At 37.7% G+C, this 72,089-nt stretch overlaps 1 protein-coding gene across 1 annotated transcript; it reads right to left on the bottom strand.

Moving 5' to 3' along the window:
- Positions 1 to 21,694: 21,694 nt before the first annotated feature.
- On the bottom strand, positions 21,695 to 53,819 carry LOC140240281 (uncharacterized). Its single transcript, XM_072320065.1, has 21 exons — positions 53,815 to 53,819; positions 53,278 to 53,412; positions 48,086 to 48,225; positions 46,492 to 46,539; positions 44,891 to 45,037; positions 44,081 to 44,266; positions 42,049 to 42,171; positions 39,621 to 39,725; positions 38,282 to 38,374; positions 35,970 to 36,077; positions 30,822 to 30,935; positions 29,622 to 29,729; positions 28,460 to 28,591; positions 27,682 to 27,831; positions 26,897 to 27,022; positions 26,184 to 26,267; positions 25,471 to 25,563; positions 24,914 to 24,995; positions 23,516 to 23,778; positions 22,651 to 22,796; positions 21,695 to 22,019 (listed from the first exon to the last, which is right to left on the bottom strand). Exons 1-21 carry the CDS (start codon positions 53,817 to 53,819, stop codon positions 21,858 to 21,860), a joined length of 2,550 nt encoding a protein of 849 aa, XP_072176166.1. The 3' UTR covers positions 21,695 to 21,857.
- Between the last annotated feature and the right edge of the window lie 18,270 nt (positions 53,820 to 72,089).

Below are 72,089 nucleotides of genomic sequence, written 5' to 3'. Positions count from 1 at the left end.
CATCTCTTTCAAGTGAAAACTCAACTTCACACTATAAAATGTCACTCTCACGAGTGTGGGAAATTCAAACATAAGGAAAATAAATCGCAGTTTCAGAGAAACCAGGTCACGAAGAAGTATACAGGCAAAGGAATCTAAACCTTACACATGGATACACGAAAGAATAAGTTGGGTAATGATTTAAGCATGTCGGAAGACGTATTAATGAGGCCATTGCTTCACAACTCGCGTTAGTTCAAAACAGGAAATATCAACGCCCTTTTAAAGATATATTGATTATTGCCTTTTGTTGCAACACGGGCAACTATGAAGAGGAAATGAAATTTTGGCACACCATGTTATTATGACCGAGTTGAATTCAAGGGAATATCCATATAGTGGTACATGGTGTTTCGATGTTTGGGAATTTACATTTTCTATTTATTTACTTATTTATTTTGTTACAATAGTTCCATGTTAGCATATGCCATGTTCTCATTAAAATGTTTTATTGCCCAAGAAAACTTACATCTCCAATACATCTTAACTTACATCTGTCAGCATTCTACACCATACAATAACGATAATGATTTTTTTTTCCAAATACAAATTTTACCCTATATCAATATCTTGACGTATATATGCCAAATATCATTCGGATGAACAAGATAAACGCAGACAACAACAACAACAACAGACAGAAACATCTTAAACAAAGACATTAGATCAAGCTATGGGGGTGCTGTGGCATATATATAGCGGATACGACTCCCGACTTCGAGTTCGATTCCCGCCCAATGCTTACGTCCTTGGACAAGATGCTTTCACCCACCATGTCCCTCTCAACCCAGGTGTATAAATGAGTAAGCCCTGGTAAGCCCTACCTGGCAATGCTTAGGGTAATAATAATGGTAGGGCCCTCTGAAAGAGCAGTGGCAACACTAAAGAGGCTACCCTGGATAAATAAGACCTTATTATATTTATTATGAGAATATGTAAACAGCGCGATTCGTGAGCCAGTTATATAAGCACCATTGTGGTATAATGCTATTGCTGCATCATGCGATGAATTGCTGTGACGTTTGCGTGATAAATCTGTCATGGCGTTATGCGCCGGTTGCGACAATGACATGCGTTTAAGATGGTCAATGCACAATACCACGATCGTCGTATTGTGACTTTATGCGTCGTATGAGAAGTAATAATACGGTGGGCAGTAGTGAGTGGCACGGGGAAACGTGTGAGTCTCTACGCCACTATACTCAATCTCCGATATTGCAGATTTGGAAGGGAAGGGGGGGGGGGGCGGCTTAGAATCCCTCCATCGCCATTTCTAATTCTTGTCAACCTCAACTATTCAAGGTCGAATCCAAAGGGACCGGAAAATTTCTTCAGCTTACATGATTTACATAATTTAATGCTTACATGTTCATATCCATCAAGTGGAATTTTTCTTCTACTTAGATAGCCAGTTTCGACTTGGCGAGGGTGAGTAGGTACTCGCTCAGTCGTCTTATTCTTGTTATTCTCGTATGAAGTCTTTTTCTACGAAGCCTCATATCGCATATTACATCCCCATTTAGACATACCTTTCACGGAGTCATACGACAGTGGGTAGGCCTATTTGAATACCACCTATAAAGACGGATTTTGCTGCATTTACTTAGTAGCCATAAATCAAAAGTGATGCGTTTGGAAATTCGCGAAGACACGATCTGAGTATGTAATAATGTGATATTAAATACTTTTTTTTTTTCTTTATTAGGGCGGGGAGTTGGCTCAGTCGGTATAGCGCGTCTGCCTCACGATCCTAATAAGGGCCCGGGGTTCGAACCCGAGTCTGGACTGAGCAATGTTGTGTGTAAACATACCGTCCCCTCTAGCAAGAGGCAAAACACTCTGTCCCTTGGATAGGACATAAAATGGAGGTGGCGTGTATGAGAGAGTCACAACTCATGCACGTAAAAGATCCCGCTTCATCATTCATCGCAAAGAGCAGGGTGTTTAACCCGGTGAAGTGGTTCCACCTCACATCCAACTGGACCCCATGGAAGACCAGCTTAGTGTAGCTGAATATGGGCTATCCAGCCATCTTCACAGATGGAAAATGAACATTAACCAATGATAACAATATTAAAACACAATAAAGCACATTATGACATGAAGCGAATATTTCATACCTTGATTTTCTCAGTTGGATTCGAAAATGGTTTGTTGTTGTTTTTTTCTTGCTTTAAACGTAAGATTTTAATCATTTTTTTTAAATATAGGTAATCACCCAAAACAGCAAAGAAAGAAGGAAAGAAAGAAAGAAAAAAAAAATTGCATACTCATCGTATGCACATATTACTTTTGCATCCCGCACGCATAGAAACAAAATGTATATCTCTTACATTCCAAAATTGAAAGTTCATTGGACGCTCAAAATTTGGCATTATTGGGGAAGGGAAGGAAGGGGGGGGGGGGGGGAAGAAATTGCTGCATTTGGGGGTTTCCCAGGGCCCCATCTAGTCACCTTTGGTCATGCAAAGCTCCTTAGAATAGCCCAGTTTGTTTTGAGTTTCGCAAGAGTGAAGCAGGGAATCTTGGGAGTTCTCTGCCTGGAAAGTCAAGGGCTCTTGCTGGGAGTAGGCCTGCATCTGATAAAAATAGATGTCAGGCATGAACTAATTCCTAAAACCCACCATCGCAAAATGGGGGCATCACCGGTGCATTTCGTGCATGCAAAACTGAGTTCGAAACCGAAAGAGTACTGACGGCTGCTGGTGTGTTCATGATACTTCTTTTGAATAGAGTGCGATTTTCCACACGAGTAGAATTGTGTCTTTTTCTTTAATACACTCGCTGTCCGCCCAAAAAAAAAAAAAAAATAAATAGATTTAGGCCTATGACATAGACAAACAAGCAAACAAACAAACAAACAAATAGAACGAAACAAAACAACAGTAAACACCTATTTGAAACCTATTTCAAATACAAGTACAGACCAATCTCCATAATTTCATGTGTCTTCAGTACAAGAATATGGCAAGAAATGCCAGAAATGACCAAATGTGACAGCGATATATTTGAAAACCTTACCCCGTGTTTCCTGTTTTAAGGAAGATTGATAAACCTCCCGCTCTCCATGCTCCCCTGGGATATCATCTTCTTTTTTTTTCTGCAGTGTCCGAATTCTTCCAAAAATAAACACATATCCTATAATTAGGACATTAATATCCCCTACGGGAGTAAGTCTTTCCTATAGTATTACAAGAAACAAGCAATCGGTTTTCTGTGAAGACAGTATAAGGCATGCCACACAAACTTTCGTTGGTCAATTTCCGCGTCCATGAAATAATCATGTGTTATTCATAGATAACGGATCCGCTGACCATATCGCAGACTCTTATTCATGAGTCACAGGAATTCGACACACGCAGATGTCGTGATTTCGTACTATGTCAGAACAAACGGGAGGCCACCAATGCACGCAACAAGGCCCCTCTTGAATCTTAGGGTAAAAAACAGAGCTTTCACTCGTTAAATCTAGACACATATCTGCGAATGCAAAATCGGAAGCGATTCTTCTTTTCATGCAGAATTGCTATGATTATAAGTAGATTTCATTTGCAGCATCTCGTAATTATTTGTTTCCATCACGTTCTTTAGAAAAATATGGTTTTAGGATACATTGTCTTAATACATTGACGTATTCATTTTAAGGAACTAATATAGCGTTTGTGCAGGATGAAAATTGTACAGAACAAATAGTGCCGTGTACTTTATGAAACATGATAGGCCTACTTAAAGGTAGGGAATCCCATTTGCATGCCTTAAATGAAGAGTTGTATAATTGATACAGTGGTATGTTGAAGAGAGTATCATTTTAGAAACTCCCATAAAGTATTGAAAGTGGAAGGTAACATTTAGTACATTTTTTTTGACCGTTAGATTTTGAACTGAATTTTTTTCGGGGCTCACTGTAAATTCCAGTACATTACTAGGCTACCTTTGCAGACCCATGCACTGCATGTGTGTCCATCATGTATATTTTGTGAAGAAAGTTCATCAAAACTTACAAACATTTCTATATACATTCTTGCCACACACTCTATATGTTATTACATCAGCTCTTATACTTTTAGATTTGTCTTTAGAGATAAAAAAAAATACAGAAGACTGCAACAAAAAGGCTTAAGTGTGGCTGACACACAGAACTACTGAGTAGTTGAGTTTTGTGCATTATTCAAATTGTAGATAACTGTTGACTTCCAAATTTCTCAGCAGTGGCCTAAACAAGTCCCCTGAGGTTCATATTTAATGTTTTGCTGCATTTTGGGAGGTCTGTAAAAGGTATCATTTTAACAAAACAAAAATATCGAGTCAGTCGAAATAAAGAAATAAAACAGCTTAACTCGTTTTGTTGTTGTTGTTGTTGTTGTTTGGTTTGTTTGTGTGTGTGTGTTTTTGTTTTTTTTTGTTTTTGTTTGTTTGTTTGTTTGTTTGTTTGTTTGTTTGTTTGTTTGTTTGTTTGTTTTTTTGGAGGGGGGGGGGTCCTGAAATGTACTAGCTTTATTTTCAAGACTTGTCGTCTCAACAGATTCTTTGATCAGGATCGTATGAAATTGCTCTAGGGAGGTCGTTTGGTGTCAGAAACCAGCAGACGCTATTCTATCACGCCAAAATACAGTCATAAGAAAGGTTAAGCAGTTGATAAAAGTTCTCGCCCATGTCTTACCCATGGGGTCGATGGCATTATCATGAAACACAGTGTTTCTAAGTCGTATTGACACAACAGATAGGGCAATTGCCATCATTTTCCTACACTCGAGAACTTTTCTGTGAGTAAACATTTCCCGATAACTCTCGTCCCTTGCGATTCTGATAAACCCAGTCTTCGGGCAAGTAAGCCGGAACTTGGTTGATCTGTTGCCAACGATGAGATCGTTGGCACTGTTCCTACACTTGTTACGGTTAGCACGCTTAAAGGTTCCCTGAAATACAAATGCATGTTGAATTGTGCTGATTTACGATACCCTCAACATCACTTTTACGGTGAAACGAATATCTAGAATCATTCCATATATTTTAAACTATTTTTTCTTCTATTTCTCCTCAGATTACTTGGATACGCCAACAAGAAAAAAAAAATCTTCAAAACCAATATTCCTGTTGTGACCTCATCTGTCAATCATTGCTAAAGTAATGGTATGTTTAACCAAAGACATTGGAATGCACCTTCCCCTCGACTCAGCATAACTTGCATGTTTCTGTGATATTGATGTGACTAACAAAAGACATGGCGAGGGAATTCCAGTCCAGTTATACGTTAGCCTGATAAGAAAGAAAAAATATAAGCTAACTATTACGAGAGTGGAAATTGGATCAAAATCGAATAAAGTTACGTATTGTGAAGTTTCACTAAATTCTGCAGAACAGTTATCGTACAGTTGATATGAATATGCAAATGAATGAGCTGAAAAAAGGCATACCCAGTAGTCTCACAATTTTCCATTGATCGTGTGCAAAACACACACACACACACACACACGCGCACATACACACACACACACACACACACGCACAAGAAAATGCTATGTTATAAAAGTGTAAAAAAAAAAAATGACGCTATTCCCGCTTGAATAACTTCAATATAATGATCAGTTAGCGGATTATTTGAGACTGGGGCGTTATTATTTACAAACTATATATATAGCAAGTTTTGGGTGGATGACATCATCACTTTGCTATTTTGCACATTCATATTCATATTGACTGCTTCAGAAGTGTTTCCTGCAAAATTAGAGAAACTTTAGAATGTTATAACTTCATTATTTTTCATCCGATTTTCCTCAAAGCTTCACTGTTGTGCTAAGAAAATATTGTCCATTCTTTTCAGACTAACTTTCAACAGCCCTGGAATTCCCCCTGTGGCTGATAAGTGCCCTTCCCACTAAAGGATCGCAAACGCTATGTTGGAATCAAATCAATAGCATGTGATACGTTTTAATGCATCTGTATAAACATACCGGCTGAGCCAGATGGAGAATGATGCTTTGTATTATACAATGTATGTCAGGGGTCTATCGTAAAGCCGTAAAAAGTCCTGGAGAGACACGGCCAAATATAAACTTACAACGTCCGCACCGCCGGGTTTTTCGCAAATTGGCAAATGAGAGCAAGGGTAATGGGTACAGGAAAACGTGTCCCACTGCTTGTCAGCGAGAAAATCTAATAAACTACTCATTGTGAAAGGAACAACGGGAATTCATAATACTCCCTTCCACGTGGGCTCACCGAGATCCTTCCGGAAAAATAAGATCCAAAGAAGATATTAATAGCGCATTAATGTTTCCAGGAGGTACTCCACCGTAGGGTCGCATTTATCGTTGATTACGTCTGAGGGAACAATTAGCGGTGTAGACCTCAGATGAGATGCGAAAATTATTATGGCAAAGTACGACCAAGGTCTGTGCAGATAGGGTGAAGGTGGGGGTAGGGGGTCTTCATATTCTAAAAATCTTGCTGAATCAATGATACATTTCTGTGTGGAAGAAGTCCATACTTACTACACAAGCTTGCAAGCGTGCATTTGACATGCATGCTTTTGTACAGTGGTTTGCAAAAATGACATAAATCTTTTCAGCTTATAATATTATTGCAGACTCATAACGGCAATTACAATCAATTTGTTTCCAAGTTGCTGATCATAACAGAATACAGTTTCACCGCCTAAGATCCTGTCAAAGTGGAACATAAATAGGGCCTACGAATTTATAGTATTGTATCCATTTGTTAATTTCTGTCTTTACAATTGTAATTTACACAGTATGTAAATCAAATAACTGAACTAGATTGTTTGACAGCTAACGATTGTTAAATTAACAATCACATTCTTTCTTCAATCTTGATAATAAATAGGCTACTTGTTAATCATTCACAAATTCCGACTAATTCATTTTGTATCATTATTCTTGAATATCGACAGATAAAGCAGTGACTTTAGTATTTAACAAGAACTTAACCCATAAAAAAGCACAAACTTTGCACTCATTTCGCAGTGACATCAATACTAGAATAAACAACAACAACAACAAACAAACAAATAAAAGCTCCCAGCCGCATCCATCAATGCCTAAAATGTCACGACATTTTAAATGGTGTCCTATGGACATCTTGCATAACATTGGATGCATTACGATAACCCCTCCTCTCCCCCCCCCCCCCCCCCCGTAGTATCTTTCCTTTGCTCCTTTACACAAATAATAACTCCATGTGCTTTGTTTGATCATTTGATAAAAGGATTTGCCATTCTCAGTCTGGGATGGTGGTAATACATGCCCCCCCCCCCCCGAAAACTTTTTTCTAACTATAGAAGGTTCATGTGGTGGCATCCAATGGACAACAACGTTGCAGCAGTGAAACGTCACGCTCCATTTGATGCAATACATTCACTTAGCAAGTGCCCTTTGATGTGTTAGGACATGTTATAGAAGAGTAATTCTTACTTTTCATAGGGAATATGGAATTTATTATGCTTTGGCCTATAAAAGAATGGAGGCAAAATGTGTCAAACACTTCAGCTAGTTTCCGTCATTCTTGCTCATTGTTTCCCTCCGTGTTTGTGGCGAAATGGTTCATACGGGATTCGCATGAGGGTAATCGCACTTGAATACGTCTATACAGCAAATCGATGTTATTTGAGATGTTCACCATGTTTCGCACGAGCCGGGCGGCGGGACCGCTTTGAGAATTACCGTATCACAGGATGACGTAGTTACTTTATCGAGCAGACGAAGAAAAATGAAAACATAACAAGTTCCTAGGCACATACGAAGGCCTACTCTTTTAATACTCGGCACATCTCAGAAGCTGCTGTTCATAGCGATATATCAAGTCATATGCTTTATGAGGCTGTATTAATTTGGATGATATAGTCATATTTTCATTAACATGATCCACGGCGGCATTTTATATAATACAACCGCTCTCCATATAGTCCCTGCCATTATGACACAGCAGGAACCAATCATCTCACCCCTGGGCCAAGGGGCATTGTGGGTAAAAAAGATTTTTGTCCAACCAAGTTCACTGTGCACCAGGCAAGTTAAACCCCTGCTCTCATCTCCCGCTAATGGCATTATTTACCATTTGCAGATGAAACAAAAACCCTGACTTTTGCTTCAATTAGTTCTAAAATGTGAGTTCGGGATAGCAACATCTAATGTTAAATGTCAATCGTTTATTTTGATCAATGTTAAGTATTGTCATATATTAAAAATGTGAACAATAGTTATAATAAAATGCTTAATCATCCGTTTCTAGAACAAACCGTCTATAGCTATGGTTTATTGAGAAAAAATAGTGATATCTCCTTATTATCGGTTTATTTCGAAATTTTTATGTGGTAGGATGTTTTGCGTTACTGACCTATTATACACAAATGCATCAAATGAGATAACGAGAACATCTTTTAAAATCACTGCTGCCAATGGTAAACTGTACCTTGAAGTCTTTGATCTCATCTCCCGTTGAGGAGAGTAGTCTATAAGCCTTTAATACCAATATACCCTGCCCTGCTTCCGCGTCGTTCTTCACCTGTATTCTACATACGCTCTCCTGATGCGGAGCTGAAACGAATGGCTTATCGGTATTTCTCTTTTTTCCTAGCAACCTATGACATCACAGAGACATAACGTGGTCATGTTGGTGATCCTGCAGGGAGGAAAATAAATAATTTGTTGGTCCATATGACGGATAGCTACGGACTGATGACATCGCTGATGTCTCCATCACACACAGTGGACGTCACCTTTGCAGACAGCCGTTCGATGGTTTAAAGGGATGATACAGGTTTGGCTGAGATGGGGTTTGAGGTTTCCAACATTTTTTTGATGATGATTTTTTTGAAATAATGAAAAACCTCTAAGTAAATATGAAAGAGTATATAATTCTACGAGGAATTCAAAGTAATTTTGATGGGAATGGGTTTTGAAATTCCCGAAAATAAAGCAATGCAAATAAAAGGTGGGGCCGCCTTTTATTAGGATCGCTTTGTTTTACTTTGTTTTGGGGATGTCTAAGCCATTTCAACAACGATTTCACAAAATAAACTTTGAATTCATTTTAGAATTGTAAGCTTCTTAACATTTCTGAAAGCGGTTTCTGGATATATCGCAAAAAATGAAAGGCTGAATTCTCACTTCAACCCATACTACTCCATCTCCCTGACACCCAATTTGTCTTTTACGTTGACTTAACCTGCTAAAGTGAAGTATTTTCTTTAATGTATAACACACTTTCAATCATTTGCTCTAGGTTTGACTGTTGTTGTTTTTTGCGTGTGCACTCACTATAAAACAACAACAGCAACAGCAGCAGCAGCAGCAGCAGCAACAACAACAACCGAATTGCAAAGTATTCTGGAAATGGTGAATGTTATCATTATATCAGATGACCTTAACTGTCGATGACATCATGAGCAGCTAAAGTGTCTTTTTTAGGGGGGGGGGGGTGGTTAGGTCATTCCGGAAAGAAATACAGATTATTAAAACATTTGTAACATATTTTGAACAAAGAATTCCTGAAGATAGTGTGAAGTGAAGAGTACAGACATCAGCAGAGGTCATCACGAAATAAGATGTCACAGGTCTAGAAATTAGATGCCGGGAGAAGGATAGAGGTGGGGGGGGGGGGGTGGGGATGGGGTGTCTCTAATGACGTAGCCTATTCAAACTCCGGGTCAGTACGCGTGGCATCTGAGGCACGCGGCATCTCGCTCAGCATCATGCCTTCTCGTCATCCCCACACCGCCCATCATCCTCCCAGCCCAGGTCTCTATCAAGGCGAATATTAAACTCATCCACAGACGGCTTATCTCGTATAACATTGCGGCAAACATTGGTAGCTGGAGGACACTGATTGGTGCTACATCAATCTTGATCACATCATCCCTACTCTCCATCTGCAAATCCCTCGTGACTTCTCGACAGTTAACCCATGGGGATTTCCAGGAACCATATCTCTGTGTTTGCACTCTGTGTCATTTTAACGTAACTAAAAGAAAACAACAGCAACAACAACAAAACTATTAATAACGTCATTAAGAACTAGTCATTCTTCCTTGTTGTTGCTGTTGTTGGTCGCAGAATAACCAAAACCTCTACATCACCAAACTTAAAACTTTTTCTTTTCAAACAATTGAACTTGCATACACATTTAAGAAAATTAAAGTACCTGTTTCCCTTTCAAGTTTGCAATATGTTGCGTTTGTATTTTTCATTTATTTTCTTAATTATTTGTTAATCATTTTTTTTTTTGTTGTTGAGGGCAACTTTAATTGATTCAAACAACTGCTTCACCCTTCTAGAAAGAACACAGTTTTCCACAGTGTCAAACTCAATGTGAAACACAATGTGAACATATTGTGAACTCAAACACGCAGATAAGACACACTTAATCCGAACACATAATTATGGACAGCCGGCGCGTGTGTATGAAGATGCTGACGATGGACATTGTGTTGTACGGGCCTATTTTCTTGTTATATATTTTCAAATACATTATATTCAAATACTTAGATTGTTAAATATCGTCTTCTTTCTTTTTCTTTTTTCTTTGTCGTAATACATATTATATTTCTTACTTTTTGATGCATTGACGAATGCTTTTTTAGAGCGATTGGAAGACAGGAAGTATCTACACAGACGAAAAATCAACAAGAAAAATTCAACTCAAGTCCCTCCAGACACGTGTCGCTGCTATCAAGTTGACGCATTAGGATACAACAGCGTTTCCAGTTTGACACTCCAACTCCGTGAACCTCCGTGCGAGTGTATACTGCACTATAACGTGCCTCGCATATACATGTAGTCACTCTGCCTGTTCAGTAGTCGACAACACCTGTGATGTCATAATTAATATGGTCACAAGTGTGTTCACAGCTGAAGTGAGGCATAGCGACACGATTAGTGCAGTTTGAAGTTGAAGCATGGTGGTTTCACAGGTATTCATTCAACGTTGAGCTATTCATGCCATACTTGTATTGGTAATTGTGTGATTACTCCTCTGTTCATGTGTTTAATGCCGTGTGTAATTGATTGTTCGTATCAAAACACCATAAGCGCAGAAAGACGGACCTGTGAGCTAAACGAGTGGCTCACATTATTGTTATCGTAATTGTGATTACTCCTCTGTTCATGCGTATATACATGTATAATGCCGTGTGTAATTGTTGTGTAATATGTATTACTCCTCTGTTCATGTGTATACATGTATAATGTCGAGTGTTATTGTTTTTTGTTTGTTTTTTTTTTGTATCAAAACACCAAAAGCGTCGAAAGACGAACGCGTGAGGCCCACATTGTAGGTATCGTCATCTATGAACGTACACACGATTTCAGGCAATTGTGAATGAATCAGGACGTTCGGTTTTTATTTGGTGCGCCATTTTTTGTTGTTGTATCTTCTTTCTTTTATGTTGGTAGACACCATACTTTACATTAGGACAGTCACGGAAGAGACTCCGACGATTGAACATTAAAGGGACCGTATAGTTTTTGTTGAGACCTAATTTCAGGTTTCTAACATTTTTGGTGAGATAATGAGAAGGCTATGAAAGAAACATGTAATTATGAGGAATTCAACATTTATTTGATGAAAATTGGTTTTGAAATGGCTGAGATATCAAAAAAAAAGGCGATTATAATAAAGTGTGGGACCCACACTTTATTACGATCGCTTTGTTTTACTTTGTTTTTGGATGTTTCAGTCATTCGAAACCCGATTTCCATCAAATAAACTTTGAATCCCTCTTAAAATGGTATGTTCTGTACTATGTCATAAGTGCTTTCTCGGTGTCTCGCAAAAAGTTATAAGCCAAATTCTCATCTCCACCAATACTGTTCATCCCTTTAATCGATTTTCATACTGTAAATATTTCACGACGTTTCCCTTTGTGTGATTCTTTTTGTGATTAATCGTCAGATAAGCAGTCAAGTGAAATCCTGTCCAAATCCTAGCTGCCTTACCCCCAAAATGAAGCCACCATGACATGTCAAAGAATAGACTATCCCATCTGTTATAGCTGCCATGTTTTTTGCTCTCCTGAACATTTGACATAAATGAGATAAGAGATTAATTGCCCCAGCAGCGCCGTAATGTTTGGCAAAGTCATGTATAACAGACAATGCAGAGCGCAAACTTTATTGTACAAGTATATATCTTTTTTATCATTTCGCAAGAAGACTCATTCAGCGTATTTGCCAAAATATTTTGGGGATTTCCAAGAGAAGGCGTTGTATCATCCACGAGCCAATCCATGCGGAGCATGTATTTACCTCTTTGTGACTAATTTTCATCGAGTCACATTAATCACATGCTCATCCATGGCGAGCAATTTATTCACCTGCGATAGATCTTTCCTGCGAGTGTCACTGTAACAGTTGCGCCATAGTGACGAATAACACATAAAAAATCCCAACAGCCTCAACAAGATGACAACAATATTGTGCTGATGTATACTTATGACTTCAAATGTAGGCATGTATTCCATACTCGGTGTTTCCAATACATTGTGTTGTGGAATTCAGCATGGCTGCATCATTATCGCTGCTTTACAGAGCAAACTCCGAGAAAGTTAATGACTGATGCTACTTTCAGAAATACAAATCAAATCCAACAAACAAAACAAATAAAGTTATAAACATGACTAATTTTCCTTCATTTTCCTTTATTTCTCTCTCCTATTATCCTCAAACGTAACGTAATGAATGCGCATAATTCAATTTCTCGTAGAATGTATCTGCACCTCATTGATGTGTACGTTCTACAGCTATATCAACTGCATGCACGTCCAACTCTAGCTTTGAAACGCATATGACGATTCACACAATCGACACTGAATGACTATTTAATGTATTGTACATGATGTATGCACTTTACATCATTATCAATGTGCATAGTGTTGTTTGTGTTTTGTGAAAATGAAATCAAAATCAAATGAAATAAAAATGAAATCGTTTTTTGGTTTTTTTGTTTTGTTTTTGTTTTGTTTTTGTTTTTGTCAGTGAATGCTGAGAAGAGTCGCAGAGCACGTGTCAAGAAGAACAAAGATTTGGCCCAGAAGATGAATAACTGGACAGGTGTGAAACATCGGGAGGTGTTGGAGGGCAGAGGGGTGAATAAATTTCTTTCCACTTCCCTCTAGAGAGCAAGAGATCCTTATTCTTAATCTCCACCTTTTAATGTGGAATATAGTTCCCCACAAACTTTGGACGATTGTTAACATTATTGAAATTCAATAGCTGTGATACTAGGTCTAATGATATAGTAGTAGTAATGATAAAGACACTAATAGTAATGATGGTGACTATAACAATAACAGCAATAATGATATGAAGAAAGACAAGAGGAATTATAATCGTATATTATAAAACAACAATATTAGCCATGATGAGCATTATAATAAATTGCGAATAATCGCATTTGTAACAAATGAGGTAAAAAAAACTTGTCTGTATATCTACGAGTCTTCATTCTACGAGACAATGGAATATATTATACCGAATTCTTGCATCTTTCCAGGTAAGTGAGTTTCTTCTCACCACCCTAATCTTTCAAACATGCAACGCAAGTGCACAACGACAAGGATAGTAAGTTTAGGCGTGGAGCTACAAGTAGCTCCATGGTTTATGCTACACTCTGCCCATTTACGTGGTCAAAGTACCATTCAACCGTTCCTACCCTTCACGTTGATGCCCCGGTTGGTGTACTGTACTTACCCTGCAAAATGAAGAGCGTTTCCATGACAACCATTCTCCCTCTGAGCAATGCTCCTGCTGTGTCGGTGACACGGCTCGATACCGCGCTTTGGGACCGGGTCATTGTCGTTCCAAACAACTCAACCCCTTTATCGCTCTGGTAAGAAGAAACCCCCTTTAGATCTCAAGGAGTGGAAATGCACGGGTTAATTGTCATACAGCAGTAAATCGGTGATCCAGATAAAGAGCGTGTTGAACTTCACAGTGTGAGTTTATCGCGATATGTTAAGACACCTGTTTTGGCAGAACGTAGTCTTTGCTCAAAGACATACTAAAGTAATTACATTCCATATGACACAATTGTCAAATCACATACACAGCCGGTGCCAGGAGAGCGATGCTCAATTCAATACTACGTTTCGTGCTGTTTACATGTTGTATCCATCAGTCAAGCTGCACATGCGTTTTATTCTTTTATTTTGATTTTAAAGATTTTCCATTGGTTGGTTTTAATTCTGTAGATCAAAATGTAATTAATGCAAAAGGCCTGGCGTCCAACAAAGCGCTGATATCGTCGAGTCGAGGTCTCTCTTCTTGTCGTTTCACGTTTTTATATCCTCCTGTACTTGGAAAAGTATAGTGAATGCAAGCAAGAACGACAACAAATAAGCGTCGACCAATGTCAAGCCTCTGCTAATTCGGAATTAGCAGTGATCACCGCACTGCCGCGTCGAGTCATTGGCAACGAAAAGCGCAAAGTCCGAGGGCTCTAGTCCTTAAGCCATCTCATATCCAGTGATTGAAACAGACGTGACTGTGTAACGATGAGTTAATAATGGATGAACTCCCAGCGTGGCGCAGAATGCCACTGGGCAATCAAGACATGGAACAGAGTGAAAGCAATAAAATCAAAGGCGAGATGAGACGCTTGTCCAACTTTCAATGAACGGAGGAGGGGTTAAGAAGCATGGGGGTGGCAAAAATACATGCAGATTGTTTGTTGCAACGTTTTGGCAAGTATCCCGGTTGGAACGTCAATTTACACTTGTATAATCGCCCTTCGAGAAGACAGCTGAAGAATAGGGACGCTCCGGTTGTGCTTGTTTTGTTTGGGCTGTAAACATGCGTGCACGAATGTCCCCCTTCACAAAAGGCCCTTGAGAAAGTCCTTATCGTCTGTGTTAAGCTTATCGCATAATACGAATATCGCACGTCCGCAACAAAATCCTGTTATTGGTCCAGCGGATTGCAATAAACAGAAAAGTAGAAATAAATCACATCCATCAATGATTCATAACTCACGAATCAGACGCGATGGAGCGCGGAAAATGACTGCATCCGTGCCAGCTAACTCGGAGAACGTTTATTTTCTTCTAGTATCTCATGTTCGTTTCGCGGTGAAGTGTAGCTCTTCATCATTGATCGTCTGCCGCGGAGAAAAGTCGAATGTCTTTTCACTGATCCCGCAAAGCGCGCCATGAATTCGAGTGCCGCGCGCCCGGCCAGCCGACGCACGCATACTGACACGCATCTACGTACTTAAAAATATCTTTAGACTTAACTATCAGATTTTACGACACTCCTGCCGCTCTGAACGAGAAACATGTCAACTCTACTTTACATGGAGTACTCTTTTTTTAACAGAAAGTCACGGTTCAAGCATTCACAGTCTGAGTTATACCTTTGAAGAAAATAATCATCGTGATGCAAGGTTACCTTCCTGTTTTATTTCTTATGTCTTATTTTTCTGTCTGCAGCACATCCCCAAACATTCTTTCAGAGGTTCTATGTTTGCGTCTTTGCGTAATAATCCTTGCCTTACTCTTTGTTTATTTCCGTCTCTTTTTTTTTTTGTTTAATCCTAATAATAATATCATAATAGATCGGGTTACTAGCATACTCAAATTCGAAGGTATTTCTTCCGTCCTGACAAAGCATTTGTTTTTTTAGTGCTTGAAATCCAGTTTTATTGATTAATTGTTGTTCCTCCAGGCAAACTTCGGGCAAGCTTTCAGGCTGTCTAGAAGAATTATTGTTAGAAAAGCATGTATAAGATTTGAATATGTTAATACACCAGTGTATTGGACTGTTAAATGTTTCGTATACATGTTTTGACCGTTAAAGCGTGCTTACTGGCATAGTCCTAGATGATAGAAAGTTATCTTACATCAACTTTGCATACGTCGAATGACTACCATAATCAATTAAAGTATCAAGGGATCGTTGCAATATCATGCTAAAACATGATTCTAATAGGATTATGTAAAATGCAGTTCTTATTCCAGGAAACACATGATAACTAATGCCCTCGTATTTTACATTTGCAATCAGCGTGGGGAAAAAAAAGAAGAAGCAAAAGCCATCTTTCTGTGATGTTGGATGTTATATAGTATAAGACATCTATCCTGTACACTCAAAGACCATTATCACCATGAAATAAGATCAGAAGGGATAGGACAACTTAGATCGGAAAGCCCTACCGATATTTTATATCTATCAGTAAATTTGTAGAATAATCGTTCAGGAACTTAACTACAGATATCCTATTGAATAGTATTGTGTATGCTCACTACACCTTTCTTTTTTGACAAACATTATGATGATAAAACATTACAATCATAATGGTAACAGTTATGGAGACAATGTTAACAATATGATTGTGATTATGGTACAGCTGCTGCTACTACTACTACTACTACTGCTACTACTACTATACACTACTGATAATTCTTCATACTCCGGGTATCCGTTCCAGTGTTATCACTGCTCAATACCTGAGAACCTTATACCAATAAGAGCAGCCTTCAGCTGCTTGGCATTTGCTCAGTCATAACAACACGGATTATAACTTACTTTTTGACTCATTGGCATATTTACATTCGTACATTCTGCTTGTTATATCTATCAGCCTTGATTTGTTTAATTGAATCTCTTTCTCAACCGATTATACAACACTCGATTGGCAGAAGTGCCAGTTTGTTGAACCAAATGTAGCACATCAGACATAAAACAAAACGAGAGAACACCAAGACGTGACAGACAAAAATACACATTCATTGAACAGAGTCAAGGAATTAGGGTCCAGATAACCCTAACACCTCCAGATTATAAAACAGATAATGGATGGTTGTACTACCAATGCATGGAGGTCTATAATACTGTATACAGTTAATAATGATCATGAAGACTTTATAAACTATTATGAAAATAGAACACTTATTAATTCAGACGGATAAACCTACAGCACACCAGGCCACTAAAACACATACAATCGCACTTTCACTAAAACACACACACACACACACACGCACACACACACACACACACACACACACATACACACACGCACGCTTACACTCACGCACACAGACTTACACACACACACACACAAATATTATGAAGAGTTTAATGTTACAGCAAATCACGCTTTGACAAATTCATTTACAAGCGAATAGATAGTGCGTAGAATCGTTGTCACGATCAATCAACTTTCCTATATACTTCGTTATTTGTCTACCTGTCAGTATCTTCATTCCCCTGTCGTTATCTCTTTACATAATGACCAGTGTCATGTATTATGTACATGTATGAAAAGAGAAGATATCATATCCTTTATTCATGGGTCTAACGTGAAAATTATCTGTAAGCAAACGCGGCCGATTCAACCAGCGTCATTCTATCCCTTAGCTTCTTCTTTTCTTTTTTTTTTTATTCACTCTTTCTCGCCTTCTCCTTTACATTTGGTGCAACACCTCATTCTGGCGCAACACCTCATTCTTCATTTCATATGTTGTTTTTTTTTTTTTTTTTTTCAGATTCGCCTTCTTCCTGATGAAAGCTTTACGATATATCCCAGTATAGCGTTACCGTGTGATTAATTCGCAAATGCGGAAGCGCAATTTGTCAAAGTCGGATATGGGATAGGAAATGTCTGTGAACTCTTAGCGTTTCGCATACGTTAAACGAATCGTCTATCGGCCGAAATTTGGATTTTTATTATAAAAGCAATTTGAATACAAGGTATAGAAACCCACATTTATAGATGAAGTACACCGCAAATTTTGATGTTTTAGCCGAAAAAAAAACCCCAAACGAACATCGAAATCTGAATTTGTTCAGGTATTACACCTTTTCCTTATATATCTAAACTGTTTTGTCTGATTAGTGAACTCTAAGAATAACGCGACCCTCAGAACTTTTCAGATATACGAAGCATTTGACTATTCTCCTCAATTCCTTGACTCTGCACGATTGACAACATCTGCACGTCAAAAACGAAATTCTGCATGTTTTTGTTTTTTTCATATGGCCGACTCTTATACCGATTCCTGTTGTAGTCATTCGGAAAATCAATGAAAGGCGGGTACAGGATATGATGATGCTCTTACAAGAGCTTGAGATCAGTGATTCCAAGATCAGAAAATCGATGCCCCTCGATTTCAACAGGCTTTTCTTGTTCGCCTGTTGTGCTAGGAAGTGAGCATCCTCTCCTCGATTCGAATCAAAAAAATTATTCATTTTTCTGCCAGCTGCACTGACTGAAATCAACGGCTTTACACACCTTTAAGCTACATGAAGACATGCGCACTCAATTTGGCGGTGACCTTTTTAACACCGCGCTAATTTGCGTGCTAATTAACGAATTTGCTGCCTTTAACCGAATTAATCAGCACTCATTAAAAGCGTAGACGTTCTCACAGTAGAGTAGTAAACAAAACGAATCCGTTAAAACAATAACAACAAAAAACAACAACAGCAACAAACACAGAAAAGGCTTGGTTTACGTCAATGATTGATGGTAGTTTATCCCTTTAACGACCTTTAGTTGATGCGATCTATGCCTATATACCGTTCTTACTTTTCACGCTTTTCTATGAGAATACTTTCATGATTGCATGCTTGTACTTGAACAGCTATATCTCATTACAGGTATTATTATCACCAGCATCAAAGGAAGTTATCGTGTTTTTTTTTTTCCATTTTTTCTTTGTAAATCGCGTTTCTTTTAAAAATGAAATAATAATTATAATAACCTGAGTTGAAATTTAAAAATTATATCAAGTCTGTTCATCTTGTTTCTTGGAAAATGATATTGTACTGGTATTATGCTCAGTTTTATTTTACGATTTGGAATTTCTATGTATATCCCTGTTGGAATGGACACAGTGTCTCACAATGTGTTCCCACTGTGTTCACATTGTCGACTATGTGAAAACGCTCGAATTTAACAGTGTGGAGATTATTTCACACTGTGGTGTGGTTTTTCACAGGGTATTCATATAGCCATGTTCTGCATCACACTGTGAATTGATTTAACAGTGTGAAGAGATTTTCACGCTGTGTTCACAATGTGTTTCAGTTTGTGGGACACTGTGTTCTTTCCAGCATGGATATCATGATAATCACATCTGGTTTGTATCATTGCTCATTGGTACCGTCTTATATCTTCACTTCGACCCTTCTATCCTAACATAGAAATATATGTTTATTTCATTGATGGAAATAGGTGTTACACTGCATTATGTTGCTCATATAACGTTACGATATCTGTCGAAGAAAAGTTTAATGACTGGAATGTATGCTTTATCTTGTGTTTGAGTGGTAATAAGATAATACATGTATCTATGAATAAGACTTTATACGCCAAGCGCTTGATGACGGATGACAGTGCTAAGCATGCTATAATGTTTGTTTTTTTTTTTTTTTTTTTTTTTTATCAGTGATTCTTATCAGTGACCATAAGTTATCTTGGCTAACTTAAATAATATGTTTGTGCATTAAAGGGTCCAGTTGTACATGGAGTTGTTTAAGTTTCGTATTTCGTTTGATGATATCTTTGATGACTATAGTTTAGTATTATTTTTATGTTCGAGCTATAGAAGGTAGTTTTTTTTTTAACATTATAATGATAATGCCATTATATGTAGCTCATCATCCATAATAAACTTAATTATTATCATTATTATTGTTTTATCGATCGAAAATTACCATTTCATAAAATCCAGGCCACAACTTTTTTATGTTATCATGGTTTTCGGACTCCTCTGTCATTTACCTGCCAGCAAAAGTTTCATTGCTACCGGGCACTAAAAATGTATTTCTCCTCAAGGGCCCGTTTATTGAGTCCCTTCTTCATTTTGTCCACACTTGTTTCTCATGGGGAGTTCGTATCTGTCCTTCTTTATTACATGATTGATCATTTGTCTAAACAACTGACAGAAAGAGAGAAGGGGGGAGGGGCAGACGCTGATAATTGTACAACCTTACTATCAGATCTTTATTCAATTTTAATTTCAATTCCAAATGAAATTTTATTTCCAGTAGCACAATTTTTGTTGTCGATACAAATTCAAGGAAAACAAAACGTACAATGTTTTACAATGGTTTATATACATACATTTGAAACTATTGCAACTGATTGAGATATTGCCCTACATCGACGTAAATAAGCACTGAATTGATCAGTGTTTTAGTAGTAGCCATGATAGAAAATCATGGGCGTACATACTCGAGCGGAATTCGAACCCACGACCTCCTGATCACCGTAGGTCGTAGGTTCGAATCCTGCTCGAGTATGTACGCCCATGATTTTTTATCATGGCTACTACTAAAACACTGATTAATTCAGTGCTTATGTATTTACGTCGATGTAGGGCAATTTGTCAATCAGTTGCAATGAAAACATCTCGACGGAAGAATTTCATGCATTTGAAATTAATTGTTAAAAATAATTGTGTCATTGGAAAAGAGAGGCCCACGTAAAAAAAAAAAAAAAAAAAAAAATACCAATCTTGTAGATATGTGGGTCACCCAGTCAATCGAGCTTACAATAAAAAAAAAAAAAATAATAAATATATATATATATATATATTTAAGGAACGGAAACACACACACACAGGTCACAATACGCACACGGGAAACAAAAAACATACACTGGACAAACAACAAGAGACAATAGGAAGGGGCTGGAAAGGACGGAAGGGAAGGAAAATGTTGATTATTCTTCTTCAAGTTAAACTTAAAATAAATCAGGCTGAAAACAATCAGGATCGTTGAGTCCTTCGTATTTATTGCCACCATTGGAAGAAACATAATTCTCAGCTGCAATGCATAACTATGCAACGTTTGCATAGCACATGCAGAAAGTTACTGTTACAGTCATTACTCTCAAAGATTCTATTTTTAACCTCACTGCGCGCGAGTGACTCGTAGATGGCGCTCGTTCAGGGGTACGATTCTGCAACTTGAGCGCAGGTACGCGACGGCTGCCTGCAGCATCATGTCGAGTTGTGCACGAATTATTGCATACGGTAACATCAGGATTGGATATTACAAAATCTGCTGAAGGTGAGTATCAATTACATGTATCACATTCCTCCTTTCTTTATTTCACATTCCTCCTTTCTATATTTCTCCCCACAGCATTCCTAAATAAATGTCTACTTTAAATGTTTACAAAGATCGTTATAGGTTAAAGTAAAAACTGTCGAACTTTCCAGGCGGATGACGTTCCAACGGATGAAGAAACTTTGCTGCTGCTTACAATTACTGTTACAGCACATTGCAAGTACACCACCTTCATCTGCCTTCATTTTCGTCCTCGCCCTCCTGCTATTCCTTCCTCCACTCATCCTACTTCTTAGATTAGTATTTTCTCTCTGCTCTCTCTCTTTATCATACTTCTAATTTCGTTGTCCTTACCTCCACGATCTCTCCTCTTTCTCATCTTCCGTTTAGAAGTTCTCTTCTCTTGCTGCTCTCTTTCCTTTCTCATTCCCCCATTCTCCTCCTCCTCCTCTCTCACTCCACCCCTCAGTTTTTCCCCTCTTCAATCGATCCTCTCTCTCCTCCTCCATTCCATTATCTTCCTCCCTATCCTTGGCTCACCTTCTCTCTATCTTCTCTTCAACCTTCTTCTCTTTTCCCTCTCTTGACTCATCCTCCTTTTTCATTTCTTCCTCTTCCACATCACCCTCCTCTTTTCACCTCCTCTATCATTTCCATTTAGCTCACTCTGTTTTCGATACCTTTATGCTATGTGTATCCACAGAAGTTAACGATATTAAGGCAAATATTTTGATAATATTATCATAAGTACGATTGCAGGTGAGTCTCTCTTATTCTTTAACTCTGAGACTAGTTATCTCTAATAACCGAAGCAATCCAGTCCACGTTGCTGCTGACCCGTATAAACACGTTTGGTGTGTATGGCGTGCCGCATGTCGTTCCACCGGACACCGTTCCGACAAGGACCCACCTTCCGTCCCGTTGAATTACCAGTGGTCCGCCCGAATCGCCCTAATACCACACGAGAGAAGAGGAATGTGTATGGATTAAAAAGCAGCAGCTGCAGCAACAACAACAACAACAAAAACAGCAACAACAACAACATAAACATAAACAAAATCAACATCATCAACACCAACAACATCAGCAACATCAACAACATCAGCAACATCAACATCAACAACATCGACAGTAACCACGACCACAACCGAAGCACTGTTTTTTTTTTTTTAGCTTTATATCGAAATCGTGTCGCAAAACTGAGAACTACGACAACGATCTTTACCATTAACTTTTGATTGTTATTATGATTATGTGTAAGGTTTGTTTTGTATTGTATTAATTATTTGTAAAAGCTATGTTTGTATTTTTCTTTAGAAAATTTACTGGATGTGAATTAAATAACCTTTGATCGAATGGCAATATGAAAATATTTGAACATTCATTATTCGGAGTAGGAAGCTGTTTTGTAGAAAAATTAAGAATTAAGATTTAATGTTTGATAGACACGTGCTTTATGGGAATTAATGATTCTTTGTGAGGCAGAATTTCCAGGTGCGGTAAAGGAATGTTATTGATAACAACGTGACATTCAAATTGTGTGTTCTGTAACGAAGGTCGATTGGGGTAAAATGTCACTTACGTAACATCCACTCTGCACCCCTCTCTCGTAGCCAGCACACACGATTCTCGTCTGCAATGTCTCCAGGTCGAAGAAACTCCACCGCTCGCACACTTCCGGTGGGATCACGGGGAGACGAGCCGCGTTCAGAGTGACGGGATTATTACCTGTCAAAAGAGGGCGCCATCAAAACCCAACATTACAGACTGTGGACCGAGCGTAAAAACACCATTATCAGTGAACGTTTGAGGAAAATCACACAGTTCTTAAAACATCGATGCCATCATCGATAGACAAGAAGACTGCTTTCATTCTTTTTGACTTGTAACTGGCAGTGGGTAATATTATACCCCTGCTTTCTAAAAGAGGTAAGTCAAGTGCTCTTTCATTATGCTAGAAACAGGAATTTCCCTATGTACTATATTCTTCGTAATATCATTATTATTGTTTATACACGATGTTGTGAACTGCAGCGGTCTTCTTATTCAGCGAGGATGGCAACAAAACTTTTAAAGTTCATAACTCTTAAATTGATTATCCATTTCCCCTCAAAATATGACTGATGTGTTCGGTGATATTATTGCTTTTACTCAATCAATTATTATAACTTGGGTTTTTTTGTTTCCTTGAAATCAGAAGGTCTTCCTCCGATTACCAGTACTACATGCAGGAAAACGTGTTTTAATGGTTATTATTGTTTGTTTGACTGTTTGGTTGCTTGTTTACTTCGCACGCAAGGATGATAATGTTAATCTCATATAATTGAAGAATATTTTTTTTTTTCTCAAGAGGTCTTACATGATCATTTCACACAAAATTAGCTTGTATCTTTATGTGCTTCTCAACAATTCACAACCCTCATCGATATTAGTATTATTTTACTCACCGCTACCCGAGTCACCCCATCCTGCAACGGTGACGTATTCACCCGGTGCGATCTCAAAGTCGGCATCCGGTAGACAGACAGGCCGGACCAGGGCCGAGTAGGTGAATGGCCGATCTACTTTCACCAGGGCCTGGTCGTGACCCGGTCTGCTGCCGTTGGGATGATGGACGACCTTCGCGACGACCCGGGGTTGGATGTACTCGTGGATGTCCTTCCGGTCAGTGACACCGGCTCGTATGAAGAAGTGGCCGATGGATCGCTGGCTGAAAGAATGGCGCACAAAGGAGATGATTGATTCAGAAACGATCAATATTGTGATCTGCTCAAAGTTTTCGAGTTGACTTCCACTTTCAAGCACAACTAAGAAATTGAGTAACAATGCAGAGCCGGTAGAAGGCGTTGATCAATGCTGCCCTACTTTGGCAAAAGGAAGCAAGTGATAAAAGTGACATTTCTCGTAAAAGAGCAAAATGTGTCTGTTATTTACACTGACGTCAATGGACTATCATAATGTCTTATCTAACATATCTCTTAGTAGGATGAGTGTTTCTGCATGAAATTTCGCCTGGAAGAAGAGCTCATTATATGAATTGTGAAAACATTAATAACTCAAATTCGGATGGTATGTCACTTGCTTCCTTTTGCCAAAGTAGGGTAGAATGGACCTGAGTATTGCGTATAGCACACTACATCTTACTTGCTTACAGACGCTGATATCGAGAGTTGTTTTTGTTTTTGAAATAGACTGTTATCCATGCTAAAGGCAAGTACCGTCTTTCAAAGGGGAAAAAAGGAATATCCTGGGTACCGTCTGGAAAGACTTTGATTTTGTTGTTTGACAGATACACCATTTAACGATTCGTCACCGGATGAAATCGATGGAACGTTAATCTACGTTACGTAGATCGATATAAAGAGCGATACTTCCACTGGGACTTGAGTGCAACATACACGTTTGGGAACATGCTGAATGAGCGTGGAATAAGCATGAGTGCGTGAAAATATAAAAAAATAAAATCATCTTTAGTCCTGCAGTTTCGTTTAGAGTATGGAAAACGTGAGTCCTTCACACTTGACTGCTAATGCTCAATCGAAAGACAGGAATGCAACATAAAGCTTGAACATTACAAAAATTATTAGCTTCGCGCCTTGTGTTATTGTTAATGTGTGTGTGTATGTGTGTGTGTGTGTGTGTGCGTAAGGTGGTGGGACATCAGCACCTAAAAGTTGCTGCAAAATAGGGACTATCACATTGGGCCCTTAATGTGGATGTGTACAAAAGGAATTTACACAATGGTCATCTTTAGGCTGGTGGCAAACCGCTGTTCTGTTCTGTTTGTTTGTTTGAATTTTTTTTTATTGTTTTCAAATTGAGAATAAATTTGACGGCAGTATTACCTGACACAGTGCGCAGCTGTAAGAATCCAGTTTCTGTTTATGATAGCCCCTCCACAGCTCGCTCCGCGAGTGGAATTGTAAACTGTAAGTTGGATATAACCAAAGATACATATTATTGTAATCAAACTATTAAATGAGACTGCCTTCTTTCATTTTCACTGACTTTTATTTAAAACATTATATCATAGTTGACGACAGGGGGGAATGAGAAAATAGAAAATATTTCATCGTCAAGATTGTAGGGTCTTGAAACTCATTTGAGGAAGACTGCATAGGTAGCATTTCAAATCTCTCTCCTTTCAAAAAAAAAATGCATGGTTTGTTAACTCATTGTGGTAAGTCAAAATACTCAGAGAGCATAATCTTAACTACCAAGCGTAGAGACTCAAGCCAGGCATCTTAAAAGGCGACTGTAATACTAATAGTTGTACAGCAAACATTCATAACTGTCACAAAGGTTGCGAATAATCCGTCGATGTAAATATATATTCAACTTTTCTGCTTCAAACACCCCTTCTGATATAATAAATCAAATTTATACACTATGAGTAACTTACCGCTAAACATGACCAGCCATGGATATTCACCCCTCCTCGTGATCACTCGACCGCCGTAAATTTTCGATGCCAAAGCTGGTGTTATGCCGCACTCTGTCTCAAAAGTAGCAAACATCGAATACAACAATCATCGCTCGTTTGTTACGTAACACGTCCAATAGTTGTTTTTCTTATACAATCCCTGCTCACAATTTCGTAAATCTCCAAATCCTTCAAAATTTTCTCCGAAATCAAACAGACATGTACAGCGCATCCATCCTGCACGTAACTTGGGAGCAATGCAACCATGCAGGCTGCTGATTCACGATGGACGCCTATGGCAAGCCAGATGTCCCATAAAGTTTATCGGTAGATAAATTAAGTTTTTTGATTTATGGGACATTTGGCTTGTCATAAAAACGTGCTAGATGCATCCAGTGTAGTGATTATCCCATTGGATAAATCGTTGTGTCAAAAGACATTATTTCAATATGACAGAGCACGAACACTAAAGCAAATGATCTTAAACATGCCTTTTGCTTCGTGTCTACTTGTCTAAAAACATAAACAAACTGCCCATGACGATAAAAAGTCGAATCTGATCTATACATCTTTACAGAGCGGACTGCCGTGATATCTAAGTTCATGTGTACTGAGTGTAAATGATGAAACAATAGAATATTCACATTCTCTCATTCTCAGCTTTACTGGGCCTATAGGCACTGAAAACTCACCGCACATTTCGTCGGCACCACCCTCACAGTCCGTTTTGCCATCACAGACGAAATAGGCATTATCGTCCAAGCTCGAACACGCATCTAAAATTCAAGTGAAAGTGAGGGTGAGAAAGCGTTAGGAAGAAGGGTCAATTTCATGTAATCACGGTGGCATCAATTTCTGCAGACGAATTCCCTGGCCTTCTGACATTGTTATTTGAATAATGAGTAGTTACGTTTAATGCTTCCATGGATGAAAATTTAAACGTGTCTGCGTTGAATTTCCAGTGATAGTCCATTTTGTTGATCTCAATCTCTCTTAAACTGCGGATTATTTCTTTTTTTTTCTTTCAGTCGATAGTCGTATTAATGCTCGCATCAATAATACCATTTTTACTCTAAAAGATTTGTGTAATGTACAAACCTAAATTCACTATTGTTGGTCGTTGTCTTATTAAGAATACTACACTTTTGTATTAATCATCTTTATCTTTATGATCATTGTAAAATTTTGATCTAATAGACGTTACGATGTGAGTCACATTGCGTGTGTAAGTCTACTAAAACGTACGTTCATTCTGATAAATACCTATCTTAAATTTCAGTTGCCTTGCTCTTAAATACAGTGTAGATAATCATTGTCATGACGGTACTTGTATAAAATGGTTGAAAAGTGTCATGTGGAATACTTGAACCAAACCGAAATATCAGTTTTAGAACAGACTTCTCACCAGTCGTTTGATTGCATGCTGTCTCGTCCTCACTTTCAGGGCAGTCTTTAATCCCGTTACATCTCCGTGATAGCGGTACGCACGACTCATCAGAAGTGCATAGGAACTGTCCATCTTCGCAAGAGGCTAGAAAGAGAACGAGAAAAAACAAAAACAAAACAAAACAAAACAAAAATGATTCACTAAATTATTAAGGGAGGTGCCGACAGTGAGTTTTGTCCATCTTGAGCAACTCTTTGACATTGACATTAAAGGGATGAAAGTTTTTGTTGGCACGCGTTAATTGAGATAAGACAAAAAAAGTATATATTTGTCCGAAGAGGAAAGTACACGCTCGATCAATCAATCATTTTTTTTTTTTTTGAGTATTTTACAAATAGTTATGTCAAGGTCCACATTTCCTTGTTATAATCATATTGGGCATGTCAAGGCAAATTCTACAATTATTGTTCCATATATACTGTGATACGGTGTAGGTTCTGCACTGACTATATCTAGACAGTACTGCCCAGTAGTATGTATGTATGTTTGGGTCTAATTGCCCCTGTAAGGTTGCGTGGAATATTATGTAATGCAAAGAAATCACAAACTCTGAACAGGAAAAGGATGAGGGAAAAAAAAAAACACCGATGACGAGAAAAACGCCCTGTAAGGTTGCGTGGAATATTATGTAATGCAAAGAAATCACAAACTCTGAACAGGAAAAGGATGAGGGAAAAAAAACACCGATGACGAGAAAAACGCCCAAATAAAACCAAGTTGAGATTGCAATGGTAGATGCGTACGAGGGGCCGGAGTTTCCACCATGCACCCATCCTCATCCTCTCCGCTGGCGCAATCGGGGTTCCCGTCACACCGGGCACTGGGCGGGACGCATTCCCCGCTCGAGCAAGGTCTGCAGCTAGGATCCACACCATTTGACTCAGTACTAACCTCTGGGAGGGGAGGAGGTAAGGTGTTGAGAAGTTTAGGTTAAATAACATAATATTTATATTTTCTCCTTTCTGGGGAGATATCACGCATCCACTCCAACACACACATACGCACACACACATGCAACCACAAAATTCAACATAATCTACCAAAATAAAAGAGGGCTTGACAAGAAGAACGATACTACCCTTAACATGCGATAGCAGCAACTCGAGTGAATGTGTGCTTTTCATGAAAAAAAAATGAAATTTTCTGAAATTTACTTTATATTTCGTTATATTCATCGCTGTACATACGTGATCGAACAAACTGTAGTAGTCTTCTCATCACAAAAACTTTTAAACATCCATATATTTTTATCGGATTCCAGATTTTTCTCACACTTTCGCTTATGTCGCATGTGTTCGACTGATATTGTCGAACTTATCTATTCCACCCTTATTCTTAGAGGAGTCTGCCCCTTTGAATGTTTCTAAACCAGATATATGGCGCTATACAAATTCTGTGGATCATGATGATGATTATGATGATTATGATCATGATGATGATGATGACGATTATGATCATGATCATCATGATCATCATATTTGAGTGAACTTGTTCTTTAAGCTTTTTAATAGCAGCACATACCCGTGGTACAGTTTTCTTCCTCCACACCGCCGCGGCACTGGTCCACTCCGTCGCACACTAGGCTCGGTCGGAGGCACTTCCCGTTCGGGCAGCGGAACTCGCCCTCCTCGCAGCTCGGAATGGTCTCATTGTCTCGAAAAACAAACCAGACACATCATTTGAACTTTTATTATTGTTGTTTGTAGCCTCTCTCTTCCCATTCTGGTAAGAATTGTATTCATCTTGCAATAAGTAATTCGTCAACTTCATCTCCTTGCATTAAACCGTACTTCTAGATGACAGTGTGCATGCAATTAATTCTGACGGTGATTCAAAAACACTATTAAGATTTTAGTGATTTATTTCTTGTGTCATTGGCAAATTTTCCTGCAAAATTCATCGAAATCCGTTCATAACTTTTTTTTTATTTTTTGAAAACAAGTAAACATACAAACAGACAAACATACAAGCATAACCTCGTTGGCGGTGGTAATCAAAAAAAAAAAAAAAAAAAAAAGAGAGAGAAAAATAATCGATAACACAAATCAGTATGTAAATTTGAAGCGTGATGACAGAAAATATTAAAAGGAAGGTAAACCAAAGGAGCAATGTGGATTGAATGAAAGCAGCAACATTAGTAGAACACATCAGTGAAAGTTTGAGGAAAATCGGACAATCGATGCAAAAGTTATGAATTTTTAAAGTTTTGGTGTTGGAACGGCTGGATGAGGAGACTACTAGAGGTTATGACGTATGAGAGGACAACCATACAAAGAAAATATGAAGGAAATTCAACAAAAAATCATTTTTTTTAGCATTATGAAATAGCACTTGACTAACAGCTTTCAGAAAGCAGGGGGAATAATTGTTACCCTTAACATATGTCAGAATCAAGTTGACGGAATTTGTAATTGTCATGAAAAATGGATTTTTGTAGAATTTTCTTTATATTTTCTTTGTATTGTTGTCCACTCATACGTCATAACTTCTAGTAGTCTCCTCATCCAGCTGTTCCAACACCAAAACTTTAGAAATTCATAACTTTTGCATCGATAGTCCGATTTTCTTCAAACTTTCACTGATGCTTTCTACTAATGTTGCTGCTTTCACTCAATCCACATTGTTTTTAGGGTTTATCTTCCCTTTAATGTCGTTGGCTTGGCATTTTTTTTTTTTAACTCACCACAATTTATTTCGTCATCTCCTCCAAAGCAGTCCCGAGCCCCGTTGCACACCTTGTCTGTGGCGATGCACTGGAAGGATTCACATTGATGAAGACGACCGGAGCAAGCTGCAGGAGGAGCAAAACATCGTAACAGTTTGATTGAAACTGACCTTTTATCTTTATTGTTATTATTATTATTATTATCATTATTATTATTATCATTATTATTACCATTATTATTATTATCATAATTATTATTACTATTATTATTATCGTCATCATTTATATCATTATTATCATTATTATTATTTTTTTTTTTTGGGGGGGGGGAGGTCGTGACTTAGGTTTGCATTCAAACCCACGTGAATTTCTCGACTGTGAGCAAACAGTGGTAAAGAAAAGGGTAAACAGGCTAGCAAATGTGCCCGAACGGTTCATCCAGCCTTGCCTCAACGTGTTAAGCCCAATGCCCACGACTGTGCGACCTGAGCCTGCGAGCTGGTGGCGAGCTGGTGTGAGCTGTATGGGGCGCCAAGTGTCGCATGGCCTATTTCGTTACGAAATCAGTCATTTCGTAACCCATACAGCTCGCACCAGCTCGCACCCGTCCTGCTCGCAGGCTTAGGTCGCACAGTGGGCATTGGGCTTAAGCCTCATACGAGAGGCGTAGTAGGGAATGTATCACTATCAAACCACGTGGTGTTTGTATTATATATTCTATACAACAGCGTAGGGGCCTTACAAAAAAGGCTAATGTGCACCAAGTCTACAGTTGCACGGCAACTTCTAACTTGGGCTACGCCTAGATACAAGAAGTTGATAACTACTGGTACATGAACATATAGCATCTACTTCTACGTCTAATCTTTGAATTATTTCTGCTTTGAACAACCTTTACTTCGTCCACTGCCGGTCCCTCTGATACTATTTGTATTCCTAAATTATTATTATGTCGCGTTTGGGCAAACTACCAACATATCATGCGAACTCAGGAAGACAGTTACTTCTTGGCCTTGAGTTCTTGAAGTGTTTGCTAACGTGAACGATAACTCTTGTAGATACCAGTATAAGACGCAGCCGATAAAACGTGATCTTCAAATTGGTAAATAATGAAATGCCCAATCGTGAAGGTGGGAACAGTACCTTCCAGGTAAAACATTTCTTTATGTATAACTATATTCTATTATAACGACTGAATGACAACTGTCTTGGACGTACTCGGGCAGTCCTGTTCATCGGAGTGATCGTCACACTCGTAACTGCCGTCACACCGCTCCCAGTACGGGATACACACGCTGCTATTCGAACACTGAAACTGCCAGGATTTACAAACTGTGGAAAAAAGATGAACGTGAAAAGAAAGTGTAGATTGAAGAGAAAAAGAGACAAAGATAAGGGGACAGAGAAAAACAGTGATTGAGAGATGGTGAAGTTGGCTTCAAGAGTGTAACACGTAAAAATAATAAACAAAAAATATACGAATTTTCATTAAAACTGAAAAATCACTGTTTTAGCCAACACAAATGCAAATTAAGTGGGGGATAGGCCAAGTAAATGATTAAAAAAAAAGAAAACATTTCGAATACAATTTGTCGTATTTTACAAGCTTTGTCTTTTTCGTTGGTCCTTCCATTTTTTTTTTGACGTTTGCGTATTGTTATTTGATATTCTAACATTAATTTTCTTGACAACATATAATTAACTACTATAATAGGTTCCACAATAATATTGTAGACTCTTATCAGTTTACTTTGTTTTGCTTATGAAACCTTATTCTCTGTTACCAAGGAGAATGAAATGCCTACGATCTCGTCGAAAAACGAAATAAAAAATTGAACTGAATTGAATTGAATACTGGCTTGCAATAACCTATCTATTACTGTATAGCTATGGATAAAATAGTTATAACACAAATGATTATTCCTTGAAATTAAGGAGTTCCTTATAAGTTCATAACTCTCTTGTTCTATGTACTATTTTTTGAAACAGTTACCTTTCTGATTTGATGCTCTTATTTTCTTAGGTCGACCTGAAAATGGTTTGGAATTGCACTTTCACAGTCGCTCTCTGACTAAACTTCCCCTGTTTAATAGTGCCTCAAATTCTCTGCCTACAATGGTAAATGCATTGTGAATGGAATCTTCGATGTCATGGGTGTTGATACTGACACTCAAAAACAGGAAGAGGGCGGCTGAGCCCATCCGCTCTGCTGACTCCAAATAACCTTATGCCTGAAAGACTTCAAGGTTGCCATGGTAGGAAACCATTCATGACGCCAGCGAACTAAAATAACAATGAGGTCTCACATCTGTGCATAATTTCCCATGCATGCATGTGTTCGTCACTTGAAAATAATTTCAAGTGATTCGATAGCATGCCTTACGATAAAATGTGTGATTATTTTTATTGGATATCATTTCCAACACCTGATCAACAGTTGAAATCAATATTCATCCTTAATAGCTACAGTGTAAGACATGATGTGCGAGTTTGTTCAATTTGTGGGCTAGAGATTTTTAACAACAAAACAACATCATACTTTCAATCCGATACCGTTTTTGCTCAATTTCATTTCAGTCATCAACACTGATCAATTATTTCCCAGATCCTCACCGGACTTTGTATATTATAAGACAATGTTACCGATATTGCAAAAATAACTTGATTAGCAAATGTTCTAAGGATTATACACCTTTCAACCACGCGATCTACAGATCAGGCGTCAGTGTATGATCAGCAGATCAAACGATCTACCCAATATAAAACAAAAAGTAGACATGTATAACAAGGTAAGCGATATTGCACTTAAACAATGGAACCTTCCGGCATAAAATGTCTTCGACAGAGAGCTACTAACAATGTCATTATCAATGTCCCATTATCAGGATGTCATGTGCACGCCGAAAATTGTGTTTTAGGTGGATCAATGGGCTTTATCACAATAATTGGACAAGTCAATAGAGGGCGCATTTTTTTGTTACGTGGGGCAACGGTTTGTGGAAAGGCACAGTGCATAATAAAATTATGGTCTTATACACTTTATTGTAGATTGGTAGGAAGAGCACTGGCGATTATGCGCATGATTAGGTTTTGTGATTACAATTCACTTCAATTTTTTTTTTCTTTAATTTCGTCTCCAAGAAAATTTTGAATACACATAACTACTCAAAACCGATACAACAGAACAATCATGGAAAATGATGTGAACCAAAATGAAAGTGTTGTGACTTTCATGATAGATAACGAGTCAAACTGATCGGAAATGGAGAGGACTGCTAGAAAGTAGAGCTTGTAGTTTGCAGTCTCTTCGTGAACAAAGACTAATATCTAACTAGTTAACTAATAAGACTAGGCAAAGTGCCTTTATTAAGAAAAGAAAGACAAAAAGATATACAATCATTCATTCAAACAAACAAACAAAAAACAAAAACAAACAAACAAACAAACAAACAAACACAAGGCAGCTCTCTTTCGATGAAAAAAAAAGATAAGAGTGGAAGGAATAACAGGAAGAGACTGAAGATGATAGGGAAAGGGTGAAGGAAGAGGGGTTAATGGAAGGCCATTACCAACGCACACGATGGACGAGTTCATGGTCTCACCAAGGTATAGACAGGAGATTGTGTGTTTGTGTTTGTTTGTTTTTTTTTAAGATAAACGATTATGATAGAAAAAAAAGGACTTGAAATTATTGCCTACTAGAGTATATTCTGCCATAAAAGAACTTTTGAAAAAAAAAAAAACACACTTTAAACTAGACTCGGAATTTGTCAAGACTGACAAATTAGGTGATCCGATCTGTTCGTAAATCAACGATTTCAGTTTCCTGATCCCAATAGGCATGACCATACCGGTTTCATCTGTGTTTAGTGGACATTGGCCGTGTGATGTTTGGATTCTCATTTAGAAAAGGGAGTCAGACCTGCCATCTATGGTACACAATTCCGTATACACTAACGAAGATACAGAATGAAGTATATTTGACCTTTGACCCCACTTTGCACAGACAAGATGGCATCTGAGCAAAAAGTGGTTATTTTGTGAAATGATCCTTGTAACATGGTCTTTACGTGTGCAAAATATGGGAAAGATAGGACATGTATTCACCAAGATACAGGATGAAACATTTATGACCTTTGACCCTAATTTACATACCCAAGATGACGTCTGATCAAGTAGTTGTAATCGTATGAAATAATGTACGTGACATGAACTAAACATGTGCAAAATATGGGGGTGATAAGGCCTGTTTTTCTTGAGTTATTGTAAAGAAAGTTGCAGAAAGAAAGAAATATCTCAATACATCGAAGATCAGCTTTAATTTCAACCAAGTTTTTTGGACATGATCCCGACATCGTATGAAAAATAGAGGACCCATTTTCGATAGCCCAAAGTCCCAGCTACAAGATATTAAAATCTGGAAGAAATTCACCGAAGCATAAGTGAGCTAGTGCTCGATAAAGACAATCATGTCCATTTTCACATCTACAAAAATTCCCTCCCATAGAGATAACACGTCATAACGAAGATAAAGAAAGAAGTACATATGACCTTTGACCCCACTTTGCACAGCCAAGATGGCATCTGAGCAAAAAGTGGTTATTTTGTGAAATGATCCTTGTAACATGGTCGTTACGTGTGCAAAATATGGAAAAGATAGGACATGTATTCACCAAGATACAAGATGATACATTTATGACCTTTGACCCTAATTTACATACCCAAGATGACGTCTGATCAAGTAGTTGTTATTTTATGAAATAATGTACGTGACATGAACTAAACATGTGCAAAATATTGGGCTGATAGAGCTTGTATTTCTTGAGTTATTGTAAAGAAAGTTGCAAAAAGAAAGGAATATCTCAATACATCGAAGATAAGCTTTAATTTCAACCAAGTTTTTGGACATGATCCCGACACCGTATGAAAAAACGAAGGGCACATTAACGATAGCCCAAAGTCTCAGCTACAACATATCAAAATCTGGGAGAAATTCACCGAAGCATAAGTGAGCTAGTGCTCGAAAAAGACAGTCATGTCAATTTTCATTTCCAGAAAAACTGCACTCCCATAGAGATAACACGTAAACTGGTCAAATTTGACAAGATTACTTTCAATCCATTTTTACGAGGTGATACCGTCATCCAATCAAAATGTTGTTATTACATTTATGAAAGAGTATTTAATAAGCTACAACATACTGAAATCTGGGTGAAAATTGGCAAAGGATAAGTGAGATACGCTCGAGTGAATTTGAAATTTGATGACGTCATTTTGAAAATTTACTTTTTTAAATGTATTAAGAAATTTGATATCTTTTAATCATTTTTCCAGCATCGCCAACCCATGAATTGACATGTACAACACATCAGCTTTCAGAATATGTAAAGAAAATGGGGGATCACCGTCCATCCTGACGAGTAAAATCGGATTCAAAATTGGCGGTTTTTTGCCATTGTTGGACTGTATATCGCCATTGACGCGCGCGCGGAATTTCAACTTTGACGGGTCCGTATGACGTCATATTGAGTCGGATTGACTTGAAACTTGGTAGAAATATTCCTTGACATTTCAGGCATCCGATAAGTGTGAAAAAACGGGAAATTTCCATTGCATATGAGCTGTGCGTGCCTATATGTGCGCGCGCGTACGCGTCCGTCCAATTTTTTCAATTTTTCAAAAAATGCTCTGAATGGTCTGAAACGTGTGCAAAAAAAATTTGAGCTCGATTTGAGCATACAAATATTTCAACGCGCGCGTACGCGCACGTTTTAAGAGAAAATATGAATTTTGAGAATATGAGTCAAATGCGCATAACTTGAAATATATATGACGTAAATTTCATTGAAAAATTCCATTCCATTGATGAGATATGATCGAGAATGTGTTTTCATATAATGACGTCATAGTGACGTCACGGTCGACTGATCACTGTGATTTTATTAGACCCGTCGTCTTTGGGACATGATACACATATGGTATAAGTTTGAAATTGATAGGAAGAACACTTTCTGAGCTAACCGATACACAACTTTTGCGGAGAAAGAAGAAGAAAAAGAAGAAGAAGAAGGACAAAGAATCAGTACAGATACAGAAGGTGATCCGAGAGGATACTCGGATCACCTAATTAAAAAAATATATGCTTTTTTTTCATGCTACTGTCGAGAGAATCCCCAAATTAAGAGCCAGAAACGGAGAATATTGCATTTCGCCAAAAGTCCTAGTCCTAACCAATAGTTTCCGTGACAATGATAGTGATTCTACTTAAGTTACGATGTTTATAATGACCATGGCAGCTCCCAAACTAGCTCATAATTAAACATTGACATTTTACTAGTATTTTGAACAAGAAAATCGTATAAATACCACAATTTTGTTCGTCTTCTCCTCCTGGACAGTGAAAGTAGTCGTCACAAACGTTGTTCTTATATATGCAAGGACCTCCTGGACACTGCCACAGCTCCCCAGTGCATTCTACGGATGCAGATTATACCAGACGTCATCGGGGCAATGCCATGGAAACAAACAAAACATTTCATATCTAAACTTAAAGACAAAGCAAGGCAAACGAGTCCCTGAGGCTAATAGAGATCATAAACCCCGCATCCCTTTGAGACACCGCACTATATTACTATAAATTATGTTTGGATGATCCTACACCATAAAATTGCTCTCTTTCACTGTTGACCTTCAGTGCAAAGATTACATATCTTTCGTAACGATATTACTAACTCTGTAATTGAGTTCCGTAGATTTGATTTGAAAATTGAAGACTAATACAACAGCAAGTAATGACTTGGAAATAACACGAACATAATAACGGTAACATAGAATGTCTTCCACGCAACGCACAATGGCCCGAATTCACGAAGGTGGTACAAATGAAACCATGGTTTAAACCATGGACAAAAACCATGGAGCGCCAAGTGTCGCATGGAATATTCTGTTACGAAATCAGTCATTTCGTCGATGAACTGATTATTTTGTAACGAAAGGACAACATTTTGTAACTAAATGAACATTTCGTCCACGAAATGATAATTTTGTTAACGAAACGGTCATTTTGACGACGAAATAACGAAATATTCAGTGCGACACTTGGCGCTCCATGGTTTTTGTCCATGGTTTAAACTATGGTTTCATTTGTACCACCTTCGTGAATAAGCCAGTTCGTCATTAGCTCATGTGCACGTTGGTACAAATGACCGTTCTTTATTCTCAGTTGGTTAGGCACTTCACTCGTTTTGAAAGCGACATAATGCGCACCTGTATCAAGCTTGCCCGACGTACCATTTTATGGAATTCGTGTTCAAACAAAGAATGAACTTGCGTATACAAGGTAACCAGAATGGTCCGTCAATCAACCGTCGGGGAAGCATTGCATGCATTAAAAACTGTTTTTTTTTTTTATTCATATTGTCAAGTTCAAGGTATGCTGTCAGGTGGGTGTACTGGCAAGCACCATGTACAAGGATTACATGAATAATCATTATATGGCAGATGCTTATCTCAGTGAATTTAAAAACCAACATGCCTGTTGGTACAAATGACCTTTTTCTGCTCATGCGCAAAGTGGAAGTACGAACTGGCTTATGCGGGCCAATGTTGCTATAATCATGTTTGGACGATCGTACTGTCACGACTGTAAGTACTTTCTTCTTGCTCAGAACATTGGTTATCCTCTGCTCTTGTGTTGATGATTTCTAGCTTTTATCTCTTGACCTTCCTTGCAAAGGTTACATAACGAGATAACTGACTCTACGATTGTGCTCCATCGATTTAATTTGAAAATTGAAGACTACTTATTGCAACAGCAAGAAATGACTCGGAATTATCATCAAAATACAACAGTTACATATGGCATGCCTCCGAGCAACGCACACTGTAACTATAAATTACGTCTGGACGATCCTACGTTACGCATTTCTTCTTGCACGAAACATTGATCATTTTCTGCGCTTGTATTGATGATTGCTCTCTTTTAGCTCTTGGCCTTCCTTGCAAAGATGAGATTTCTTTCGTAACGATATCATTGACTCTATGACTGATCTCCATCGACTTGATTTAAAAATTGAAGACTGATATAACAGCAAGTATAATGATTAGATAACAGAGGAAATATATAGCAGTAACGTGGCGTGCTTCCAAGCATTGTTACTATAATTATGTCTGGACGATCCTACTTTATGTATTTTCTTCTTCACAAAACATTGATCATTTTCTGCGCTAGTGTTGATGCTTGCTCTCTTTTAACTGTTGACCTTCTTTGCAAAGATTACATAAGGAGATGATGTTTGACTCTCTGATTGAGTTCCATCGATATGATTTGAAAATGGAGAATGATATATCGACAGCAAATGACTCCGAGATAAAGCAAAAATATTAAACAGTAATGTATATATATATATTTCCAAGAAATAGCAATTTGTATTGCTTTTGCCGATTTCTTACCAGCATGTAGCATCATTTTTTCTTAATTGCCCCGTGTCATTCCTATGTGTATTGAATTGTATTGTTTATTGTACTGATATACTGCAATGTTTTGAGACGAATAGATAATAATAGTAATAATGATAATAATAATAATAATGAACAGTTAACATGGAAAAGATATTAAAGCTTGTCAGTCATATAAATGTTGACCGACTGATGAAAACTCAGTCAGAATGATTACCCACCACAGTCCTTTTCGTCGCTGAAATCGCCGCAGTCGTTCGTGGTGTCGCATACAAACACGCGATTCACCGTGTAGCCGACATCGCATTGGAAATCTGACGGATAAACGAGCGATTTACAATGATGAATAATAAACTGATACTGCTTTTAAAAGCACTTTTGCTACTTTTGCTACCACTACTAGTTCTACTTTAAAACAACAACAACAACAACAACAACAACAACAACAACTACTACTACTACTACTACTACTACTACTACTACAACTACTACTACTACTACTACTACTACTACTACTACTACTACTACTACTACAACTACTACTACTACTACTACTACTACTACTACTACTACTACAACAACAATAACAACAACAACTACTACTACTACTACTACTACTACTATTACTACTACTACTACTACTACTACTGTTGCTGCCACTACTTTTACTACAAATACTACTACCACAACTGCTATATCACTGCTGCTGCTTACTACAGCTAAAAATAACAACAACAACTACATCTACTATTACTACTGCATTACTACTATATCTGTCATTACTACTGCTGCTGCTACAAGACAACCAGCAGCTCCGTAAGAGTATTACGTCAAGCGTGGGAGGATAATAGGAAAAACAAAAAGAAAGTGTACAGGGAACTGCGAGACACGAAGTCCTAAGAATATTAACTGAAGTATAACATCCTCGAGAAACTGATAAGCACGATTCATTTCAGCTGTTAATCATGGCTGCTCTCCTTACGTCAAAACAAGTAACATTAGTTGAATTATGGGAACCTGTTATAGGGATGGTGTATCGTTTCGGTTCCGACAGGGCTTCAGGTTTCCAACGTTTGTTTTGTTTTGTTTTGTTTTTTTAAGAAAATGAGAAACATTTTTTAAAAATGAGAGAGCATACACTGTATATTATTTCACAAAGAAAAAAAAAAACACGTTATTTTATGAAAACTGGTTTTGACATACCTGACATATCCAACACAAAGCAATCCTAATAACAAGTAGGATCCACCTTTCATTAGAATCGCTTTGTTTTGCTTTGTTCTTGGATATCTCAGCCATTTCAAAAAACCTATTTTCATCAAATGAACTTTGAATTCCTCTTAAAATTGTAGCTATGCCATTTAACTTTTCTAAGAGCGGTTTCTACAGTATTAGTATCTTGACAAAGAAAAAAATAAAGGATGAACCCTCACCTTAACCAATGTTATATATCATCCCTTTAAAGTAATGTGCACAGTATATGGGCATTTCTGAAACTTCTAAGGAGCCGCGGCTTGAAGATATTATGGTCACATGCATGAAAACATAAGCCATCCTCACCGCAGTGATGCTCATCATCAGAGCAGTGGGTGACATCGTCGCAGACACGAATACGGTCGACACACCGGCCGTCGGAGCACTTGAAGAAGAATGGGTTCGAGCAGGCTGTGGGCGTGGACGTTGAGAAGGGATAGTTTATTAATAATCGATGTTCGTTTACGTCAATGAAAGGTAGTTTGTCAATTAGTTGCAATAAAATCGTAACTACTCCGTAACTGCTGCTATATAAGGGATCAGAACCATTACTAGTTAACAGGCGGAAGATTGGTAGTCCAGTGGATATGATGCCTGTCTAGCAATCATGAGGTCGTTGGTAATTCGAGTCCAACCCGAGTATGTACGCACATGATTTTTGTAATGGCTACTTCTAAAACAATAAGTAATCGGTGGTGTCCATTCATTTTGACATTCAGTTGCAATAAGGAAGCCGATTGTTTGCCGATGAACATGATAAATTCATTTGGCATAAGCATATTCATTTGTTTTGTCGAATACCCGTAATTTTCAATTTTGCCTCTAGTGGCGTATACCCCTTAACCCTTTTTGGCGTTCAAAAAGGGCACAAGTGCATGACCAAAGGACCCAAGTTTTACGTAAACGTTCTTTCAATACAACGTTGAAAACTCAGACATTTAATCGTCACAAGCCAGAATGTAGGAGTTACATTTCACAATAGTTAAAATTCATAACACATAGTTATTTAAGCAGCAGGGCCGAATTGCATGGGAATTACGCGGCCCGAGGCGTTGTACTTCTGCTGACACTTTTCGATGTGTATATTTATTTCATTATGTCAGCAGTAGTATTACGCCAAGAGTACCTGTGTATATGTCTAACATCTGGTCCTATATTGTGTATACAAATGATTATGTACTACTATTGTAACGAAGGAGAGAGACAGAATGAGAGAGAGAGAGCGAGAGAGAGAGAGAGATAGGGATAGGTAGGGGGAAGAAAAAGAGAGATTGAGACACACACATTATAATAATGTATATATGAAGAGTTTGTTTGCAAAAACCGATAAGTCCATATTTGCCAAATGGAGATATTTGCGATTAAAGGTCAAGAAAAATAAAGAGAATAATAAGAAAATTTTTGCTTCTTTTGACCATAACTTAAAAAAATATACCTGTATATGTAGTGACCAATATATCATTTAAAAGGTATTATTTTGTACTTCATGACAGAGATCGTACTTCAAAATCTTCAAAAATGGACTTATCGGTTTTTGCAAACAAACCCTTCATATATATATATAATATATATATAGATAGATAGATAGATAGATACAAGTTTGTATACGCATATATATGTATATATTTATAGAAAGATAGATATAGAGAGAGATAGACAAAGAGAGGGAAAGAGAACGACTGGAATGGAAATAAATCTCAACTGAACTAAAGAGAGAGAGGGAGGGGGGAACAGAGAGGGGGAGGGGTGGGTGTTCAACGTTTTATATGTCAATGATACAGCAGCGGCATACCCGTGCAACACATCAAAATCGTCTCCTTCAAACTAAATCCGCGGAGTCACTGAGATCAGCTGTGTCTGGTTAATTAGCTCAGAATCTTTCTTCATTACATGCCATTAAGATGCCATTAGGCTCTGATAGCTACAAGCGTCGCCAAGCTCAGCTGTTGGTTGAGGCTGACTTCGCTTTGGATTGATTTTACCCCTGGTGGAGGCAATTGCAAGGTCGGGTAGTCATGGTACTAGCTGGAGATCTATCAAAGACCAAAAATCTTTCGGAAAGGAGTACGGAAACGAAGTAAATGTTCAAGCCAGATGTGTCATGTGCACTTCATTCGAAACATGTTCTGCATATATAGACCAGGCTGGAACATGCATGCATTATGTACATGTCATTATAATATGAGTTCGTATGTATGCATGCTGACATATGTAACGTTAAAAGAGGTCGGAGTGGATAGCAAGCATAAGACTCGGGCTAATAATGATGTACATTGTATTTCACATTTTATATGTATCTTTAACCATTGTTGGTGCATTGATTTGTGCAACACTTAAAGGTTCTGTAAACTCAGAAGTCTAATCGGTCCTCATTCAGTAATATTTTACTGAAGTGGCCGTGACCAATTTTGCTTTGACATTCGTAGCTATTTTGTCATTTGTTTGTTATTTAAACTTAGGTTGTCTTTCTTTTCGCTGTGGTGAACATGAATGCTTCTACTGTATATCAATGCGACTTAGGGTAAAATGATAATTATAAAACTTAATTTGACGAATGACTTGCCACCATTCAGCGGTCTCAATGTATGTGTGTGTGTGTGTGTGTGTGTGTGTGTGAGAGAGAGAGAGAGAGCGCGCGCGCTCGCACTAGCATGTGTCTAATATGTGTGTCTTCATGACAATAAATAATACGACTGAAACAATATAATTAAAAAAAATAGAAATTCGAACTCACCACAGCCCACTTCGTCTTCTCCAGAAACACACTTGTAGCTACCATCACACTTGTCCTCCTCGCTATAGCACGCCCTCACGTACCTACAAGGCAATTCATCGCCGCTACATGTCATGGCTGCATCTACAGTAAGGATCAAAAGAAGCAAAGCATGACTAAACAGAGAAATCTCCTTGTAGAAAGATATTCCTACACTGGCGTTATTTAAGAACAGCGTTTCTTGTTAGATTAAACAATTCAGTTACCTTGGTCTAGTGTGATTCTGACGGACCAGTAACAACTCATGTTAGCACAACCATTGAAATGCGTTTGAACGTGTGTGTGCATTTCAAGATTCAAGATTCAAGATTCAACTTTATTTTCACTTCCATCACTTCCATCACTTCCATCCATGATCCATCCATCGGTGAGGGTGAACAGGACGTAACACAGCTAGTTTGGCAAAAGGATATAAGAACATCAAGACATGATAGCGAAATGAGCCAAAGATGTAAAGGCAGGCCTACCAAACGCAATGTAAAAACGATGATAATGAAAATAACATAACAATCAATAAAGGAAGTGAAGACTAGAAATTACAATTATGATTGATTATGGAATTATTTATCCCCTCATCTATTAACATGGATAGCTTAAATACAGACAATAATACATCCATTTTCATCAGCTTGAGAAAACTATTTAAGCTGGAATCCGATGAAAAGCAAAAGAAAAAATCAAGAAATATGAGACAATTCTAATACATACACTTTCATCAACTTTAGAAAACTATTTAAGCTGGAATCCGATGAAAATCAAAGAAAAAAAGCAAGAAATATGAGACAATTCTAATACTTCCAAAACATTTCTCGTTATGTAATCAAAGCAGTCTCACTGAAAAGCATGAATTTGCCTCTCTTAACAGCGATCTCACTTAAAACAAAGGCAAAAACATAAACTCTTTAAGTGTTCAGCTGTTTTTGCATCAAAACTCTTCATCATCAATAAGATGTGTGTAGGAGTATAAATATATTATAATCATAATATGTAATTAGATATATCTTTTTATGTATTAATTTCAAAGCAACATTATAGTAATTTAGGGTTACTTATTTGACATTTATTTGTGAATTTCATCTTACCTTTTTGATTTTTTTTTAACAATTTAGTCTGTGTAAAGTCTGCTTATTTGCTACCAAAATTGCTATCATATGGCTTTAACACAGAAAAAGAAACTTAATTATATATTGTTATTATGATACGTATATATAATATATATATATATATATATATATATATATATATATATATACATATATATATATATATATATACATATATATATATATATACATACATATATATACACGTCATTGATGATGAAGAGTTTGATGCAAAAACAGATGAATGACATTTATATAGCAACATTGCACCAATTATGGTAGCAAATGGAAAGACTTTACACAGACTCAATTCTCAAAAAGTTCAAAAAGTACAATTAAAATAACCAAAAAAAAAAATGATGTACACGATGTTTACCACTGGACTGAGGCTTTCGTGTGAAAGTAATTGTATAGGATACGACAAAGGAAACTGACTCCAGCGAAGCACAACATGGAAGATCATCTGTATCTGATGTGAATTTCCGATAAAAGTCATGCAGCTGACCACACAAAATAACGAAGATTGTGACAATCCTAATCTGCCAAAATTTAATCTCCATTTCAATTGACTTTTTTTTCCCCGTCAGTATAGGAATCTTGCCCAGTGACAGTGCTGCGATTCAACACTGAAAAATCGACACATCCTGACGTAATAGACTGTTTATGAGCATTCTCATTACACAAACTCCAGGAGTAGTACGACAGCACCATGAATTTACCATGGTTGGTCATTGAAACTTGTCGGCATATTTTTGTTCGCTTATTTATGTGTTGTTTATTCTATACAATATCATAGTGACAGGTTAATTTTCGAAAACTACATTCCAGTAAACAACATTTCATTATACATCAGTGCAAGTGGGGAGCACTAGTGGTGTAACTAAACCTACCGTCAACGTGAACGGCCGTTACTTTCGCAAGGAAGCCGCTTTCCGCAGTACCGTCGTCACTCAGAAGTTGGATCCACAATGCATTGCCCGATGACGTCATAATTGGTGGGAGATCGTATCCAGTGAAGGAGGCGATAAAGTCTCCCTCGGCTTCGGCGGAGCTACCAACGCGTACAGAGTCGTAGACTGTGCAGTGTTGAAAAGAAAATGGGATAATGTATATATGAACACCCGAATATAAGAAAGCTCCAGACAAAACCAAGAAAACCTATTTCTTTTAGAGAAAATTGAAAAACAAAAAGCTGCAGAGATAGCGAAAACATCCAGATGATTTTAAATTTGGTATGTTGTGTGTATACCAACTGGAATATAAAACCATCATTTCTATACTTTTACACTCATTTAATCAATGTATTTTGCAGTCTTTAGGTATTATGCTCGTTTGTAGAATTATAGTGCGTCCTATAATGACGCAAATTGAATTCCTCGCAGGTAAACGAAAATAAATATAGTTACAGACAATTAAGTGTTTAATGATTTTTCATTCCCTGTTGGTAACTTGTCCTTGTTAGTAGCTAATGTTAATCTACGTTGTTAACATTATACTCTTTTGTTTTCAAAAAGTTCTTCGAAAAAAAAATACAATGTTTAAAATCGACATGTTGACCTGGTTGCCTTTTATTCCATACTTCCTACCAAAGCCATATATGGCCTAGTTATATAGAAGCATCGAGGATGCACAGGAAATATCGTCTACTGCAAATTTACTCTGAAAACATTGTAGGAACCTCACAAGGTCAACGGACTTACAGTTTTCAGTTCGCAAGTCGAGGAACTCGATGGTAATGCGGTAATCGTCTGGAGCTGTGATCACCCAATACTGGGTGCTCGAGTCCGGGTAAGGATCGGGGTAGCCCGGGGAAGAGACCTCCTTCGATTCACCTGCTGTAAGCTGAACTTCAAATTGTTCATTTTAAATCAAAAGAATTAAAAAAATGAGTTTACGTGAGTGTGAGTAATTATTTCTCTATTCCAGATAACGGAAATGTAGTTTTATTTGTTTCATAGAAAACGGCCTGCAGTTGTAATTCTTTTACAATTTAAAAGGATACAGAGGGGATGAGACAGTTTTTATCATTTTGTGTGTAGCACACACAAAGACACAAACACACACACACTAATCAATAGACAACGAAATGATTTACGGAATGAAAGCTGTTTTAAGGTCGTTCAAGTTCTGTGGAATCAATCAAATGTTTTCCCTTTCCGCTTCAGAGATTTCCATTGACTAGACCAGTTCACCATAATATAATTTCTAAAAATCTTATGCATGAATATTTTAACAAAATTTGATATGTCGATCTAGAGGCTTGCTCGAGTCTGCCTGACATACATGTATGCATGCAAACGTCATTGCAACTGGTGAAATGTGTTGATACTGAATTAGATTCTGCACAAATAAAAGGAACGAGTTTATCTTAAAACATCATTATAAGTAAACTGTTGCCAGGTCAATGTACGAATAAAGATCTCAAATGATCCCCACGCAAGAAGAAATAAAGAATACAAAAAAAAAAAGAAAGAGTCCGTGAATTTTCTGACTTTGAATGTGCTTATTGTAAAACGGATTAAAAGTTCGAGTAAAGTATTGTGCAATGCCGAGGTCCTTTACAGCTATGCTTGTGTCATTTCCAATGCAAAGTATCTGTGTTCTTTATTAACTATACCATTGACGTTAAATTGCTTGGTACACACTTCCTTGGTTGATTTGATATGTTCTTACACTCATTTGTCAAAAACCCGAGCAAGTTCTGCAAGCTGCAAAAAGCTTGAATTATCCTTCAAATTTCGACCAGGGTCACGATCGATAAAACGCATTGTCGGACCTATCCTTACCAGTAAAAGTACCCCCACCCCCAACACACACACACACACACACACACACACACACACACACACACACACACATCAAGTGCGACATAGCATCAACAAACTACGGAAGGATCATACAAAACGGGTCGTCTTCATTCTCTAAACTAAGGAGATACAATTGGTGCACGTCACGAGACCAACACCCACGAGTCATAGAGCTCACGAGTCATACAGCCCAGGAGTTATAACAGCTCAGGAGTCATGCAGCCCATGAGTTCGACACTATTAAAAAGCGAACAAGGCCCACGAGACCGACACATTAAGCCCCGTGTTGTATCTGTCGAACTCGTGGGCTGTTTTTACCTAGTGTCAAACTCATGGGCTTTATTTGCCTAGTGTCGAACTCGTGGGCTGTATGACTCATGGACCTCTTTTCAGTGTCGAACTCGTGGGCTGTGTGACTCGTGGGTGTCGGTCTCGTGGGATGACCCTGGTACGATGTACCACACATACCTCCTCGGCAAAACAAAATGACTCACTTGTTCCGGTATCCTGTATGTTCCCTGGTTCTTCTTTTGTCCTTGGTCCTTTGCAGTATTGAAATAATGAGACAAAAAAGAGATGGGAAAAATAACACATTGCATGATATGGCGTTCACCATTTTACATGAAAATTTATGCCCATATTTTGTTTATTTTTTTGTTTAAAGTTTCTCTCCCCCATACTCCTTTTTTTTTCAACTTCTCATTCCTATTCTGGCCACTTTGATATCATTCCTTTCTTTTTCTGTTACTATTATTCAAGGTGTTTCAATTTCACACAAGTTGGCTTACTTTCCACAGAAAAGGTCAGAATAATGAATATACTCAATGGTACTTGTCACGTTTATCAATATAACCACATAAAATAAGATATTTTGTTGTTTGTTTTCATCTTACTTTCATCAACAGATAATAGCTCAAAAAACAATAGAAAAACATTCCTTCTGTTCATTGTCATTATTATTATTATCATTATTACGACTACGACGACGACTACTACTACTATTACTTAGTAATAGTAGTAGTAGTAGTAGTAGTAGTAGTCTACTACTACTACTACTATTACTACTACTACTACTACTACTACTACTACTATCATCATGATCATTATCATTATCGTTATTAATCATTATTATACATAAAATACATTTTTGTCCGTTTCTTCGGGGGGGGGGGGGGGTGTCATTTCAGAGTCTCCATATTTTTTTTTTTTTTTTTGAAATGCCATGTGACGTATGTTCGGTACAGACCTGAATGAATTGATGATGATGATGATGATGATCCATAGCATTTGTATAGCGCCATGTGAACATACAAACATTCAAAGGCGCAGACTCCTCCAAGAGAGTGAGCAATTGAGTATATGAATATAAGAACGACCCAAGTCCATGGAAGACCATTTCGAGTAAACTAAAAAAAACTTCATATCTTTTTTGTTTGTCCAATAATATTCTATTTAACTGTGATGGGATGGCAACATTGTACATACAAATTAGAACATATATTATTATGACAATTAATATTAACATTAATCGTGGAGAGGCCATTTTGTGTGATGGACTTGGGTCGTTCTTTGATTCATATGGACTTGGGTCGTTCTTTGATTCATATACATGATATTCTGCTATAGAGATGAGAGAAGGACAAGAGAGGGCGCTATAATATGAATGTAAGAATGACCCAAGTCCTTCATTCTTACATTCATATAAGATTTAACTCATTTATTTCAGGCACTTCCGGGGGTAATTAGGATTTATCATTTGTACACAAGATGAGTCCATGCATAAGCTACAATTTCCCATGTCAAACTGAATTTGGCCAAAAATTGGACTTGGGTCGTTCTTATATTCATATACTCAATTGAATGCCTGGTGAGAGGAGTTTGGTCATGTACTTCGTTCACTTAATAATAACAAGATGCAATTCGATATTTTGGGTTTTTTCTTCTTTCGTTTCACTCTTGGATTTATTCTTGTCTGTGTGATTTCAATACACAGCTGTACAAAGCTGTATGATTAAATAACTAACAGTTGCAACTCTGCATGAAACCGTAGCGCTGGTCATGTCAGGGGAGAAGCCGATGAAAACTCACCGAGAGCGATCCCGAGCGCGACGCTGACGATGACCAGGGAAAGGAAGATAAGGATTGCAAGCACCAGACATATCTTGGGGGTCTTCCTCGAAGACTTCCTCGGAGTCTCCTCCTGGAACTGCTCCCTCTCATCCCCAGAGCTGTACAAGAAGGAGGTAAAACAGGATTATCTCACGAGACCATAGGCGGTGAGTTGGCTCAGTCGGTAGCGCGTCTGCCTCACGATCCTAAGGGCCCGGGATCGAACCCGAGTCTGGCCTAATCATTTGTGTGTGTGTGTGTGTGTGTGTGTGTGTGTATGTGTAATCATACCGTCCCCTCTAGCAAAAGGTAAAACACTCTGTCCCTCGGGTAGGATATAAAATGGAGGTCCCGTGTAAGAGAGAGTCAGAACTCATGCACGTAAAAGATCCCGCTTCATTCATTCATCGCAAAGAGCAGGGTGTTTAACCCGGTGAAGTGGTCCCACCTCACATCTAACTGGACCCAATGGAAGACAAGCTTAACGTAGCTGATTATGGGCTATCCAGCCATCTTCTCAGATGGAAATGAACAAACAAACAAACAAACAAACAAACAAACAAACAAAAAGACCGATACCCAAGAGTCACACAGCCAGTTTGACATTGAAAAAAGATCCATGAGTCATGCAGTCCCTAACAAGAGTCATTCAGCCCATGAGTTCGACACTAGGTAAAAACAGCCCACGAGTTCAACATTACAACATGGGCCTAATGTGTCGGTTTCGTGGGCCTTGTTTACTTAGTGTCGAACTCATGGGCTGTATGACTCAAGGGCTGTATGACTTTGTTTGTGTACGACTCATGGGTGTCGGGTGACGTGAACCCGGTAGTGTGTAGTTCTTGATCTAATGCCACGCAAATCTACACTGAGGAAATTTTTTTTTCTGTGAGTTTTCCATAACTGCTGTAAATAATAAAGGTAGATCACATGATAATGTAATAGTTGTCTTTTTGAAAGAAATAATCATTCTTTAACACGTTCTTTTGCCTAATGAGTGGAACATACCTGAAATGAATATAAAACCAATGTAAGAATATCCGTCTAATGCATGCTTTTTGATTCTGTTTAGCTAATTGCGTTACACAATTTCTGAACTATCTTAATAGAATGTATTTGCATGTGAATATACACACATGCACACACACACATACATATACATATTGTCGCATGTATATATATCTCCATTTACATAAACACTATGGCCCGAATTCACGAAGGTGGTACAAACAAAACCATGGTCTAAACCATGGACAAAAACCATGGAGCGCCAAGTGTAAAACAGAATATTTCGTTACGACATTGGTCATTTCGTCGACAAAATGACTGTTTCGTTAACAAAATTATCATTTTGTGGACGAAATGTTCATTTAGTTACAAAATGTTGTCATTTCTTTACAAAATAATCATTTCATCGACGAAATGACTGATTTCGTAGCGAAATATCGCATGCGACACTTGGCATTCCATGGTTTTTGTCCATGGTTTAAACCATGGTTTCATTTGTACCACCTTCGTGAATTCGGGCCTATGAGTTTTTTTCTGATTTTTTTTTTCAACAGAGATGTCGACATTTTTGTTTAAAATGTAGATCAGCAGATGTGATCTTGAAAAAAATATTCATATTTAGACAGAAAAGACAAATTGAAGAAAACTCACACCCTATATCATCACCTCTCTGCTTCATAATCTCTGGCTGTTATTAAACACTAATTTTGCTTGATTCTACTGTAACAACTATCACATAAAGAATTAATACTCCTGAAAGAAAAGAGAGTATCAAAATGCTGATAATTTCAATCGTCCAGGAACATAATATGCTTTTCAACCTTTTGGCTATTAATTTCTTTGTTTTGTTTCGTGATGCATTGTCATGAATAGATAAATACATGTACACGCATAGGGCCTATATATTTCAATGTAGACTTATACATTAAATCAATGCTATCAAGCTATAGTCTCTTTTTTTCACATTTTCCATTGTAATTGTCATCATTAGCAACATTATCATGATTAGCAGTATCACGTTTTCAAACGCGTGTGTGTGTGTAGGTGTATCGCTCGCGTAAGTGTAAATTGATCCTTTCGGCATTTTTGCTTGTTTGCTTTGTTTAAATTGTGTGGGTGACATCACGAGAAAAATGTATATTATGGAAGCCTATTGAAACCAACGGCTACTTATCACAAAAACAGAATTCCGAGAAAGAGGCTCTTCGAAATCAATTTAGAGACACAAAATATATCATAAATCATCATGATTCTTTTCAAGTCGTGAAGTGTTGGCTTATCATTTTTTGTTGAATGTCTCATTCTACTTATACAAAGCTGATTATTTATCTTGGGATCGATTCGATGCGACACACAGCATCTATGGACCACACTCAACGTTTTTGTTAACACTTTATCTGTACTTGAAATTGAGTTATCAAACACGATTTGATATTATATTGGCACCTTTAGGAAATTGTGTAATCTTCACAGTTGTCTTGTTTTTCAGTAGGAGAGGCACTCAGACAGCAGTCTTAATCATTAGAATTGTACTGAGGTAAAAGCAACAGATTCTCTGTTGAAATTAGAAAAAAAAAAAACCTTCAATTGCTTAAAGATGGTACAGTTTTGGTTGAGATAGAGAGATTCAGATCTTAACTTGCTTTAAGTTAATTAGAAACCACTTATAGAATATCAAAGGGCATACAATTCTAGGAGGAACTCGAAGTTTATATGATGAAAATCGGTTTGGAAATGGCTAAGTTATGAAAAAAAAACCCCAAGTAAAATGTAGTGGTCTGTAACAGATGGGTCCTATTGTTTATTAGGACCACTTGTTGTTTTTTTTTCTCAGCAATTTCAACACCACTTTCCATCAAATTAACTTAAAATTCCACTAAGAATGGTATACTCTTTAATATTTCATAAAAGGGCTTCTCATGCTCCCGCAAGAAAAAAGTTGGAAACCTGAAGTCCCATCTCATTCAAAACTATACCCTCCCTTCAAAACATGAGCAAACAATTATATCGGAATAGTGATTAAACAAGGGGCACACAAACACGTACACACACACACACACATCCCGGATATATGATTTCATTGCAGCTTAATGTCTTAAGGACAAAAAAAAAAGAAAAGATTCTTTTTAACAAATCGCTAGTATAAAATATTATTGAACAAAAAAAGGTAGCAATCGTAATGACCAAGATTCTTTTTAACAAATCGCTAGTATGAAATACTATTAAACAATTTAGCTGTGCAGTATTTTAATTTAGCAGAGATTTTATCATTTTGTTCTCATTGAAAAACAGTTCAGTGGAAGGAAGGTGTGATTTAAGGCAGGTTTCTTAAGTAGATATTGGATGATCTTGGGTATTTTTTTTTTTATTTAATCTCCTGTATTTAAATGTGATATCTTTATTTTGCCTGTGTTGATAAATGTGTTCATTTGTATAATTTTGTTCTTTGTATATGTGTATATTTAATTCAATTCAATTCAATTCAAATAAAATGTCATTTCCAATTACACATTTTTGTTGTCGATACAAGTTCAAGGAAAACAAAATCTACAATGTATTACAACAATATCTGTACATGTACACAATGATGGCATGAAATTGATTGTTTTCAAAATAATTTTGTTATTGGAAAAGGGAAGCCCAGGTACAAGACAGACAAGCTTGGAGTATGTACGGGAATGCACTGCATGAGGGCTCACATGCGTATAAAGGGCGATAGTAAACTAATAATGACTTTTGTCAGCCGTCGCCCATGTGTTGCGTCCCTGTTCATATCAAATAAAAAATAATGAAATAAAAAAATAATAATAAAAGTTCGTTATTTAGAAAGTTCGTTATTCCGGAGACTTGTTGTTCCAAAGCTAGGTTCGTAATTACGCAAATTTAATGATATTCGTTATTCCCACTAATTGTTGATCCGAAAAAAAAAGGGGGAAAATGGATGTTCGTAATTCTTGAGGTTCGTTAGCACGCACTTTTCCCTCATTCACTTCGGATTGGCCAACCTTCGGAATAACAAACCTTTAATTAATTTTCAACTTCAATGAACCGTATTTCAAATACGAAAATGAGTCATTTTCAAGTTAGCAAATGTCTACTTTCTACAATATATACAGAGACTTTGTGTGTTTTGGAATGACGTCCCTTATGGATTGAAAAAAAAAAAATGTCGGATTAACCAACACGTAGCACAAATACGACCGTTGAAAGCACTTGTCAACTTTGAATAGCGTTAAGAGACAGAGAAAAACCAAACAATATGTTTTCCGCAAGGAAACGCTTTCGCGAATACATGTCATTATGATAGGACCTAGATATTCTCAAATGGGAAGTCAATGTACACATCTGAAATATCAATCAGTAACAGGGATCATTCGGTGCAAAGTTCGAGGCGGAATAGGCCAGACAAGAGCAAGACGGAGAAGGACACTGGTATCGCTGGTATGCCAGTCATTTCAGACGCAAACCACTCCTTAACTGTTGAACTTATTTTCACTGGGATATTAGACATGTAAGATACAGTACCAGAGAAATTTGCTTTGGTATACAAGTGGAATCAGAAGCAAGCCACACAAAAACACAAATCCTATAAGAGGAAATGAATACAGAGTGTTAATACTATGCGGAGTGCATATATGAACATTGGAAGAGCCTGTTCAGTTTTAATTAGTCCGACACCTTGGTGTAATCATCAATTGATATAGAATCGACATTACCATAAATAAAAGATAAGTGGTTGGAAGACTAGCGTTTAAAAACCCCAATTTACATGGACATGTATGTTGCACGTTCCAGCAACATGGCTACCACATTACCATGAGACGAAACATTCGAAACAGATATGGTATCATCTTAAATATCAATGAAAACGTTTTGTGGTGGGGTTTCTGGGCCTATAAACGACATCGATGCTAAGAAAGCAAGATACGATGACCAGAGGCCATGAAAGAGGCTAATATTCCTACCTGTTCGTGGTGGTCATATTTAAAGAAACAAGCACTTTGGTCCTCGCATGAAGTATTCCAGGTGCGCGCTTGTAGGGCCTATAGCTCAAACCACTGTTCCCACGGATTCTCCTGTACGACGGACTTGAATTAACCTGACAGCGTCAACAACGTCAAGGCCTAATGTATTACAAGCAATAGACGTAAAGTGAAACAGACTAGTTGTCTAGTTGTGACGCCTGACCGGGAGTAATGAGTGATCTCGTTCGGGGTTCTCGGGTCACTACCACCAGGAGGCCCGGGGTAAAGTGGGTCTGGCGGAAAGGTTGTCTGATACGCACACCATCCGTGCTCCTGGTGTAAAAGAGAAACACGTGTGGTAGAGCAACACCAAGCGCTGCTACTGATACCTGGAGGTGAACTTGATTTACTAATACCTTGTTTCACGATCTTGCCTATACCAATGGTAATGAAAGGGCAAAGGCTGTATCTACATACAGACACACACACACACACACACACATACACACACACACACACACACGCACGCACACACATACACATACACACACACACACACACACACGCACACACATTTTGGTGGGCTGCTGCGAAGGTCAATACAATATCGTTCACACTTTAAAGTTGTACATGTTGTATGTACGTTCTCAAATATCCCTTTTCTTTAGGCGAGGGATGTTAGCTGGCAGATTTGACCACTGGAACTCAATCGATATAAACTCCCATTTTACTCACTCCATTAAGCCTTATCAGCAGATGTCCAATCTGCTGAATTCAATTACATGCAGGAGGAGAATGTTCTTTAAAGGTCTCGTTAGCAAAAAAAAAAGAAAAGATTTTTGTCTTGAAAGTTAACTCGTATTATACCTCTAATAACACGTAACAAATTGGAAAAAGAGCATTTGACAGAAAAGCCTTAAGAGGAAGGGGGGGGGGGGTAGAGAGAAAAATAACTACAACGGCCACGAAATCACATATCATGCTGAACAAGAAACCAAAACACACACATTCACTAACACACACATAAAAAAGTCAAATTCACATTTGAAAAAAAAAATACTGTTGGCTGCTGTGACCGTATAATTTTTGTGTATTAGTAGGAGCGTTGCATGTGTATTCTTATTCTAGTTCACCCGCGCATTTAAAAGTATTTACTTTTGTTTTTTTTAATTATTATTCATTTTATTATTTTTCTTTTTTTACAGATGAAAGAAAAACCCAGCTTTAGTGCTTTAGAATAGTTCTAACTGAGTTAGGGATAGGCACAACCAACGTAAAAGTTTGAATCAGTACAATCAATGTTAAGTATTGTTAAATATACAAAATGTGAACAATATTCCGGGACTAAACCGTCTGCAGTTATGGTTTTAATATTGAGAAAAACAGTGATTTGTCCTTATATTTCAGGATTTATTGCGTAATATTTATAAAATAATATAATGGTAGGGTGTTTTGTGATACAACTGACCTATACTTAATAATCAATATGCATCAAATGTGATTTCTTGAACATTTTTCAAATCATTGCTCCCAACGGTAAACAGTACCTTTGCATATTCACCTTCTGCCTATCTCTCTCCTCGGCTGTCTCCCATCTCTCCCTTTCTTTCATTTTCCTCTTTTTTTGTCTCTGTCTCTATATGTCTCTCTGTGTTCATCTGCGAAAAAGACTGCACTCTGCTCAGCAATATTTCCCCTGTGTATGCCTCATTGAGTGAAGTATTGCAGATATCGACAACATAACCAAGTTCTATAAAATCGCAATCACCAAGTTTAATTTTCGCGCGGATGATAAATCCTACAGAGACTGCGTATCTGTAACTTTAACGATCCCCAGCATGACCCTGTGTGAAATCGAATATTGCACACTTGGGTTATTTCCCGTGTCAACGATGAAGAGTAGTGCACTTAAATAGCGCCATCTATTACAATAGTCCGCTTGCTTAACAAGTTCACCAGTGTAAAATCTATGCATGCCTTCTTCTTTTGTTCTGCGGCTAAGGGCCTCCTGCTGGTGTTCTGCGTGGACCTCTGCTGGCAATCCCCGGACTCACCCGGAAAAAAAAAAGTTTTGGTCATGCTCAAAACTTGGCTGCGGGTAAATCGATCTTGCGTGCGCACCTCCGGCAACTACGGGCGACATACGCACTAGGTACTGTCAGGTGCGGACGAACTACTGGGAGGTCCGGGTAGCACTTTTTTCCCCGCAAGTCAACCCGCAAGGTTTCCCCATACACCGTGCGACAAGGCCTTGAGCATGCTCAAAACTCGTTCCGGGTGAGTCGCGGGGCTTTGCCCCCATATGTACACGCAGAACACAAGTAAGAGGCCCTTAGCGGCAGCACCCCGCAGGCAACTCCCGAGCAGGTACTTCGCAGCTGTAACTCAGGTACTTCGAGGTCCCGTATGTCGCTCGTAGGTGAAAATGGATCGGTTTCAAAACTCTCACGCAGCGCACACGGAATACACGCAAGTAGCAGGTAAATAGCACGCGTCTAGCAGTAAGACGCAAGTATGGAACTCGCCAACATCCTTGTCTGCCCGCAGAAAATTCTCCTGCGTGCTGGAAAATCCATACTGGCAACAAGCCCGCGTAGCTTACCCAGAAAGTTGTGACAGGTGTTTTGAGCATGACCAAAACTTTTTTTTTTTTTTTTTCCGGGTGAGTCGCGGTGATTGCCCGCAGATGTACACACAGAACACAAGTACAGTTGTAGGAGGCCCTTAGCGGCAGCACCCCGCAGGCAACTCCCGAGCAGGTACTTCGCAGCTGTACTAACTCAGGTACTTCGAGGTCCCGTATGTCGCTCGTAGGTGAAAATGGATCGGTTTCAAAACTCTCACGCTGCTCACATGGAATACACGCAAGTAGCGGGTAAATAGCACGCGTCTAGCTGTAAGACGCAAGTACGGAACTCGCCAACATCCTTGTCTGCCCGCAGAAAATTCTCCTGCGTGCTGGAAAATCCCTATTCGCAACAAGCTCGCGTAGCTTACCCAGAAAGGTGTGACAGGTGTTTTGAGCATGACCAAAACTTTTTTTTTTTTCCGGGTGAGTCGCGGTGATTGCCCGCAGAGGTCCACGCAGAACACCAGTAGGAGGCCCTTAGCGGCAGCACCTCGCAGGCAACTCCCAAGCAGGTACTTCGCAGTCCTCGTATGCGGCCAAGATAATGACATTCTGAGGGACTTCTGCCATTCTTTCAGAGGGATTCCTTCACCGAGTTGTCAGCACTCACTCGCCACCCATACGCCTGACACGCAGGTCAAACGAAAGTAGAACGTAAGTAGCACGGGCCCAGTAGTTTAAGATGCATGCGAAACTTGCCCAAATCCTTATCCGCCTTTCCAAAAAATTGTCCGGCGTGCCGGAAAATCCCCACGCGCAACAAGCCCGCCTAGCTTGCCGGGAAAGGTGTGACAGGGCCTAAACTCGGCTGCAGGTGAATACGACTTGGTAACAACAGGTGAGATACGTGCTAGGTACTGTCATGTGCGGGTCATGTGCGGGGACTTCCGGGTAGTAAAAAATGTTCTTCGCAAGTCGCACCCAAGGCTTGCCCGGAAAGGTGTGGTGACACGGCCTTTAATAAGAGTGTATCACTTGATATCGCGCACTTCTGCTACATTATATCGCCCAACAATCATTCACCCTTTGTGTGTCATATTGATTTAAGGTATGTATGTGAAATGTGTACACATTTGGCTCACTGGCAAAGAACTACGGGTTACCATCTTATATCAAGTTCGTTAGTTTGTTTTCGTTAATTAAAGTGTTACACTTTGTTATTCTGTTGCATGACCCCCTCTATAGAATAACAGTGTATAAACCACTGATGGGGCTTCCCTGGGTAGAGAAAACCGAATAAATGAATAAATGAATAAATAAATAAGTAAATAAATAAATTAATTAATTAATAAATTAATTAATCGATTAATTCATTACTAAAATTCAATTAACTAAAAGGAAGCAATGTCCGCCGTAAGATTCAGTTATTAGACTTTTATCAATGAAACACAATGTGACAACAATGTATGCGGGTTGGTCAATTGTGCGACATTGGAAATTCCATTGAAGGATTTTAATCAACTTAAGTACAAAGGGAAAAGACAGCAGTTAGCAACACGTCTCACGTACTTCACCAAAAAAAAAAAAAAAAAAAGACTAGACAACTCAAGCACACACACACAAACACAAAAGGGTGTCTTTTAAGTATTTTGAGAGCACATAAAGTTAAAGTAAGGAGATAGCTTCTTTTATTCATCAACAAGTTCCACAAAAATGTTTTTTTTTTCTTTGAATTGCAAGGATAAATACGTTAAGAAACAGTTACCTAACGGAGGTATGAACTTTGATAATTTCCAAAGCATCAATGACAACTGTAATTATTTCGTTTAATATTGAAAATGATATAAATGATATAAGATAACAAAATAATAAATAATAAATAAAAATATTGTGGGCTGTTCAGCAGGAGTTGTCAAGATCAGTCAAGGATTTTAATCAGCTATTAGAAAGGAAATGATAGTAGTTAACAATGGATCCGACTTGACAAAGACAACACTATACAAATCACATTCACGTAAAAGTGGCTTACGAGTACGTTTTCTACAAAGTTCAAGTGGCAAGTTGTCTGGCTCTATTCATTAACGAGGTTCGCGAGATAGATTCTTTCAAATTTGCTAAGAATTTTTTTTTTTTTTTTAAGTTACCCAACGGGGTGTGCAGTTTGATATTAAATGTAACAATTAGAAGAGTCTTGACATCAATGAATCAAAATTAATTCAATTATACTGAGTTGTATAAATATGTTATGTATAATTATAATTGATATGAACCATCATAGTACCGAAAACAACGGACCATGTCAGTTGTTGTTGTTTCTCCCTTTTTCATATTATGAAGCTTGAGTGCTACAATATTAATTGATTGATTGATTGATTTTATTTGCATAAAATAAAATATGTACATTACTTCTTATTGAATAATACAAAGATATTATCACAAAAGTACAAGAAACTGCGGCTGGATGGTCCTACTCAGCTCCGCCCTCATCATGCTCATGGTGGAGCCGTTCTACCGAGGGGTCCAGAAGAAAACACACTCGGTATATCTGAAATCAACATACAAATTTGTATCAACAAAAACTACACTACACAAAATTAAAATAAATCCACTACTACACTTTAGTCATATAAACACTATTACCATGAGGCAATAATAATGATTTAACAACTATATACATCTACGCTTCAAACAGAAAAAAAAAAAATCTTCGTCGTTAGTTGGCATTCACTCCCACTTAAAAAGGTATTAAAGGTGTCAAAGATTGCAAGTGACGAGAAATGGAAATATCATATTTTTTTTTCTTTTCCCTTGTCATCCATGCAGTTTGTAATCAGTTTTAGAAGATTTTATTGCTTCAATGATTATTAATCATTGATTAGCTATTCTTCATTTCGGCCATAGCTAACGGAACTGATCCATTCTGAATATACGCTTTGCAACATTATCCATAAGCCATAGATAGTGCAAGGCGGTTTGCATTCACATAAGTTAAGCAACACCTGTGTAGGTATGACTAGTGAAAGAGGAAACAACACCCCCTAAGAAAAACAAAACAGAACAGACAGACAACTGAAACCGCCCTCATGGTCTTGTGCAATGACACAAATAATCATGATCATAAATCTTATTTCAAAAACTCAACTCGTATGTTTTAGATAGGATACTAGGAATGGCAAAGATATTATGTATAAGGGGGTGTAGTTGTTTGTTTCCTCAATCGAACACGTTAATAATTAGCACAAAAGAAAAAAAAACAATTACTTGGACTAAAATCTTGTTTATCATTTCCCACATCTGAAAGGTAATTTGGAAAATTTGAGTTCAATCTTTTGTGGGCAAATATGATTCATACATGTCCTATTAAAAAATGCCAAGAAAAAAATATAATTCGGAGGGACCCTCACATGAATGTTTCCCCCCCCCCCATCGTCTCTTTCACATACTAAGTTTTTCATTTTCATTTCATTTATTAGGTTTCCACACAAATCATGCAGTGTTGTGTTTAAAAACATGTATGAATGGCAATGTAAAATAACACATAAATTGTAAGTTATAAGTTCAGTATATACAGTGACATTTACATAACATATGAATAAGTTCTTCTGTGTTATGATTTATTCTTTTTGTCATATCTGTCTTCATATTATTTTGTATCCGCTTTTCTCTGCGCCATAAGCATTTACTCATGGTGAATATCGGCGCGTAGCGTGTTCATATATCTTTATATAAAATAGCATACATACTTATGATACAGGCCGGCAGTGCATGACAAAAGTTATAGTGCACGTAAAGTATAACGATTGCAAACGATAACCCACTATCGATGTGACTATCGGTTTTTGCTCCCTCACTTTAATCATCGAGTACTTGAATCCCGCATCCTATCGACGCGATTGCGCTACAACCGCGATATGCTTTGCTCGATATTATCGTTATTCTCGATTCTCGCTGGCTATGCCAGCAACTTATCTGTGTGGGACTAGACTTTCAGCGGTAGATTTAAACATGGAAGCTGAAAACAACAGCAGGTTCGCTACTTTTACAGAGACTGATCAATTGATAAGGACACAAAGAAAACAAAGGATGTCATCAAATACGCCCTACGAATTTAAGACTCCTACTGTTCTGAAAAAGGAATCAATCCGACGGATATTAAGCAAGTCAACCCGAGATTTGGGCTGCTTTCACCGTACATTCTACGCGGAAGTGCCCCGTAGATGGGCAGCGTACGTACGGTATACGTTAAGCGCTCTTTGATCACGCTACGCTATGAACTTCTACAACACGCTCTCGGCATCCATATTTTCATCAACGATGACTACAATGCCTGGCACGAACCTTGTTTTTAAATCCAGTAGATCCCTAATCCTACAATACATCATCTAGTCCTGGTCCTGGACCCAGCGCAGTGCAGTAAGTAGGGCGTCACCCTAACGTGTTACATACGAATAGACCTATTCGGTCTAACGTTAGTCAATTAACGTTAGTGTTAACTAGCTCTGTCACTCGTAGATCTAACGTTGGTCCTAACCTATCGTACTGTTACTTGCACTGTTAGATCTATAGATCTAGATATAGACCCTAGACTCGATAGTTGAATTTGGATTTTCAGGATTTTGTCTACACAGGTCCCAGGTTCAAAGAAACTGGTATTGTATAGACACATCATGCACGTGTAATGTTAGAATCTAAAGTGATCTAGGGCTTTCGTATGGTTCGCCTGGGTATGTACTGTATGCTATTTTATATAACACATAGTGCATGACACCTTATTGCACTATAACAAGTACCAAGCACCTCCAAATTCTGAATTTGCCCTCAGGCAGTTATATTCAATTCGGCCTACGGCCTCATTGAATATAACTGACCTTCGGGGCAAATTCAGAATTTGTCGGTGCTTATATTGTTATAGTGCATTCAGCCTCATGCACTATATATATAATATAATATTGTGTGTGTGTGCGTGCGTGTGTGTTTATATGCGTGTATATTTGACTTATATTTAGATTTATAAATATACAAACAAGAGACTAAATAGAAAATGATGGAGAGGAAAATATCACTGACAGATAAAACTGCATTTGTTGGCAATAAAGTTAAAAGTCGTTACTCTAGATATTCAATATTCACGTTCAGTACTAAAAGCAAAGTTTATCTTAATAGAGAAAAGAGTTTAGAAAATGCGTCATCACTTCTTCAAAAGAAACAATCTATTGAATCCCAATCAATTGAATACAGAAGCAGACATTCAACCGACTATACATTCTCCCACTTGACATGTAATAAATTAAATGAAGCTTTTGTTACAAAGGAGTACGTTATAAGCATTATTCATGGATTTGTCGAAAGCGTTCAAAACTATCGACCATTAAATGATAAATTCAAATATTCATTGTGTATGAAGTACCGAGGTCAAGCTGCTCTGTCCTCGTTGACAAGCTATTTCGAAACCGTCAATGTTATGTCACTTTTCAGTCTTAAAAGTCTCAGAAACTCGACATTAAAATCTTGAGGCTTTTTTATATTTGATCTTCACAAAAAGGACAGCACAAAGTTCTCCTAATTCTCAACTTCATACATTTTGCTGAGGATACATTCGTCATATTCTGACATCATGACAATCATAGGAATCCATACAGATCGTTTGAAACGTGAATTATCGAAAATATTGTGTTGGTGTAAAATCTCCCAGATTGTCTTTGATTGTAAATAATACATATTTAGTTTATTTCAGAAAATTTAACAAGCATAATTTTCAATGTTGATATATCAACACGACCGCAAACTTTAAACTTTGCAGAAAAAAAATGTCTTGGTCACTCACAGGTGGCACACACATCGCACACGCATACACTCTCACATGAAATCGATCATGACATGGTGACTTCAGCTATTAAAAGCACGCAGTTCATTTCAAGGTCAAACCCTATCCACACATAAGTAATTCATCTACATTATTATGGTGATTAGGACAATTACCCCCTGGGCATTTACCCAAGACCCTGTCCCTGACCCTAACCTTAAACCTAGTCATGAACCTAATCCTAATTCTTACCCTAACCCAAACTGTAACCCTAAACCTAACCCTAACCGTACTCTTTACCCTAACCTCATCACTGACCAGTGTTTAGCCGGGGATAATTGTCCTAGGGGATAATTGCTCTGATACGACATGAATGTTGTGAACATCTTTATGAAATTGTACATTTTTATGCAGTTTGATAATGATTTGGTAAGTTCATTTTTTTTCACTCAACATGTCTACAGTTCCAAATTTCGCAGCAGTGCCAATTTCATCTCAAGGACCCATAAAATAAAAACACTTGGCCTTTGACAGTATCCTCAAGGAATTTTTAGAGCCTGTTGAGTCTTTTTGGAGGATAAAAAAGGTTTAGAATATTGATCTATATTCTTTACATTGTGCTGATTACTTAGACATGTTTATATTGTACCCTCAGTAGCCCTGCTTGAAAATAAAATAAGCATTGAAACGTTTCGTTGAATCTTTTCTTTTCTTGTAGTCGTTACCCCGACTTCAAACTCGTTTCTCCTTTTTCGATAATAAGCATTTTGATTTCGATTTTTCTGGTTCATAGTTCGAGGTACACATTGGATGTATCGGTCCCGATAACAAGCAACTTGTGTTTTACGTTGAAACAAGCAGCAATGCACACTTCGCAAGTTAAGTTATTTTCTTCTTTTTTTGGGGGGGGGGTGGTGGGAGGGAGTGTTGGCTAAGAGCAGTTGCAAACGCCGTGAATACACGTTAAAACTTCTTGGTAATTCCTCTCAGCGTTACAAACCTCCCCTATCACTCCCGCGGGGCGGTGCGGCTAATTTATTGCTGCCATTTTGGCAAATGTGACGGCGACGCCACGCCACGGCGCGCGGACAATGGCATGATGTGTCGCTGAAGGAGTTGTGTGAGGGCGTAACACGACGAGACCTTCACGCGGAGCCGCCGCGGAAAGTTTGCTGAGGCGGAGGGGGTTAACTATTAAAGAAAAGGCTTCTTGAAGAATCAAATAATGTATACGCTCCTACATATAAGTCAGTAGAACAAAACATGCAAAAAACAAAACAAAACACCAAAACCCGAGGCCATTGTGAAGACAAGATATCTATCGATCTATCGAGTGTTGCATTTACATGAAAAAGAGAGAGGGGGGGGGGGAATGTGTCTGTTTTGTTTGTCTGTTTTTTTTTTCGCTGTTTACAGATGTAGTAATAATACACAATAAAAACCGATGAATTGCCCATATTCTGCTTAGTAAACAAAACAAAAAATTGGTCTTCCATGGGGTCCAAGCAAAGATGCGTACATATAAAATAAAAAAAAAAAACCGAACCCACAAACAAACAAACAAACAAACAAAATAATCATAGTATATGCGGTATATCCAGCAAAGCAAAAACAGTTCATACAGCAGGAATAGGTCATGAAGATGCAGTTGTCATTAAAAAAAAAAGCATTTCTTTCACAAAACCTTTCAACAAAAGTGAAATATTTAAAACAGGCCTACTATGATCAAATCAATGGAACAATTTATAAAAGAGGCAAATCTTGTATGAAATCGTAATGTATTTCAAGCCCCCCCCCCATAAACTTCTGCGTTTTCCTGAAAGCGGTGCATTAAAAGCATGTTTTTTTTTTCCCCTCACGTATTGTTATTTTTTTTTTTGTGCAGCAAGGGTTGCTTACTTTTATGAGTTTGTTTCTGAGAAGGACTACAGAATACAAACTAAGCTTTTTAGCAGCCCCCTTTATTTCTGTCAGCCTATACAGGTTAATTCAACGACCTTTGATTCTATATGACTTTGTTTAAAGTTTTTCCCACACATATTGCAATTCAAGCGCAAATGTAAATACTTGAAATACTTTATATCTTTACAATTATGTTGCATTTATGATTATATATAGTTTATTTGTTGGAAATGAGAAAATAAATGAAATGAATAGAAATTAGAATGAATAATGTAGGCAAACTAAATAGGAAAATGAGGACAAAAATTCACAAAATCCTTAGATATATCTAGAATATGAAATAGTCCAAATCTATGGTTAAAGCAAATTTTTTTATAGAAATGACAGTTAAAGAATACATCATTATCAAAGCAAAATAACACATCAAGTGGGTATATCCCCAGTAGCAATATAAAATTGGGTTAAAATATTGTGTTTAAAATGAAGGTTTTGAAAACGTCTTTTATTGATGAGTAGAACTAATAAATAGGTAAAATGACATCAGTGAAGAAAGTGGAACTGGCACACAGTGTAAATTTCACATGGCGTTCAAACTGATTGAGAGAGTCTTTAAAAAAGCGACACAATACTCCATCTCGTGATTATATGTCTCACTGTATCTCATTATACACTCATTATATATCGGTTTAAAAAATACTAAAATGTATGTAAATATGTGATTCGTAATCAGGTTGTAAAATAAGCTGAAACATTATGCTACTGCTGCCAAGAGCACGTTAAGTTTTGAATAGTTGACTATATATATATATATATATATACGCATATATACACACGCAGTGTACTCACACACATACTGTAGAAATATGGTTCTTATTGTGAACTAAACTATATATATATGGTTCGGTGTAAAAATGGCAGAGGTAAAAATGGCAGGGGTAAAAATGGCAGAGGTAAAAATGGCAGGGGTAAAAATGGCAGAGGTAAAAATGGCAGAGGTAAAAATGGCAGAGGTAAAAATGGCAGAGGTAAAAATGGCAGAGGTAAAAATGGCAGGGGTAAAAATGGCAGAGGTAAAAATGGCAGAGGTAAAAATGGCAGAGGTAAAAATGGCAGGGGTAAAAATGGCAGGGGTAAAAATGGCAGGGGTAAAAATGGCAGGGGTAAAAATGGCAGAGGTAAAAATGGCAGGGGTAAAAATGGCAGGGGTAAAAATGGCAGAGGTAAAAATGGCAGGGGTAAAAATGGCAGGGGTAAAAATGGCAGAGGTAAAAATGGCAGAGGTAAAAATGGCAGAGGTAAAAATGGCAGAGGTAAAAATGGCAGGGGTAAAAATGGCAGGGGTAAAAATGGCAGAGGTAAAAATGGCAGAGGTAAAAATGGCAGAGGCAAAAATGGCAGGGGTAAAACTGGCAGGGGTAAAAATGGCAGGGGTAAAAATGGCAAGGGTAAAAATGGCAGAGGTAAAAATGGCAGAGGTAAAAATGGCAGAGGTGAAAAAGGCAGAGGTAAAAATGGCAGAGGTAATAATGTCAGAGGTTAAAATGTCAGAGGTAAATAATTATCATGTCAGTGGTAAAAATGGCAAGGGTAAAAATGGCAGAGGTAAAAATGACAGAGGTAAAAATGGCAGGGGTAAAAATGGCAGAGGTAAAAATGGCAGAGGTAAAAATGGCAGAGGTAAAAATGGCAGGGGTAAAAATGGCAGGGGTAAAAATGGCAGGGGTAAAAATGGCAGGGGTAAAAATGGCAGAGGTAAAAATGGCAGGGGTAAAAATGGCAGGGGTAAAAATGGCAGAGGTAAAAATGGCAGGGGTAAAAATGGCAGGGGTAAAAATGGCAGAGGTAAAAATGGCAGAGGTAAAAATGGCAGAGGTAAAAATGGCAGAGGTAAAAATGGCAGGGGTAAAAATGGCAGGGGTAAAAATGGCAGAGGTAAAAATGGCAGAGGTAAAAATGGCAGAGGCAAAAATGGCAGGGGTAAAACTGGCAGGGGTAAAAATGGCAGGGGTAAAAATGGCAAGGGTAAAAATGGCAGAGGTAAAAATGGCAGAGGTAAAAATGGCAGAGGTGAAAAAGGCAGAGGTAAAAATGGCAGAGGTAATAATGTCAGAGGTTAAAATGTCAGAGGTAAATAATTATCATGTCAGTGGTAAAAATGGCAAGGGTAAAAATGGCAGAGGTAAAAATGACAGAGGTAAAAATGGCAGAGGTGAAAAAGGCAGAGGTAAAAATGGCAGAGGTAATAATGTCAGAGGTAAAAATGTCAGAGGTAAATAATTATCATGTCAGTGGTAAAAATGTCAGAGGTAAAGTTGTCAGTGGTCGTAATGTCAGTGGTCAAAATGCCAGAGATAAAAATAAAAATTTAGTGGTAGAAATGCAAGAGGACGAGGTAAAAGTGACAGGTTGTTTTTTTTTTTCTTCATGTTTCTGACACTTTTCTCGCAATACGCGCTTTTCGTGCCTTCTCCTGAAATAAAGCACGGAGGAGACCGGGAAAAAAATATGGGACACTCGTGTAACTTGAAAAATGCTCAGCCAGTCAACAATCAAATTATATCAGTGAAAAGATGAGCCTCGGTACACCTGAAAATGGACATATTAACCACTATACAGCTCTACAGGTATCTTGTCAGTAAAATATCAAACTTACTATAGATCTGGTAGGTCCTATAGGTATTTTAATAAGTGTGCAAACTTCTGAAAATAAAATTGCTTGATAACAGACATGCAGGTATGAAAAATTCGCAGGGATCTTTTACTGTTTCTGTTACCACTGGGAGAAATTTAATAGGGCAGTGTCCTCCCCGCGGCACATGTAAATCCTAATTTGGTCATGATGGTTATCCAATTTCTCTCCAGGTTGTCTCATTTCTCCCCGCTTGATGTCCCAGTTCCCCCAAAATTAGGGGTTAAACAAATCATTAATTACACGGAAATGTTTATTCTACTATAAATTTTAGAACCTATACTACATAATTATGATTATGACCTACTTTGACAAAATATTTTAAAAGTTACAAGGAATCTTTCATGATGATGGAAAAATGTCCCATTTCTTCCCGGTCTCCCCTATACTTTCCTGCATTTTTTTTTTCTCACGGATAACCTCTGCGTTTTCTGATGTTATTTCAATGAAGAATGGATGCTCCACCCAACAAGCTAAAATACTATCGCATTTTGTCCCAGCAAAGTCCTAAAAACCTGCAGTTCAAATTTTTGGGGCCACCCTGTATAGTGTAAGCTCACCGTAATATTGTTGTTTATCTATTAATTTGCATCTAATCATCGAAGTGCCGCAGTTTTCGTAGCATTGTGGTCTTTCCAAGCAAGTGTAAATGGCCCTATATAATGTATCGTACAAACTCTGCCAAATTTAGCGACTTCCCATGAAAACGAGGAGCATTAGTTCTCACCTTTAAACTGACATGGAGCAATCTGTATAGTCACTGTAAACAGTTTTTGAATGCATACATTATAAATCAAAATCTGGAAGTCAATCACGAGCCCCAAATGTTCTTACACTCCTGTGCTACATACTTAACCCCCCCCCCCCGAAAAAAAATATGTTTGTGAATCTAATGAAATGTTTTTAACGATCAGAATGGTAAAATCTTCGTTTGACACCAGGATATATCCATATTTTTGCTCAAAATATTAACGAATTTTGAGCCTGCATATTTTTGTTACTCTCCTTTTGTAATTTCAGCTGAAAGATTCGTTTTACTTTTTAGTGAAGTTTTCTTACTGTTGTTGTATAACGAGGGAACAACGTCATTTTAGGAGGTTGAATCTACCAATCTTCACCAACACACCATGTTGATAAATTTACTACGTTAATCATAATGGAATCTGACTTTGGAGCAACAGCTAAGTTTGAAAAGCATCAAACATTTATTTTTTTATTTTCGCCTGCGGATTCGTTCAACAATAATTGAAAGAAATCCCATGGCAAACTATCGGTTTTTACTCTCACTAGAACAGTTTATTGCTAATGTTCGTCTCCAGTTTTAATAGGCATATATTTGTTTTTAAGATATTTGTTTTTGCGCAATGTGATACCTGAACAATGTAATCAAATATTTTGCAAGAGCTTACTTATGTCTGCCGTTACATCTGCTGTAGTTTGGTTTTTTTTTTTTTACGTTTTTTATGTTTGCTTCTACACTATGTCGTGATCAGGCCTTGTGAGATAAATAGGCTCCTACGAAACCTGAATGTGAGAAATTAACATAGAACAGGTGAAAAATTAGCGGTTTGCTTCGACTATGTCTCCTTCATTTCTTTACACTAAACAGTAATGGAAAATAATGACAATATACTAACCTGGACGTGAGCGGAATTCGTTTGTGTAAGAGTGTGTATGTGAGAGTATGTATATCTACGTTATGTTTATACCAAAAGAAAGGTTCTTGCGTGTGTGTGTGTGTGTGTGTGTGTGTACGTATGTGATTTCTTTATTGGGCGAAACAACGTAGGATTATACTGTTTAAGGGGTTTGCAGCATTGTTGGAACCTCCCTTATAATGATGAATAATAGTAGTATAGTAGTAGTAGTAGTAATAATAATAATAATAATAATAATAATGATATAATAATAATTTCCCATAGGCCTACTAGGCTCTTAGCTGGTTTAATATTCCTCTGGAAAGACAGATTACGCCACTGCACTTGAATCAAACTCAGAATAATGAGAGTGATCTATTTAAAAAAAAGACATAATTCCATAAATATTCTTCAGATCTGCAGTTTGGATTTACTAATTCGATAGATACAGTTTGCTCTGGGTAGGTTATTATTCAAAACCTCTTCATACGTTTACCTCTGACGAAATCGCTCTCATTACTTCTGACATTTTTACCTCTGACATTAACTCTTGACATTTTTACCTCTGACTTTTTTAATTCTGACATTATTACCTCTGACATAATTACCTCTGACATTTTTACCTCTGCCATTTTTACCTCTGCCATTTTTTCCTCTGCCATTTTTACCTCTGCCATTTTTACCTCTGCCATTTTTTCCTCTGCCATTTTTACCTCTGCCATTTTTACCCCTGCCATTTTTACCTCTGCCATTTTTACCCCTGCCATTTTTACCCCTGCCATTTTTACCTCTGCCATTTTTACCCCTGTCATTTTTACCTCTGCCATTTTTACCCCTGCCATTTTTACCCCTGCCATTTTTACCTCTGCCATTTTTACCCCTGCCATTTTTACCCCTGCCATTTTTACCTCTGCCATTTTTACCCCTGCCATTTTTACCTCTGCCATTTTTACCTGGCACCATATATATATATATATATATATATACATACGCATACATACACACGCAGTGTACTCACACACATACTGTAGAAATATGGTTCTTATTGTGAACTAAACTAGCTTTTATATCATTTGATATTGTGACGTTTAATCCGCATACATTAACATGCAGTATAATCATGGTTTACTATATTCATGAAATATGACAACATACTAATTCATTCTTACGTGACTTCCTTTGTGAAATTAACATTATTGAATTATTTTGTACCAAAAACAGACACAATAATATGCATACTCTTCTCTTAACAGTAGGGTGCCTACTTTCCAAGTTGATCTTATCTTCTTCTTTTTTTTTTTTTTGGCTCAGTTTCAATGTAGATGGAAACAAAGCAGAAACCTAAACTGAATGTTATGATATTCACACTGAAATCATTTTCCTTTTTCTTCTTGTTTTCATTTATTTATGTTGTTATGTTACGATATTTCATTATGCTGCACTGTGTCCTGAAATCAGTGGAAATGGGTATTGCTTTTTTCTTCTTCTATTTCTAATGGACCATGATATTATTGGAAGTATTGAGTGGAGTGCGTTCCAACAATATGTGTGATCAACAGCGAATAGCAATTGTCTGATCTTTTTTTTCTTTTTTTTTCTTTAGTTTGTTTTGTGAGGAAGTGTTACCACGAGATCTCCAGTATCAAAAATTGAACGAGCCCTTAGTGGGTGATATAGACATTCCAGGAGGATAGTACTAATATCATGACTTAATGATGACTTTAAGATTAAATTAACCTTTCATAGGAACATAGTATGCAGTGTCGAGTTGGTTCAAATAAAATATGCTCAGATGGAATAACAGAGAGTGGTATATTAAGCCCACGAAATTACGGTCAAATCTTTTGGGAGGAAAAATCAGCAGAATCATGCATCTATATCCTCTTCTTTGCAAAGCAATCACATTTTCAATACCAATAGAGAGCATCGTCCAGTTGGTCATTTTTGTACTTTAACGATGTATTATAGAAGCAATGGGTTATTTATGGTATGGACATGTTCTGGGAATTTGAGAGATATGGCGTTATTGTCTGCTGCAGACATTACGTGGTATAATTAAGGGGCTCGAAGTCTGTCAACTCTCAGGCCAATGGGCTTTAGTTTGAAGACATTTGATATGAAAGAATTAGTCTTCCATTAAGACGCTGCTGCTATCTGTACTTGAGTATCTATCATAATAATACATGCTGACCGACGTGAGACTGAAAGGTCCTGTTTACCTTTAGGAGGAGTGATTTTAAAAATGTTCAAGATTTCACTTTTGATGCATATGTGTTGGTCAGTTGTATCACAAAACAGCCTACCATATAACAATTTTGCAAAAAAAGCCTAAAATATAGGGAAATCTCACTATTTTTCTCATTAAACCATAACTGTATACAGTTTAGTCTGGAAATATTTTTATTATAACTATTATTCATATTTTGTATATTTAACAATACTTAACGTCCATCAAAGTGGTTCAAATTTTTACATTGGCTGTTTCTATCCTTAACTCACATTTTAGAACTATTTTGAAGCACTAATGCTGGGTTTCTGTTTCATCTGCAAATGGTAAATCATGTCTTTAAAGAAAGGCTATATAAAGTCTGACAATATTATATTTCATATAAAAAAGACAAGAAAAGAAGGTAATCCAACTTTGGAGTGCTACCATTCAGCTATGGTGAGCGCAACGTTGGTTGTGAGGAAAGAAAAAAAACTCTTGTTCTTTTCAAAGTATGTATCACACACACATACACACAAACGCGCGCACGCGCTCATCTACATACAGAGAGAATGAGAGTGGCAAAGAGAAGGAAAGAAGACGAGAACATAGCTCAAGATGAAATGTAGATGAAAAGAAAAGAAATCTAGATGAAAAGAGCGGTGAGTTGGCTCAGTCGGTAGCGCGTCTGCCTCATGTTCACGCGGCCTGGGTTCGAACCCGAGTCTAGACTGAGCAATGTTGTGTGTAAGCATACCGTCCCCTCTAGCAAGAGGCAAAACACTCTGTCCCTCGGATAGGACATAAAATGGAGGTCCCGTGTATGAGAGAGCGAAGAGCATAGTGTTTAACCCGGTGAAGTGGTCCCACCTCACATCCAACTGGACCCCATCGAAGACCAGCTTAACGTAATTGAATATGGGCTATCCAGCCATCTTCTCAGATGGAAAATGAACAAACAAACAAACAAATAATGTACAGAGTATAGCTGAAGATATCCCTTTTATGTTTAGTGAGTGAGAGTGACACTGCTTTTGATATTATCATCCAATGAATAAAAAAAAAAGACTTCAAGAAATTTAGGTGAAAGTTTTGGCAGTCAGCTTTGAAAACGGTGGGTGGAATTTATCATATTAACAAGGTCGAGTAATTATGAATAGATGAGTTTATTTGAAAAATATTATCAAATATTTCAAGAAGAGTTCTATTTCAAAAGTTACATAAATAGAAGTTTCTCTCCCAATCATTTCAAAAATCGGGATAATTTCGAGTGTGATAAAAGTGTTAAAAATGTTACTATCAGTAGCTAATTAGAACCTGAAATAGACCACTCATAAGGCTCTGCAGAGTATTATGATTTTGAAAGTTTTGATTTATATATATTAACCCATATCATATCACAAAAACTGAGATGACAATGAATATTTAAAAAACAAAATATTCTTCTCAGTAAAAAGAAAACAACAAAAATAAACATATGTAAAAAATCCCTTGAAAAATTGTGGGAAATAGTTCATTTAATAGCTCTGTAATCTAATGACAAGAAAATAACTTAACCCTAACAAACATGTTTTTTCTGACCTTCTTTATGATGGTTTGGTTGTTGTTGTTATTGATTTTTTTTTTGGGGGGGGGGGGGTCTATTTCCTTTAACTCCAGTTATCAGACTGCGCCTTTATAGGCACCTTGGATTTCCTTACTATCTACATTTGATATTTCCAGAATCGTGCACTCATTTTTGCTACAATTCAGTAATAAGAACCCCCACGGATATGTTCTTTTTTTTATCATGAGGCTTCCTTTCCTTACCACGATAGTACAAACCGAATGTTTCTCAGAACAAATCGTCTACTCCATCTTTATAACCATAACTGTGTTAACAACCATCGTTATAACCGCATGCCAAAGGCACTTTGTAATTTAGAAACCGTCTCGTCAGCGAAGAACACTTTAGTCTGTGTGACCCTCATCAGCACACATCTATTGTACTCACAGGAAATCTGGTGGTCGGAATCTGTGATAGACTGCATCTTCGAAAGGAGAACGGCACACAGACCACAGGGCAATATATCATGGGGGAAGCGTAATTGGGTCACCGCGGAACATTACGTGCCCGTCACACCTCGAGCGTGCCAGGACCCTTCCCCCGCATCATCGGGGAAAAAAAAGGTCCTCTTAAAGGCCCGAAGACACAGGTTTCCAGG

The sequence above is a fragment of the Diadema setosum genome, chromosome 16 (assembly GCF_964275005.1).
Source record: "Diadema setosum chromosome 16, eeDiaSeto1, whole genome shotgun sequence".
Taxonomy (NCBI): domain Eukaryota; kingdom Metazoa; phylum Echinodermata; class Echinoidea; order Diadematoida; family Diadematidae; genus Diadema; species Diadema setosum.
This window is presented reverse-complemented; position numbering and strand designations above follow the sequence as displayed.

Bases quoted from the DNA above. Each gene is read 5' to 3' on its own strand.
- LOC140240281 (XM_072320065.1), bottom strand. The intron at 27,832-28,459 runs GTATGTGCTGCT...CTCCCCTCCCAG, and splicing joins GGAAGAAAACTGTACCACGG to AGGTTAGTACTGAGTCAAAT. The intron at 22,020-22,650 runs GTAAGTGACATT...GTGTGGTATTAG, and splicing joins GGGTGCAGAGTGGATGTTAC to GGCGATTCGGGCGGACCACT.